Consider the following 72,089-nt stretch of genomic DNA (forward strand, 5'->3'; position numbering starts at 1 on the left):
AATCCCTTGTCACCGCTTTGACTTTCTTCTGCCAGGTAATTTCCCCCTCCCCCCCAAAAGTATCTAAAGTGATCCACCTGTTGTTGTGTGGGATGGCCACAAGAGTACTCTGTGATGGCTATTTAAACTCATTCCACTTCCTGACGCTCACTCAGTTTCCTATGTCCTGTACCTTGGGTGAAACCCACCTCTCTTCATGTCATAGCTATCACCACCTCCCCCCCACAAACTCCCGGATGATCCAGAATTCATCCATTTCCAGCTCCAACTCCTTAGAGTGAAGGGTTACAAGCTGCAGCTGGATGCACATCTTGTAGGTGAAGGCATCAGGGACACTGGAGGTCTCCCCATCTTCCCACCAATGTCCCCTCTAAATTGTAATGACAAGTGTGTGCAAAAATATCTTGTGCTGTCCAATTTTTACCCAGTGGCAACAAGATGTGCACACTGAATTTTATATAGAGAGGTATTCATTTTAACAGCTAGCAAATCACTGTTAATAAAAAGTTTGATCTCCTCTGGGTTCGATTCAGTTCATCCGCACTCTCACACAACCTATGTAGCAGGCCTGCAGCGGGTAATGAAGGATTTTCTCGCCAGAGCTTTTGTACACTGTCCATACGTGATTTGCTTGTTAAATGATGTTTTAAAAACTCAGATATCCAAATATCACTCCACTTCTTCCCACTTGCAAATTCTCCAGCAATTTTTGCATCGCCACAATACACACAGGTAACACCAGTTTCTGTATCGTACATAAATATTTCCCCTGAACCCTCCCCCAGGTGACTGACGGTGGTGAACTCATTGATGGCAATGCCAATGAATATGAAGGGAAGGGCAGTAGTCTGTCTCATTGGAGTCTGGCACGTTTGTGATGTGAAAGCTACTTGTTGCCCAGGGCAAAGGTGTTTGGTATCATTACGTACCCAGAGAGAATGGGTCAAAACATGTTCTCATGGGCAGACAACAGGAAATCTGCAGACGCTGGAAATTCAAGCAACGCACATCAAAGTTGCTGGTGAACGCAGCAGGCCAGGCAGCATCTTTAGGAAGTGGTGCAGTCGACATTTCGGGGGTCTCGGCCCGAAACGTCGACTGTACCTGTTCCTAGAGCTGCTGCCTGGCCTGCTGCGTTCACCAGCAACTTTGATGTGTGTTGCATGGCGGTGTAAAACGTGGTTTTGTTGCTGTCAAATAAAAGTTCAATTCTGCCAGAATATGTTTGTTATTAGTAACCCACGGTACGTATAGAGAACACAACACCCCTGACATCTCCTTCGTACCTGCTTCCAAGCACCTTAAAACTGTGCCCTCTCTGCAGATTTTCTCTTGTTTGTGACTGGAGGCAGAACAAAGGTGATTTTCTCAACAGTTGATGTAAAAGATTTTGTTCCCTTTCTCCGAGTTCCTAATCATTGCATTTAGATAGCTGGAGCTCAGCCCTGTCTGAGAGATCCATCGGCTCCCATTCCCTCATCAGCTGGAAGCTCCCCGGGGTCCGTGCTGGGATCGTGGGGCTGAGAGAGAGGGACGAGAGCACGACTGTCCCGGGATTGCTGGTCACAGTGTCCGTATCTCAAAGCAATTACCCCTCAGTCGGTAGTGAAAACAGTCGCACGGAGAAACACTCACCGGCAGCGACATCCGAGGCCTTTTGTGTACTGCGCATGCGTGATATTCGGGGCCCGCCGCAACCCTGACGCCTGCGCATTTGATCGGTGCTTCAGAGACGACGAAAACTGCAGCGCAGAGCTTTCTGGGTAATCATGGTGCCATTGAAAGTTTCTGCAAGCACAGGTTCCACGTCCATACCTCAGTGTTTTTTTTTGTGTAGAAAACTCAGCAGCTCTTTTAACGCAGAAAGCAGCTCCCATAAAACAATACACTTACACTTTCCGCGTGTTTAATGCCAAAGTAGAACGTTCTTACAAATGCAGATAAGAAACACAAGAGATTCTGCTGTTGCAGGAGATGTGGACACAAACACATAAAATGCTGGAGGAACTCTGCAGTTCAGGCAGCAACTAAGCAGAAATTCACCACCTTTTCTTTCAATCAAACAAACAGTTTCAAAATGTTTCTGGTCTTTCATTTGTAGCCACATCCTGCTGGTCTGATTCCTCTTCTTCCTCTTCCTTGTAAACTCTCGGCCCCATCTCTTTCTGGAGCCCCAAAGCCCTGACTCAGGCTGGTTTCGGACTGTGCACCATCGAAGATTCACTCCCTAGTCTGCTGTCAGACTTTCGAGGCGCATTGCAACAACCCAACTGTCTGAGACACAGTCCTTTGAAATGAGTGAAAATGACAGAAAACGTTGAAAAGAGCGGGGAAGAAGGAGTTTAACCAACTTCATCCAGAGCTCTGAAGGACATCAAAACCACAGTGAGCTCATCGTCTTATTCAGCCCAGAGAGAAGCATGAAGGAAATCCATGCAGGTGTATAGGATGATGAGAGACATTGGCCGTGTGGATAGACAGAGGCTTTTTTTTCCCGGGGCTGAAATGGCTAACATGAGGGAGGAATAGGTTTAAGCTGCTTGGAAGTAGGTACAGAGGAGATGTCAGAGCTAAGTTTTTTAAACAAATTGTGGTGTGTGTGTTGTATGCACTGCCGGCGACGTGGCAGAGACGGATGCAATAGGGTCTTTTAAGAGACTCTTAGATAGGTACATGGAGATTAGGAAAATAGAGGGCTATGCGGTAGGGTAATTCTAGACAGTTTCTACAGTAAGTTACATGGTCATCACAACATTGTGGACCAAAGGATCTGTAATGTGCTGTAGATTTCTATGATTCTATGAAATTCAAGGGAAATCTCCTATCCCAAGGAGTGGTGACCAGTTGCAACCTGTCATCACAGGGAGAGTGACAGCGGAGTGGCAGGGATTGGTTTTAAAATACTGATATGGAACAGAAGCATGGGCAGGGACAAGATGGGCCGAGTGGCCTCTCTAGTATACATTGTGAGTGTGGCAGAGACAGTAAGTACCTGAGACACGGGATTTGATACAGAACTGATTTATTTTTCACAGATCCACAATATTAAACACCAGTCTAGTTTAAGGCTAACATCAGCAGAACAGACTCCTCCAATGCTCAGTGACCAGGGTTCAGTCCTGGGTGCGATGAGCAGCCACAAGAACTGCAGATTCTGACAGTAAAACAGTCCCTCCTGAACCTGCAGCTGCCTTCAGTCACCGTGATGGTTAAACATTTAACACAGAGCTGATTTGAACTTCCTCCCTGATGTGAAGTTGCTAGTGTTGCAGCAGCTGGGATGATTGAGTAAAACTCTTTGCTGACTCCGGACAGAAATGTGGCCTCTATTTATTGTGAACTCACTGGAGCATCACAAGATGGGTTAACTGAATGAGTCTCTTTGCACACACGGAGCAGGTGAACGGCCGCTTCCCAGTGTGAAGCTGTTGGTGTATCTGCAGGAACACTGAAACAGAATCTGTGGCCATTCAGCCCCTCTAACCATCAACAAGATGGCGGCTGCTCTCCCATCTCAGCCACGTTTCTGTCCGATCCTCATTTCCTCGATCCCTTCGGTCTCCACACATCTGCTGGCCTCTGTTTTATGTGAGGACGATCACTGAGTCTTCACCGCCCTCTGTGGTGGGGATTTACAGACATTCACCACCCTAGGAGTGGAGACATTTCCCCTCATCTCAGTCCCGGACAGTCCACCCCGTTTTTCAGAGACTGGGATCCCTGGTTCAACCGGTAATGATGTTGTGCATTTCAATGTGTTCACCTCTCAGTCCTCGGTTCTCTAAATGAAAGGGTTATCACATTTGATCTTTCTTCATATGATGACCCCACCACTCCAGGGATCAGTCTGGTGAATCTTCATTGCACTCTCTATAACAAATACTCTCTAACCTCTTTGTTAATCCTCTATGGAGTTAATTTCCATCTTCTGCAGCCGCGTGTTGCCCCAACCACTCACCTCCCACTCCTGTCACTATTTTCACCTTCCCACCTCCCCCTCACCTGGACCCACCTCTCACTCCCCAGCTCTTGCCCCATCCCCACCCCTCACCTCTTTTCTCTGACTATTTCCCGTCCACTCTCAGTCCAGAGGGAGGGTCTCGGCCCGAAATGTTGACGGTCCATTTCCCTCCACAGATGCTGCCCGACCCACTGAGTTCCTCCGGCAGTTTGTTCTTTGGTCTGTATAACCCGTGTTAGTGTGGGGAGCGGGATTTTACACCATATTCCCGGTACAATCTCAACAAAGCACAAATAATTGTCACTTTGCCCGGACCATTGGCCCCGATTGCAGGGCAACAGTCTGCCGGTGTTTGCCCCCCAATGTGGTGAATCGCCACCACCGTGGGCTCAGACATTTCCACAGATGAGCCCCTCCTGTCCCCACCGGGACAAACATCCTGTCCGCCCCCTCTCTCACCGTCTTCATCCTTTCAATAAAATCCCCCTCTCCCTCCCCGGGGAACCGGCATCAAACCGACGGGCCGAGCGGTCTCCTCCTACCTCTCAGCGATACATCAGACTCCGGCCGCAGGAGACGCTTCACAAACGCCCCAACTTCCCTCGGAGGGAAATGGAAATAAATCAGAAAGCGGACATTTACTTTTAGATTTGTTCCGCTTTAACGGGCAGTTCGCGTTCCAGCAGGAGAAGGGGTAACGCCCACTTGGCTGGTCCGCCTCTACTATTGGGTGTAACCGGTGATTGACATCGCTTCACACCAATGGGAATAGCGCAGCTCTGCAATCAATTCAATTCCTCTCAACACACATCAAAGTTGCTGGTGAACGCAGCAGGCCAGGCAGCATCTGTAGGAAGAGGTGCAGTCGACGTTTCAGGCTGAGACTCTTCATCAGGACTAACTGAAGGAAGAGTGAGTAAGGGATTTGAAAGTTGGAGGGGGAGGGGGAGGGGGAGGGGGAGGGGGAGATCCAAAATGATGGGAGAAGACAGGACGGGGAGGGATGGAGCCAAGAGCTGGACAGGTGATTGGCAAAAGGGGATACGAGAGGATCATGGGACAGGAGGTCCGGGAAGAAAGACAAGGGGCGGAGGGGGGGACCCAGAGGATGGGCAAGAGGTATATTCAGAGGGACAGAGGGAGAAAAAGGAGAGTGAGAGAAAGAATGTGTGCATAAAAATAAGTAACAGATGGGGTACGAGGGGGAGGTGGGGCCTAGCGGAAGTTAGAGAAGTCGATGTTCATGCCATCAGGTTGGAGGCTACCCAGACGGAATATAAGGTGTTGTTCCTCCAACCTGAGTGTGGCTTCATCTTTATAGTAGAGGAGGCCGTGGATAGACATGTCAGAATGGAAATGGGATGTGGAATTAAAATGTGTGGCCACTGAGAGATCCTGCTTTCTCTGGCGGACAGAGCGTAGATGTTCAGCAAAGCGGTCTCCCAGTCTGCGTCGGGTCTCGCCAATATATAAAAGGCCACATTCCAGGATCCTGCAGCAGTTTAACTTAATCTGATTACTTACAAATGTACAATCAAGTCGCAAATATCATTCACCAAAATCTTGATTTAAAATACAGACTCATGAATGCCCTCCATCACTTCATTAAGGCACCATAAATTCAAGCCAGATCCAGTATTAGAGTCAAAATCTGACAAATTATATGATAATCAATACATTTTTTCAGATAGGACAATCCATAATAACCATCCGGATATAATATTACTGGATAAACAAGCAGGAACAACTCCCTCACTAGATAAAACCATTCCCAACACACACATGTTCCTCGACCAGTGGAGCACCTCAGCACAGATATTGTTTGCGTCATCAGTCAGACAACCGAAAGATTTTCCCCGTCACTCAGCTTCCAAATGTTGCTACTCTGTCATTCGTTGCCACACCCTGTTGCGGATTCCCTTCTCCTCATCATACGTTCTTACCCCGACCATCGTCCAGATCCCCAAACTCTGCCATGTGCCCACCTCTGGTTTCTGACCCTGCTTTGTTGAACATCCAACTGATGGTTTCCCATTCTGCTTTCAGTCTTTAGAGGACAGGGGTGATTTCTAAGGACCCTTTCAAAGCAGGGAAAATGACCCATAATGTGGAAATGAGCCGTGAATAAGGACGTTAACTACCAATGTCATTCTTCCTCAGCCCAGAGATTTGAGTGGTGAAGAACATCTCAGACAGAACTGCAGTCAACTTGACTTCTTCAGTCTGCAGAAAATTCAAGGGAAACCTCTTCACCCCCAGGTTGGTGACTGTTTGGAACCGATCACCACAGGGAGAGCGAGAGGGGAACAACAGGGGAGGATTTAAAAGGACTGTCATGCAATTGACAGGGTCCAGCCGGCCTGGGATGACTCTATTGTACGCTAGTTGTGTTATAAATTCACTAAGTACCGGAGATAAGAGTTCAGAATAGAACTGATTTATTTGTCTCAGATCCAGAACATTAAACTCCAGTCCTATTAAAGGTGAATGTGCAGCAGAAGAAATTCCTCCCATGCCCAGTGACCAGGGTGCAGAAATGGGTCTGGTGAGCAGCAGCAATAATTGCAGAATTCAGCACCGACAGTCACTCTCGAAATTGCATTCAGCAACGGTGATGGACGAATATCCAGCATGCAGCTTATTGAAACTTTCTGCCCAGTGTGAACCCGGTAGTGTGTCACAAGGTTAGATTACTAAGTGAATCACTTCCCACATTTATGGCAGGTGAACAGCCTCTCCCCAGTGTGAACTCAATGATGCATATTTGGTGGAGATGGTTGAGAGAATCTCTTCCCAAAGTCTGAGCAGGTGATCGGCCTCCATCCAATGTGAACTTGCTGGTGTTTTAGTAGATGAGATGACCAAGTGAATCCCTTCCCACAGTCTGAGCAGATGAATGGCCTCTCCCCAGTGTGAAGTCGTTGGTGACTCTGTAGGTTGGATGACTGAGTGAAAATCTTCCCACAGAATGAGCAGGAGAATGAACTCTCCCCAGTGTGAACTGACTGGTGTCTCAGTAGGTGAAATAATAAGGTGAATCCTTTCCCACAGAGTGAGCAGGTGAACGGCCTCTCGCCAGTGTGAACTCGCTGGTGTACCAACAGGTTGGATGACCGAGTGAATCCCATCCCACAGTCTGAGCAGGTGAACGGCCTCTTCCCTGTGTGTACTAGCTGATGTTCCTTCAGTTGAGATGATCGAGTGAATCCCTTCCCGCAGTCTAAGCAGGTAAATGGCTTCTCCCCTGTGTGAACTCGCTGATGTACCTTCAGTTTAGATGAGCAAGTGAATCCCTTCCCACAGACTGAGCAGGTGAACGGCCTCTCCCCAGTGTGAACTCGCTGGTGTACCAATAGGTTGGATGACCGAATGAATCCCATCCCACAGTCTGAACATTTAAATGGCCTCTCCCCAGTGTGAACTCGCTGATGTTCCTTTAGTTGAGATGACCGAGTGAATCCCTTTCCACAGTCTGAGCAGGTGAATGGCCTCTCCCCAGTGTGAACTGACTGGTGTGCTTGTAGGTTGGATAACTGAGTGAATCCTTTCCCACACTCTGAGCAGGTGAACGGCCTTTCCCCAGTGTGAACTCGCTGATGTACCTTCAGTTGAGATGACCAAATAAATCCCTTCCCGCAGTCTGAGCAGGTGAACGTTCTCTCCCCGGTGCAAACTGGCTGGTGAGCCATTGGGTCAGATGACCGAGTGAATCCTTCCCCACAAATTCAGCAGATGACCAGCCTCTGCCCAGTGTGAACTGACTTGTGTGTCCACAGGTGGGAAGACCCACTGAATCCCTTCTCAAATGCAGAACATGTGAATGGCCTTGTCCCAGTGTGAACTTGCTGATGTACCTTCATGAGATGACCTTGAATCCCCACAGTCTGAAAAGGTGAACGGCTGCTCCCCTGTGTAAACTGACGGACATGCCAGTCGGTTAGATGATCGAGTGAATCCCTCCCCACAGTCTGAGCAGGAAGGATGATTGAGTAAACCCTCCCCACAGTCTGAGCAGGAAGGATGATCGAGTGAATCCCTTGCTCCACTTCTGGATATACGTGGACAGAGACAGCAAAACTGGTGTGTTGGGTTCGCGATTCCCGTAGATAAATTCCTTGTCGTTTTTAACCTGAAAGAAATATATAAAATTCACCAGTGGGTGAAGGACAACATTTCAGATGAGATCACTTTAGTTGCCAAGGTGTGATCTGGTATCTCACTGTTACAGTGAAGTTCAACCCAAGTTGGAGGGAGAAATTCTCTTCTAAATGGGCACAGTGCTGGTATCTGGAATGACCATCAAACTCTCTGATGCTCTTCTTGTCTCTATAAGAATGGGATATTTCTGCCGTCTCCAGTCTGTGACTTGGCTTAGTTAACACTCTGCATTGGTATTATTCCCTGTTCCCACTGAGCTGCACGGGTGCCTGGCCCCACTGTAACTGAAACACACTCACACAAATAGCCTTTGTTGACGTGCAGCTGGGATTTTCTTTTATCTACTGTCAATGTAAGGTGCCACAGTTTTAAAGCCACGTAAACGTTTCCTGCCCAGATGAATGGTTGGTGCGCACAGTTGTTAAAAGGAACTACATGAATATTAGTATTATTTCATGTCCTTGTCACAGAGTCATAGAAAAGTACAACACAGAAACAGGCCCTTTAGCCCATCTAGTTTGTGTTGAACTATTTAAACTATTTACCTCCGTACCCCTACCATCCAGGTACTTATACAAGCTCTTAAATGTTGAAATTGAGCTCACATGCACCAGTTGGGCTGTCTGCTCATTCCACACCTGGATGACCATCTGTGTGAAGAAGTTTCTCCTCATGTTCCCCTTAATGTTTCACCTTTCACCCTCAACCCATGGCCTCTGGTTGTAGTCCCAACCAATCTCATTGGAAAAAGCCATCTTGCATCTACCCCATCTATAACCCTCATAATTTTGGTACACCTCCATCAAATCTCCCCTCAATCTTCTACATTCCAAAGAATAAAGCCCACACCTGTTCAATCTCTCCTCATAACCCAAGACCTCCAGACCAGGCAAAATCCTTGTGAATTTTCTCCGAACTCTTTCAATCTCTTTTACATCTTTCTTGTAGGTTGGTGACCAAAACTGCACACAATACTCCAAATTATGGCTCACCAATGTCTTGTACAAAGTCAACATAACATCCATCTCCTTTACTTAGCACTTTTGTTTATGAAGGCCAATATGCCAAAATCTTTTTTTCCATCCTGTTGAACTGTGACACAACTTTCAGTGAAATATGGACCTGTATTCCCATATCCCTTTCTTCTACAATACTTCTCAGTGCCGTACCGGTCACTGTGTACCACCTACCCTGGCAGCTCCTACCAAAGCACAACACCTCACACTGGTCTACATTAAATTCCATTTTCCATTTCTCAACCCATTTTTTCCAGCGGTCCAGATCGCATTGCAAGCCATGGTAGTCTTCCTCGCTGTCCACTGCACTACCCATCCTGGTGTCATCCACAAATTTGCTGATCTAGTTAACCACACTATCATCCAGATTACTGATATAGATGACAAACAACAACAGATCCAGCACTGATCCATGTGGCACTCCACTAGTCACAGGTTTTCAGTCAGAGAGGCAACTATCTGCTACAACACTCTGGTGGTGAATTTTTAAGGGTATTGGGGGATGTAAGAAATGATTCTTGGACTCTTGTAAATAATGGGTTAAAACTAAGTCCAAACTTATGTGTGCTTTGTTCTGGATAGTGTGCAAATTTCTGTTCTGTCTTTCACTGAGGAATCTGCTTGCAGCTTGTTTAGATTAACGACTCACAGATATCTCTTGGGAACGTTATGTAGAGTTGAGTTCTCATGAGACACGAATTGAACAAAGTGTCTAACGAAAGAGAATAACTAATAAGGATTGGACAGAACATTCATTTGTATTTAAAACCCTGATTTAGTGGACTCCCTTATCTAAGAAATTAAGTTTTGCTCCAACAGCCTTGGTGGGAATACCAGTTGAACTAAAGTGCTCTTTATTTCATTAGTTCTATAATTGTAACGTTTCTGCATGTTGGACAGAGATTCATCATGAGCAGCCAGAGGGAGAGGAGTTGTGTCCCTCTGATGCTTGGCTCTGAGCTTCTCGCCGGCTGAGTTCGAAGAAATAAACTGGTGAAAAGGATAAAGTAAAGAACTGTTTGTAGTGTGGTTATTGATCCGGCAAATTTAAGCTTACTCCATAAAAAGTATCCCATCCGGATACTTCACACCTTTGCACAGCTATTCTCTTCTTTTGACTTCAAGAAATAGAACTGTGGACACATCATGGAAACAAGCCTCTCTCTATACTCTCTCTATACTTCCTGCAGCCTCAGTAAATCAGCCAACATAATTAAAGATTCCCAGAACTCCAGACCAGACATTATCGATTATCAACCACCCATCAGGTCGAAGATAAATGAAAACAAAAGAACAGAAAACATACCACCAGACCTAGGGACATTTTCCATTCTGCTGTTATAAGCAAACTGAATATTCCTCAGCATTATAAGATGGACTCTTCACTTCATAATGTAAGTCGACGTGACCTTGCACCATATGTCCACCTGCAGTGGATTTTCTCTGTAACCATAATGCTTTCTTACACTCTGTTAATGTTTTACTATTTTCTACTGTTGTAATTTGTTGATCTGAGAGGATGGTATGCAAGACAAGATTTTCATTAAACCTCGGTACATGACAATAATAAACGATTCCCCACTTTAATTGTGTGGAAATATTAGACAGACTGAGCTTCTCCTCTGGAACTTCTGGAGGAAGATTTCACTGAAGTGTACAAATGTTTGAGAAGCCCAGAAAAACAGAAAAGGCTTCCTTCTTGCATTAATAGGGCTATATACCTCGAAACATTGGCTGCCCTTCGGCAATTTGTAACAGTGGAATAGAGTCAATGAAAAAAAATCCCCACCCACAATGAGAGAATGTGACAGATCTGGATGTGTCTCCCTTGTCTGAATGGAAAAAAAATATTAAACAGCACAAACAAGAGAAACAAACCCACAGATGTAAGGCAGTGGTCCCCAACCACTGGGGCGCAGACCACTGGAGATGAGAGAGAGTGAGGATGAAGGACACAGAGAGAATGGAAATGATATGATTTGGTGATATGAGTCAGCTGCAACTTTCCTCATTCCCTGTCACACAATGTTGAACTTGAACATCCCCCCTACACCCTCCCCCGTCGGCCGATATTAAACCGGTCCACGGTGCAAAGAAGTTTGGGGAACCCTAACATAAGGAATCATACACATGACGCCAGACCCTGGTGTAGCAAACCCATGCATGACATCAGGCTTGTGGTGGGAGAAGGGAAGGAGAGGGGTAAGACTTTTTGTTCCATGGCTCTCTTCCAGTGAAGGTGGGACCTGTACAGAAAGGACCACAGCAAAAGAGAAGGTTCTCAGGAAACTGAAGATCTGAAGGCAGATAAGTCACCTGGACCTGATGGTTTATGCCCACAGTTCTGAAAGAGGTGGCCAGAGAGATCGTGGAGGCATTAGTAATGATCCTTGAAGAATCACTTGATTCAGGAATGGCTCTGGAAGAATGGAATATTGCAAATGTCACTCCTCTCTTTAAGAAGGGAGAGAGGCAGAAAAAAGGAAACTATAGGCCACTCAATCTGACAGTGGTTGGGAAGATGTTGGAGTCGATTGTTAAGGATGTGAGTTCGAGGTACTTGGAGGCACAAGATAAAATAGGCCGGAGTCAGCATTGTTTCCTCAAGGGAAAATCTTGTCTGATAAATTTGTTGGAATGCTTTGAAGAAGTAATACGCAGGGTAGACAAAGGAGAATTGGTTGATGTTGTGTACTTGGATTTTCAGGCCTTTGACAAGGTGCCACACGTGAGAACCCTTAACAAACTCTGAGCCTATGTTATTACAGGGAAAAGGTAGTGACTGATTGGCAGGAGGAAGCGAGTGGGAATAGAGACAGCCTTTTCTGGCTTGCTACCGGTTCCTAGTGGAGTTCCACAGGGGTCTATGTTGGGAACGATTCTTTTCATGTTATATGCCAATGATTTGGATGATGGAATTGATGGCTTTGTTGCAAAGTTTGCAGGGAATTTAAAGATAGGTGGAAGGACAGGCTAGAGAAAGATCAGGAAAATGGGCAAGGAAATGGCAGATAGAATACTGTGTTGGGAGGTGCATGATGATACACTTCACTAGAAGAAATGAAAGGGTTGGCTATTTTCTAAATGGAGAGAATGTACAAAAAAAATCTGAGGTGCAAATGGACTTGGGAGTCCTTGTGCAGGATTCCCTAAAGGTTAATTTGTGGGTTGAGTCTGTGGTGAGGAAGGCAAGCATTCAGTTCAAGAAGACTAAAACATAAAAGTTAGGATGTAATGTTGAAACTTTATAAAGCTCTTGGATTATTCTCAGCAGTTTTGGGCCCCTTATCTCAGAAAGGATGTGCTAATACTGGAGAGAGTTCCAAGGAGGTTTACGAAAATGAATACAGAATTGAATGGCCTGTCATATGAACAGCATTTGATGGCTCTGGACCTGTACTCAGAGGAATGAAGGATGATTTCATTGAATCCTATCAAATGGTAAATGGCCTTGATCAAGTGGATATGGAGAGGATGTGTCCTGTATTGGGAGACCAGAGGATGTCATCTCAGTATAAAGGGGGCAGTGGGACGTCCTTTTAGAAAGGTGAATGAGGGGGAATTTCTTTAGCCAGAGAGTGCTGAATCTGTGGAATCCTTTGCCATGGGCAGCTGTGAAGGCCAAGTATTTATGGATATCAAAGGCAGAGGTTTCTAGATTCTTGATGATGACAGTTTATGGGCAAAAGGAAGGAGACTGGGACTAAGGAAAATTGGAACGGGCATGATTAAATGGCAGAGCAGGTGCGATGGGCCAAATGGCCTAATTTTGCTCCTACGGTATATCTCATGGTTTTATGTGGGGGCACCAGAATAACATCACATGTGCGTGAGAGTTTGTATTCAAAGGCTGCTTAATGGACGTTTTTAATGATTTCAGGGGGTGAACGAAAGAAATTTAACAGATTTCATCAATGAATCCAAACTTGTGTGATTTAAAGTCCCCTGCAAGATACCCTGCTCTGCCACATTGTCCGTAGAGCAGGGTATCTCTGAAGCAGGTGGGGTGGGGTGGGGTGTGGGAGGTGGTGTTACAAGACTGGACAGTAGTTGAACAAGATGGGCAGGGATAAGCAGATGGAACCAGGTGGGAGAAGGGATCGAGAACAATCACTGATGGTCCTCCAGCAATACACAGATACTGAATTAATAGCACAGACTACTGTATAAAAATTCTAAAATGACAAAGTTAGAACAAACAACAAGAACTTTCACATATGCTTTGATCCTCACCCAACCTCACTTCATCAACACATCATCCTATCCGGACACTTCACACCTTTGCATGGTAACTACTCTGCCCGTGACTGCGAGGAATTGCAGTGACCTTTGGATACAGATCAGCACATCACAGAAACCATTCTCCCTTCTAGACTTCCCAGTCCCCTGGTAAAGCAGACAGTGAAATCAAAGATCCCCACAACCTGGGAAGTTCTCCTTCCTCACCCACCCCAATCTGGGAAAAGACACAACAGCCATGAAGCTCAAGGACAAATGCGAGGAGCCTCAGGAAGTGAGGAGAGTTGGGGGGAGTTAATGGGACTCAGTGGCCAACATCAGATTTCCCCAACACAATATGGAGGAAGCATCACTACCCATCCGGGGACTGCTTTAACACACACCGTGATCTTGCGTCACAAAGCAGAGGGCGGGGCACATCTGCGCACACAGCCTCATGTGACCTGTTGGCGGGACTTCCATTTCAATTTTGCAGAAATAGAGAGACCGGGCTCCTGGTTTGGATCGTTCAATGCAGATTAAGTGAAGTCTACACATTTTTGACGAGCCCAGATAACTGGAAGTTAAATGAGGAACTGGCCCTCAGTTCGGGGCTCGCAGCCAACATCGGATCACCCCGCTCGGGATCGGTCTCAATACTCACCGATGGGAAAGTGATATCTTCGGCTCGCAGACAATGATCGCGACCCCCGGCTCCCAACCCAAGAGGCGAGGATCCCTTCCTGAGCCCGCAGACAACACTGAGCATGCGCAAAGTGAATGTTGCGTCATCTGGAGGGCGGGGCCTCGGAAACAGACGCGCAGATGTTGCCCGTCTGCAGTTAAATGGGAGGGGCAAACGGGATCACGTGACCGATAGAGTCTCCCACCGCAGGCAGAGTAAGTTTGTCCAAACTTCTGTAATAACTTATGCCCTCTAATCCAGGCAATATCCTGGTAAACCTCTTCGGCACCCTCTCCAAAGCCCCGACATCCTTCCTAGAATTGGGGCGACCAGAACTGTATGAAACACTCCAGATGTGTTCTATCTAGTTTTATAAAGCTGCAACACAACTTCCTGACTTTTGAATTCATTGCTTCAACTAATAATGACAACCATGACATTTGCCTTCTTAACCACCCGATCAATCTGTGCAGTCTCTTTCAGGGAGCGATGATCTTGGAGTCTAAGATCCCTCTGATCATCAACACTGTTCAGGGTTTTGCATTTAACAGTGTCTTTTAACATTCAACTGACCGAGCTGCCAAGATGATCATCATTAATCAAATCTCACTGAGTTTTCTCAGGTCCCGTTGAATTTATTGCCAAGTGCACAAGTACGGGAAGGTACAGGTACAGAGAAACACTGCCTTGTGGCAGCATCACAGGCAAGTACATTCAGATAACACACGGAACACAAAGTATACGATTCTCAGTCAGTAACAATCTATAAGTATGTTTTATGTCATTAACAATGTATAAAATATATTGTCCTGATCAATATTAAAATGTGCATTTTGTGTCAATAACTGACTTGGAAATGTTGAATTTGGTCCCTGTCTCCATTCCTCCTGCAGTCCACAACCAACTTCTTTGTTTTTTTTTGTCACCATGAGGGAGAGGTTGTTTTCTTGACACCACTGTGTCGGGGTAATGACTTCTCGTTATTATTTGAAATTGGGCTAATCAATGTAGTGTCGTCAGCGAATTTGATTAGCAGATTGGAGCTGTGGGTGGCGATACAGGTCATGGGTCTACAGGGAGTAAAGGAGGGGTCCAAGGAGACAACCCTGTGGGGTATGAGTGCTGAGGGTCAGAGAGACAGAGGTGAGGGAGCCCACTCTTACCACCTGCCGGCGATCTGACAGGAAGTCCAGGATCCAGCTACACAAGGCAGGGTGAAGGCCGAGTCTCTGAGCTTCTTGTCGATACTTCACGCCTTCGTATGGCTACTGCTCTGCCCATGACTGCAAGGAACTGCAGAGAACTTTGGAGAGCATAGAACATCAGAGAAACAAGCCTCCCCTCCATGGACTCTTCCTACACTTCCCCTGTGTCGGAAAAGCAGGCCATGTACTCAAAGATCCTCACAACCTGGACATTCTTGCTGCAAACCCGCTCCCCCATCGGGGAAGAGATACAAAAGCCTTAAAGTGCGTACCACCAGGCTCAAGGACGGCTTCCTGTCTGCGGTTATAAGCCAAATGAATGGTCTCCAGTACGATAAAATGGATTCGACCTCGCAATGTAACTCGACGTGACCCTGCACCATATGTCTATCTGCACTGCACTTTCTCTGCAGCCATAATGCTTTGTTACAGTTATTGTTTTGTCGTATATCAGTTCAATGTACTGTCGTAATGTAGATAGAAACAAACTTGCAGCTCACATCTCCTCTCATCTTAAATGTGTTAGACATTTCAACCCCCAGGAAAAATATATCGTCTGTCCACTCTATCTCTACCTCTTGTAATCTTATAAACGTCTATCCAGTCTCACCCGAGCCTGCGCCGCTCTGGAGAAAACAACCCAAGTTTGTCCAACCTCTCGTTACAGATCATGCCCTCTAATCCAGACAGTATCCTGGTAAAGCTCCTCTGCGCCCTCGACAAAGTCACATACGAGTTATCAGCGAAAGTGACCTGTCACAGGAATATCGTTTTACAGGTGTTACCACTCAACATACCCAGGCAAGGGTTAACACAAGCAGTCCCCCAAGATATTCCAAAATTCACTCCTATCGATTGTACGAAGTGATAGCCACACACATTCATTGTGGTTCCGTGTACCGATGATCAAGAGCATAGGAGAGTTCCAAGCCTCAGCTGTGACAAACTGAAGCTATCAGCTTTTCCAGTCTCTCTCTCTTTTGACTGGCCGACTGCCTGTCTGCAGATCGCTCTGTCTCTCTTATGGTTAAATCCACAGTTAGCGCCGTCAGCCTGTGACTGACGTCATAGTCCCGCCTCCTCACTCCGGCGCTCTTAAAGACACAGTCACAGTCCGACCGCAGGCTCGCAACAGCCGCAACACAACTTCCCGACTTTTCAACTCAGTGCTTCAACTAATAAAGACAACCGCGTCATTTGCCTTCTTAACCACCGGATCAATCTGTGCAGTCTCTTTCAGGGAGCGATGAACTTGGAGTCTAAGATCCCTCTGATCATCAACACCGTTCAGGGTTTTGCATTTAACAGTGTACTGTCTCATACATTCGACCAACCGAGCTGCCAAGATCATCATCACTAATCAAATCTCATTGAGATTTCTCAGGTCCTGTTGAACTTATTGCCAAGTTCACAAGTACGGGAAGGTACAGGTACAGAGAAACACTGACTTGTGGCAGCATCACAGGCAAGTACATTCAGATAACACACGGAACACAAATTATACGATGCTCTGTCAGTAACAATCTATAAATACGTTTTATGTCATTAACAATATATAAAATACACTGTGTCCTGATCAATATTAAAATGTGCATTTTGTGTCAATAACAGACTTGGAAATGTTGAATTTTGGTCAGTGTCTCCATTCCTCCTGTAATCCACAACCAGCTCCTTTGTTTTTGTCACAACGAGGGAGAGGTTGTTTTCTTGACACCACTGTATCAGGGTGATGACTTCTTATCTTTAGGCTGCCTCGTTATTAATTGAGATTAGGCCAATCAATGCAGTTTCATCAGCGAATTTGATTAGCAGATTGGAGCTGTGGGTGGGGACACAAGTCATGGGAATACAGAGAGTAGAGGAGGGGGCAAGGAGACAACCCTGTGGGGTATGAGTGCTGAGGGTCAGAGAGACAGAGGTGAGGGAGCCCACTCTTACCACCTGCCGGCGATCTGACAGGAAGTCCAGGATCCAGCTACACAAGGCAGGGTGAGGGCCGAGGTCTCTGAGCTTCTTGTCGATACTTCACGCCTTCGTATGGCTACTGCTCTGCCCATGACTGCCAGGAACTGCAGAGAACTTTGGAGAGCAGAGAACATCAGAGAAACAAGCCTCCCCTCCATGGACTCTTCCTGCACTTCCCCTGCGTCGGAAAAGCAGGCCGTGTACTCAAAGATCCTCACAACCTGGACATTCTTGTTGCAAACCCGCTCCCACTGCCAAACTCGTTTAAACCCTCACTAACAGCTTTCTTAAATATGCCCGCTAGGATATTGAATCCCTTTGGGTTCAGGTGTAACCCGTCCTTTTTGTACCGGTCGTACCTCCCCGGAAGAGGCTTCAGTGATCCAGGAATCTGAAGACCTGCCCCCTACACAAGTCTCTCAGCCACACATTAATACGCCTGATCACGTTATTCTTACATCACTAACACGTGGCGCAGGCAGTAATCCTGAGATTACTACCGCAGACATCCACAGGGGTCTGTGTTGGCAACGTTTCTGTTTACGTTCTATGTCAATGCATCGGATGACAGTATTGATGGCCGTGTGGCCAAATTTACGAATGAAGTCGAATATTGAAAGGCCTGGATAGAGAGGTCGTGGAGGGCTATAGTGTCTGGATATCTCAATGCCATAAATACAACTTACATATACAATGCTCCTGTCTACAACACCAGTCGGGGGTGCGGGGGGGGGCGGTCTGTGATATAATGCTCCTATCTACATCAACGCGGGGTTGTCAAATACAAACGATAGCCCTTGCTCCCCGGCTTGAGATTCTAAATTGGAGAATGGCGCATAATTCACAAAATCCTCACAGACCACAGTGACTGTGTACTGATCCCAGCAATGGATCCCGCCACTGCAGCCCCACAGTGCACTATGTATTGATTGCAAAACTACGAAATTGCATGTGAATAGCCTCCCCTCCCCCAACTCCGCTCTTGCTGCGTCACCAGCAGACTGGGGCATCTCACATCTCGCTGCCTCCGCCAGGCCATTAAACTGTGAACAACTGTGGTCAGGGACTGATCTCTGGGGTACTCCAAACGCTACCCCCTTCCAGTCTGAAAACGACCCACTCATCCAGCCACGCACAACCGGCCGTTTATCGATCTGCAACGGGAAAGCTTAATCACCTGCTCCTGAGATTCAATAACATTACTGACTCTGAATATACCACCATCAATGCCAGGAGGGTCATAATAATCTGCTGTGTACATACATCTACCGATGTTTCTGGACATATCTTCAGTGATGTTCCTGGAATCATCGGGTGTTTCGGGTCTTTCAACATCATACAACCTCCTCCAGGTGATCCAGCCGGGGCTGATCAGACCCCAGCTTGTGTCCAGATGGCTAGCTACTTATGACTCCATGGCTCCCCTCTTTTGAGCCACAGCCATAGGTCTCTAGTCGCAGCCGTGTAAATAAACTGTGATCGTAGTGGGTGTGTGGAGCATGCTCAGAATGCGAAGGAGACAGACAAACTGAGCCAAGTCACAGACTGATGAAGGGGAGGAATGATCCATTTTCATACAGTTAGAGAAACAGAGAGTTTGATATTGTGCCTGATGCCGGAACTGTAGCCAGTAGGATGATGAAATCTTGTTCCTCCAAATTGTTTTGAGTTGTGACAGTGTTTTTATCGGAAGGCACCATGGGGACTAAAATTATCTGAGTTGAAATGTTGTCCTTCACTCACTGACGTGCTTTGTAAACTTTTAACAGTGCAGAAAAGTCAAAGGATTTGTGTATAGGAATCACAAACACAACAGCACGTTAGTTCCGCTGTATCTGTCAGTTCACCAGCGCTTGAATGCCGCCGATCCTTGAATGTGGAGGTGGAGATGCTGGAGAAGACAGCGCTCCACTCGCTACAAGGAGAGCACGATCACGTGTCCATGTCCGTGATCTGATTGGATATATTGCCATGACGTAGATAGCAGTGTGATGTCATTCACTGGCTCTCATTTTGGAAGGGCATCAGTCAGCCATCGCAGATACACCAGCAGCTTCGCACTGGGAAGCGGCCGTTCACCTGCTCCGTGTGTGCGAAGCGACTCATTCAGTTAACCCACCTTGTGATGCTCTAGTGAGTTCACAATAAATAGAGGACACATTTCTGTCCGGAGTGAGCAAAGAGTTTTACTCAATCAGCCCAACTGCTGCAACACCAGCAACTTCACATCAGGGAGGAGGTTCAAATCAGCTCTGTGTCAAATGTTTAACCATCGCGGTGACTGAAGGCAGCTGCAGGTTCATGAGGGACTGTTACTGTCAGATTCTGCAGTGCTTGTGGCTGCTCATCGCACCCAAGACTGAACCCTGGTCACTGAGCATTGGGGGAGTCTGTTCTGCTGATGTTAGCCTTAAACTAGACTGGTGTTTAATATTCTGGATCTGTGAAAGATAAATCAGTTCTGTATCAAATCCTGTGTCTCAGGTACTTCCTGTCTCTACCACATTCACAATGTACACTACAGAGGCCACTCGGCCCATCTGGTCCCTGCCCATGTTTCTGTTCCATATCAGTATTTTAAAACCAATCCCTGCCCCTCTGCTCTCAATCTCCCTGTGATGACAGGTTGCAACTAGTCACCATTCCGTCGGAGAAGAGATTTCCCTTGAACTTCATAGAATCATATAATCTACAGCACATTACAGGCCCTTCGGCCCACAATGTTGTGCCAACCATGTAACCTACTCTGGACTCTGTCTAGAATTACCCTACCTCAGAGACCTCTATTTTTACCGGCTCCATTTAGCAATCTAAGAAACTCTTAAAATACCCTGTTGTGTTCGCCTCCGCCACCGTCACCGGCAGTGCATTCCACACACCACGCTTTGTTTAAAAAACTTAGCTCTGACATCTCCTCTGTACCTACTTCCAAGCACTTTAAAACCACGCCCCCCTCGTGTTAGCCATTTCTGTCCTGGGGAAAAAGCCTCTGGCTATCCACATGATCAATGACTCTCATCATCTTGTACACCTGCATGAATTCCTTTCATGATTTTCTCCAGGCTGAATAAGACAATGAGCTCACTGTGGTTTTGCCGTTCCCCAGGGCTCCGGACTAAGGTGGTTAAACTCCTTCTTCCCTGCTTTTTTTCAACGTTTTGGGCCATTTTCACTCATTTCAAATGACTGTGTCTCAGACAGCTGGGTTGTTGTAATTCGCCTCTAAAGTCTAACAGCAGACTAGTGAGTGAATCTTCGATGGTGCAGAGTCAGAAACCAAAGAGTGGTCAGCCTGAGTCAGGGCTTTGGGGCTCCAGAAAGAGATGGGACCTAGAGTTTACAAGGAGAAGAAAGAAGAGGAGTCAGACTAGCAGGATGTGGATACAAATGAAAGATCAGAAACATTTTGAAACTGTTTGATTGAAAAAAAAAGTGGCTAATTTCTGCAAAATACTGGTGGAAATCAACAGATCAGGCAGAATGTGTGGAGAGGAATAAGTAGACAACGTTTAGGACGAGCCCTTTCAGCATGCCTAGACTGTGTACTCCTCTGCTTAGTTGCTGCCTGAACTGCAGAGTTCCTCCAGCACTTTGTGTATATGTGCCTATATCTCCAACAACAGCAGAATCTCTTGTGTTTCATATCTGCATTTGTAAGAAAGTTCTACTTTGGCATTAGACACGCGGAAAGTTTGCTGATATTAATTGTATTGTTTCATGGGAGCTGCTTCCTGCGTTAAAAGAGCTGCTGAGTTTTCTACACACAAAAAAAAAACTGAGGTATGGGCATAGATCCGGTACTTGCAGAAACTTTCAATGGCACCGTGATTACTCAGAAATCTCTGCGTGAACAATTTTCGCTGTCGCTGAAGCATCGATCAAATGCGCAGGCGTCAGGGTTGAGCCGTTCCCGAATATTGCGCATGCGCGCAGTACAGAAAGGCCCTTGCTGGATCGGCTGTGGGTAAGAATATCTCCGGACGTAAGTTTTAAACACCGACTGAGGGTTAATTGCTGTGATCTGCGGACACCGTGGCCCGCAATACCGGGACAGTCCTGTTCTCTTCCCTTTCTCTCAGCCCCACGATCCGTACACGGGCCCCAAGAAGCTTCCGGCTGAAAAGGGAATGTGAGCTAATGTATCCCTCAGACAGAGCTGAGCTCCAGCTATCCAAATGCAAGGATTCGGAACTCGGAGAAAGGGATCAAAATCTTTTACATCAGCTGTTGAGAAAATCACCTTTGTTCTACCTTCAGTCACAAACAAGAGCAAATCTACAGATGCTGGAAATCCAAGCAACACACACAAAATGATGGAGGAATTCAGCATTAATACACTTTTCCATCTATGCTGCCTGGTCTGCTGAGTTCCTCCAGCATTTTGTCTGTGTTGCTTGTTCTACCTCCTCCTGTTCTGAACCTTTCTATCCGAGAGAACATGTTTTGACCCATTCTCTCTGGGTACAGAATGATATCAAACACCTTTGCGCTGAGCAAAGCTTTCACATCACAAATGTGCCAGACTCCAATGAGACAGACTACTGCCCTGCCCTTCATATTGATTGGCATTGCCATCAGTGAGTTCACCACAGTCAGTTACCTGGGGGAGGGTTCTGGGGAAATATTTATGTACAATGCAGAAACTGGTGTTAGCTGTGTGTATTGTGGTGATGCAAAAGTTGCTGGAGAATTTGCAAGTGGGAAGAAGTGGAGTGATATTTGGAAATCTGAGATTTTAAAGCATCATTTAGCAAGAAAATCAAATATAGGCAGTGTGCAAAAGCTCTGGTGGAAAAAAAAATCCTTCATTACCGGCTACATAGGTTGTGTGAGAGTGCAGATGAACTTGATCAAACCCAGAGGAGATCAAAGCTCTTAGTAACAATGATTTGCTCGCTTTTGAAATGAATACCTCGCTATATAAAATCCAGTTTACGCATGTTGTTGTCACTGGGTGAAAATTGCACAACGCAAGATTTTTGCACACACTGATCATTACAAATTAGAGGGGACATTGGTGAGAAGGTGGGGAGACCTCCAAGTGTCCCTGATACCCTGACATATCTGAGTCCCTGCAATCCTGCATGTTAGGGAGTTGGAGCTAGAAATGGATGAATTCTGGATCACTCGGGAGTCAGAGCGGATGATAGATATGGCATGAAGAGAGGTGAGTTACACCAAAAGTGCAGGACACAGGAAACTGGGTGAGAGTCAGGAAGGGGAATGAGGTTAAATAACCATCATACATATTTCAGGATTGATTTTTTTTATTGATAGCCAAATGATTCCATTAGTTCGATCCTGTGAATCTAAAGAGATTGCTGTTTCAGAGATTGCTGTGTTTTTACCTTTAAACCTCCTTGGTCTCCCGCAGATAAACAGATTTTGGCCTGCTGCATTCACCAGCAACTTTGATGTGTGTTGCTTGAATTTCCAGCATCTGCAGAATTCCTCGTGTTTGCGTTTGGCATTTCAATCTAACTTTGCTTTCTGATAAGGATTTTTAAAAGTTTTTGGAGAAACAAACTATTCTTTTTTGAAGAAAATACGCTGAACGAGACTTCCAGCCTTATTACACGGGATGCTTTATTTTTTTCCAAAAATACTTTATTCAGAAATATTACAAAATAAAAATAATTACATACAGGAAAAGAAAACCATTCGTTGACTGTGAGTCCTTATTCAATACAGTTATTAACAATAAAAATTTTGTGTTGACTCTCTGTTCATTTACAAATGCTTTTAAGGCCTACATTAGAGGACAAATTATTTCTTATACAGCAAGTGTTAAGTAAAAAGCTAATAAAGAGAGAATTGAATTAGCTAATCAGTTGAAATAATCAGACCAAGAATATGCCTCGGCTCCAGGTCCTGTTTTATACAAAAGGCGTGTTGAAATTACAACTAATTATGATATTCTTTTAACATAGCCAATTGAAATTCAACTCCTAAAAGATAAAAGTCAATTCTATATTCATGGAGACAAAACAGGTAAACTATTGGCTAACCAATTAAATACCTTCATATCTAAATGGCAAATTAAAGGAATTTGTAATGCTGATGGTGATAAGACAACTGATCATTTAGAAATAAAAGATACCTTTAGAGAATTTTATTCTAACTTTACAGTTCTGACCCTCTTAAAGATAATACTGTAATGATTTTTTTTTTAGACCATTAAACATCCCTGAACTTTCTGCTGATAACCGAAAACAGTTGGATCAACTTATTTCTTATGAGGATTTTACTGAGGCTGTATGTTCATTGCACTCAGGGGAGGATCCAAGTCCTGATGGATTTTCTGGAGAATTTTATAAGGCTTTTTCCTCACTGCTTATACCTCATTTATGTTCAGTCTTTTGGGATTCTTTTAAGCTGGGTAGACTGCCACAATCTTTTTATGAAGCCTCTCTTTTGCTTATTCTTAAAAAGAATAAGAACCCAACTGAATGCTCTTCATATTGACCAAACTCTCTACTTAATGTTGATACTAAAATTCTATCCAAAATTCTGGCTCGTAGGATTGAAAATATTTTACCAGCTATTATATCACCTGAGTTACAGAGAAAGGTTGAACAAGTTGGGTCTTTATTCTCTGGAACGTAAAAAGTTGAGGGGGGACTTGATAGAGGTACGGTATTTAAAATTATGAGGAGGATAGATAGAGTTGACGTTGATAGGCTTTTTCCATTGAGAGTGGGGGAGATTCAAACAAGAGGACATGAGTTGAGATTTAAAGTGCAAAAGTTTAGGGGTAACAAGAGGGGGAACTTCTTTACTCAGAGAGTTGTAGCTGCCTGGAACAAGCTGCCAGCAGAAGTGGTTGAGGCAGGTTTGATGTTGTCTTTTAAAGTTAAATTGGACAGCTATACGGACTGGAAAGGAATGGAAGGTTATGGGCTGAGTGCAGGTTGGTGGGACTAGGTGAGAGTAAGAGTTCGGCATGGACTAAAAGGGCCAAGATGGCCTGATTCCGTGCTGTAATGGTGATATGGTTATATCTGATGATCAGACTGGATTGATTAAAAATCGGTACTCCCATTTTAATATTCGTCATTTACCTAATGTTATCTATTCTCCTTATAAGGAGATATTGGAATGCGTGATATCTTTAGACACTGAGAAGGTTTTTGATCGGGTTCAATGGAATTATTTATTTGAAACCTTAGAAAATTTTAACTTGGGGCCCAATTTCACTCAATGGATTAAATTACTTTACTTATCTCCCTCTGCTCGGGTTCTTACTAATTTTCAGAATTCTAAACCATTTAAACTCCAATGTGGAACCAGACAGGCTTTAGAACCCTTAGCTATTGCTTTTTGAGAATCTGGTGATATCACTGGTATTTTAAGAAGTACTACCCATAAAGTTTTGCCCTATGTGGATGACCTATTGATTTTTATTTCTAATGTTGAGACTTTGTTACCTTCTGTGCTTTCTTTGCTCTCCTGTTTCAGCCAGTTTTCAGGATATAAATTGCATTTACATAAGAGTGAACTTTTCCCTTTGAATAATTTGGTATCTATTAACACTAACCTTCCTTTTAAAATTGTAAGAAATCAATTTGCCTATCTGGGTGTAACAATTACTAAGAATTATAAACACATATTCAAAGGAAATTTTCTTACCCTGCTGAATTATGTAAAAAGGGCACTATCAAATTGGTCGCCCCTCTTGTTATCATTGATTGGCCAAATTAATTCTATTAAAATGAATATCTTGCCTATATTCATTTATCTTTTTCAGGCCTTACCCATTTTTATTCCTGAGACCTTTTTTGACTCTCTTGATTCTACTCTGTCTCCTTATATATGGAAAAACAAACATTCTCAACTAAATAAAGTTCACCTTCAAAAAGCTAAAAAGAATGGAGGTTTAGCTTCACCGAATTTTAGGTTTTATTATACGTCAACATTTAGTGCCGAGATCCTCTCTTTGGAATGAGAGGAGATGGGATATAGTCAGAGAAAAGAGGTGAGGGGTGGGGATGGGGCAAGAGCTGGGGAGTGAGAGGTGGATCCAGGTGCGGGGGAGGTGGGAAGGTGGAAACAGTGACAGGGGTGGGAGGTGAGTGTTTGGGGCAACACAGGGCTGCAGAAGATGGAAATTAATTCCATAGAGGATTAACAAAGAGGTTAGAGAGTATTTGCTGTAGAGAGTGCAATGAAGATTCACCAGACTGATCCCTGGAATGGTGGGGTCATCATATGAAGAACGATCAAATATGATAACCCTTTCATTTAGAGCAGGGGTCCCCAACCTTTTTAGCAACGCAGACCGGCAGACCGGTTTATTATTGGCAATATTCTTGTGGACCGGCCAACCCGGGGTGGGGGGGTGTAGGGTTGCCAACGGACAAGATTAGCAGTCAAATACATGGTGTTTACCCTGTGAAGGACTACAATGACCATGAAGCCTTGAGCGGGCACCAGTGTGCATGCGTGACCTGCACATTTTTTTCTACAAATCGTTTTTGGCAATTCTGCTCGGGGGAGGGGTGTTAATCACGACTGGAATATAGGTGATAAGTGGCTAATACACTCAATTTCATTTCTAAAAGGGTTTATCTAACGAATTTAATATTAAACACACAGTGCATATTTTCCTCGCATGAATATAGTGATAAGTCAATTATCAGGGGAGGACAGGGGAGCTTGAAGTAAGTGTTGAACAAACTTCCAGTAGAAGTGGTAGAGGCAGGTTTGATAATTATCATTTAAAGAAAAATTGGATAGGTATATGGACAGGAAAGGAATGGAGGGATATGGGCTGAGTGCAGGTCAGTGGGACTAGGTGAGAGTAGCATTCGGCACGGACTAGAAGGGCAGAGATGGCCTCTTTCTGTGCTGTAATTGTTATATGGTTATATGGTTATATAAATCACTTAGAACTCAATAGCATCATAACATTTTAAGTAACATTTCGATATTAAGCACACAGCGCATATTAGTCATAGTCATACTTTAATCCTGGGGGAAATTGGTTTTCGTTACAGTTGCTCCATAAATAATAAATAGTAATAGAACCATAAATAGTTAAACAGTAATATGTAAATTATGCCAGTAAATTATGAAATAAGTCCAGGACCAGCCTATCGGCTCAGAGTGTCTGACCCTCCAAGGGAGGAGTTGTAAAGTTTGATGGCCACAGGCAGGAATGACTTCCTATGACGCTCTGTGCTGCATCTCGGTGGAATGAGTCTCTGGCTGAATGTACTCCTGTGCCCACCCAGTACATTATGTAGTGGATGGGAGACATGGACCAAGATGGCATGCAACTTAGACAGCATCCTCTTTTCAGACACCACCATCAGAGAGTCCAGTTCCATTCCCACAACACCACTGGCCTTACGAATGAGTTTGTTGATTCTGTTGGTGTCTGCTACCCTCAGCCTGCTGCCCCAGCACACAACAGCAAACATGATAGCACTGGCCACCACAGACTTGTAGAACATACTCAGTATCGTCCAGCAGATGTTAAAGGACCTCAGTCTCCTCAGGAAATAGAGACGGCTCTGACCCTTCTTGTAGACAGCCTCCGTGTTCTTTGACCAGTCCAGTTTATTGTTAGTTCGTATCCCCAGGTATTTGTAATCCTCCACCATGTCCACACTGACCCCCTGGATGGAAACAGGGGTCACTGGTACCTTAGCTCTCCTCAGGTTTACCACCAGCTCCTTAATCTTTTTCACATTAAGCTGCAGATAATTCTGCTCACACCATGTGACAAAGTTTCCTACCGTAGCCCTGTACTCAGCCTCTTCTCCCTTGCTGATGCATCCAACTATGGCAGAGTCATCCGAAAACTTCTGAAGATGACAAGACTCTGTGCAGTAGTTGAAGTCTGAGATGTAAGTTTTGAAGAGAAAAGGAGACAAGACAGTCCCCCGTGGAGCCCCAGTGCTGCTGATCACTCTGTCGGACACACAGTGTTGCAAGCACACGTACTGTGTTCTGCCAGTCAGGTAATCAAGAATCCATGACACCAGGGAAGCATCCACCTGCATCGCTGTCAGCTTCTCCCCCAGCAGAGCAGGGCAGATGCTGTTGTATGCACTGGAGAAGTCAAAAAACATGACCCTCACAGTGCTCGCTGGCTTGTCCAGGTGGGCGCAGACATGGTTCAGCAGGAAGACGATGGTATCCTCAACTCCTGATCGGGGCTGGTAGGCGAACTGGAGGGGGTCTAAGTGTGGCCTGACCATAGGCCGGAGCAGCTCCAGAACAAGTCTCTCCAGGGTCTTCATGATGTGGGAGGTCAATGCCACCGGTCTGTAGTCATTGAGGCCGCTGGGGCGGGGCGTCTTTGGCACAGGGACGAGGCAGGACGTCCTCCACAGTACAGGAACCCCCCGGAGCCTCAGGCTCATGTTGAATACATGGCAAAGTACTCCACATAGCTGAGGGGCACAGGCTTTGAGCACCCTGGTACTGACACCATCCGGTTCTGCAGCCTTGCTTGGGTTGAGATGTTTCAGCTGTCTTCTCACCTGTTCAGCTGTGAAGCCCACCATGGTGGTTTTGTGTGGGGAAGGGGTATAGTCATGAGATCAGGGTGAGGGACTGTGAGGAGGGGTAGGAGGGGAGAGTGGAATATGTGTTGGTTGGGGGCCGACAACAGATGGCTCATGTTGGGGATGGGCAGGGATCACAATGTCAAATCTGTTAAAGAAGAGTTTAAGTTCGTTGGCCCTGTCCACACTGCCTTCCACTCCTCTGTTGCTAGTTTGCCGGAACCCAGTGATGGTCCTCATCCCCCTCCAGACCTCTCTCATGTTGTTCCTCTTATGAACATATAAAATCATTGCAACACACCAATATCACTGAATCAGTGGGAGCCCTGGGCTTGTTTCCCTGCAACAAGACGGTGCCATTGAGGGGTGATGGGAGACAGTGATACTCGAAGGGAGTTCCTTATGTCCAGTCTATTCTGCAATTTAGTTTTCATTACATTCATTGCAGAGATATGTTGCAAATGGAATCAATGTTTTCAGTGCTTTCTTGGCTATCAGGATATTCAGCCTTGACTTTGATCCAGAATGCTGGCAGAGGTGTTATGTCAAACATACTTTTCAGCTCGCCGTCCTTTGCAAGCTCAAAGAGTTGATCTCCTTCCCGCGCTGACATGGTTGACGTGAGGGTAATAACCTCGCGTGCGTTCAAGTTCAACAGTGGGCGTGACAGGGAATGCAGCTGACTCATATTGCCAAATCATGTTGTTTCCTCGCGGCCCGGTAGCGCATGCTTTGCAGCCCAGTACTGGTCCCCGGCCCGGTGGTTGGGGACTGCTGATTTAGAGAATGGATGACTGAGAGGTGAACACATTGAAATGCACAGCATCATTACAGACGTCCCACCTCTGCCGGAAGTTCCGGGAGTCTCCCACATATTGATAGTGGCTCTCTGATGCCCAGAAATTATATACAATATCCTGGAAATTGATTTTATTGAGAGGGAGAGCGAGCATCCTGATTGGTCTCTCTTCATGCTAAGAGTGGTGGAAACAATATGATATGGCGATATGAGCCCGCTGCACCTTTCCTCATTCCCTGTCACGCCCACTGTTGAACTCGAACGCATGCGAGGTCATTACCCGCGCGTCATCCATGTCAGCGCGGGAAGATCAACTCCTCGAGCTTGCAAATGACGGCGGGCTGAAAAGTATGTTTGACGTAACATCTTTGCTGGCATTCTGGATCAAAGTCAAGGCTGAATATCCTGAGATAGCCACGAAAGCACTGAAAACATTGCTTCCATTTCCAACATATCTCTGTGAAGCAGGGTTTTCTGCAATGAAAACAAAATTGCAGAATAGACTGGACATAAGGAACTCCCTTCGAGTATCACACTCTCCCATCACCCCTCGATGGGACCGTCTTGTTGCAGGGAAACAAGCCCAGGGCTCCCACTGATTCAGTGATATTGGTGTGTTGCAATGATTTTATATGTTCACACGAGGAAAATATGCGCTGTTTAATATCCAAACGTTACTTAAAATGTTATGATGCTATTGACTTATAATTGATTTATCACTCTATTAATGTGAGGAAAATATGCGCTGTGTATTTAATATTAAATTCGTTAGATAACCCCTTTTAGAAACGAAATTGAGTGTATTAGCCACTTATAAGTGACTTATGGTTGACTTATCACCAATATTCCGGTCGTGATTAACACCACATCCCCTCCCCAGTCGGCCGGTCCACAAGAATATTGTCAATATTAAACCAGTCTGCGGTACAGAAAAGGTTGGGGACCCCTGTTAAGTAGACCTATCAGTTTTCTCTGTGGATGGGCTTTACAGTCGACCTCAAAAATAATGACAATGTTGCTCACTGCACTGTTTGCAACAGTGACTTTTCTATTGCCCATGGTGGGCCAAAATGTGAAAGACATGTTGAGGTGAGTTTAACAGGTGTCATTTGTTCATTAGCATAGCCAACGTTATTTAAACTACACAAACACGAGGAAATCTGCAGATGCTGGAATTTCAAGCAACACACACAGGCTGGCTGCTGAGGAGCTACGCTATTGATGTCCTACGTGATGAGGCCGAACTCCTTGTAGACTTGCTTAAAGTTGTAATAGAATAAACATAATAATATAATATAAGTACATATTTTAATGTCACATTTTCTGCATATACCCAACTTGGTTTACAGATTAGACAAGATGATTAAACACAGTAGTACATAAACCCTTGGAGATCGACGGGGGGCGGGGGGGGGGGACGGAGTAGATATGGGGTTGCAGGGGGCGGGGATGCTACCTCCCTGAAATGAGTTTTGCAGGGTGGGATGTCTGCCATTATCGGTTGAACCAGGGATCCCAGTCTCTGAGAAAGGGGGTGGACTGTCTGGGACTGAGATGAGGGGAAATGTCTCCACTCCGAGGGTGGTGAATGTCTGTAAATCCCCACCACAGAGGGCGGTGAAGACTCAGTGATCGTCCTCACATAAAACAGAGGCTGGCAGATGTGTGGAGACCGGAGGGATCGAGGAAATGAAGATCGGGCAGAAACATGTGGCTGAGAGGGGAGAGCAGTCGCCATCTTGTTGATAGTTAGAGGGGCTGAATGAGCTGTTTCTCACTTGGTGTTTCAGTGTTCCAGTCCAGTGAGGCCGGAGGAATGTAAATAGAAATGAGTGTTTATAAACACAGACTGATTTGAATGAAACCTGCACATTTCCTGTTTGGGTCTGAATTGAGTGATTTGATCAGACTAGACGCAACTTTATTGTCATTGTGGCGACTACAGATACAAAGCCAATGAAACGCAGCTGGCGTCTGTACTGGGGTCAGGACTATCACGTGACGGCTCTGCCCATTTACCTGGTCGGAAGGCGCGTCACCTGCCAATCAAGGTTTGACCCCACACCGCCCATCAATGCGCACCTCACCATTGGCCCCTTTAATTAGCCTTGTACTTGGCCTCGGGCAATTGGCCTTTGTAATCAGCTTAACCCTGCTGGCACCGAGCCATTGGCTTCCCTGTGAATCACCTGGGCTGGACCTTCCAGTCCTATAAAGGAGCCCACGTGTGCGTGACCCTCTCTCTTTTTTGCTGCCTCCGAGGGACCACCCTGCTGTTTGTGAGTTGTGCTTTGAATAGGGTTGGGAGTGTGGATATTGTCCCTAAGCAGAAGAGATGTGCCTGCACAGAGTCAAGGGTGGTTGTGTGTGTGTGTACTTTGTCCCCACGCGATTTAATGTGATTTATTGCTGATCCGACTACTGTAAATTGTGCGCGTGTTGCTTCTGTTGCCATTTTCCCCCGTTTGCCTTCTGTAAATAAAATCCTTCACTACCCAGACTGTGAGCCCAGAACCCTTGACTTTGAGACCTGCAGAATCTGTTTCCTGACTTACAACAATTGGCGCTGCGTGGAGAAAGTGTTCTGGAACGGGCAAAAAAGCCAGTACAGACACCGAGCATAGGATTCCCGGGTGGACCGACGAGAGAGGGATTTGAGTGCTGGCGGACCACTGTAAACCGGTTGACTGGTCCGAGCAGTGGGACCCACGTCGCGAGCACCTGCCCGCTGGGCTGCTCCGGCTGTGGGATGAGGGGGTGGGGGGGGGAGGCAACATGAACCTCTCTCTTCGAGACGCGAGCTCCCTGGGGAGCCTCTCTGACCAAGAACGCATCAACAACGCCCTATGGGTGCCGAAGCCGGAGATCAGGGAAGGCTGTACCCTGTGGGATCGGTTGGTGACCGCTGTGAGGGTCCGGTACCCCACCCTCCTGGAGTGGGATCAACACCGGCGCCCGCAATGGGGTATGGTCAGTGAGGGTACCCGGGCTGTTAAAGAGTGTGCGCTGGTCAACGGCATCTACCAGGGAGCCTGCGACTGTAATTTTTTAGCAAACACCCGGGTGACCGGTGCCCTAACAGGATACTGGTCACCACCGCGCACCCCGATTTAAATCAGTGATACTGCCCCTCATGGCACCAGCTAACGGGAGGACCGTGCGGGATGCCATCACCGTCCTGGAAGGGCTTGAATAGATGCAGCGGGGGGCACCCACCCTGGTCCGTAGGGCAGAGGCAAGGGCTGGAGATACAACCCCTCCCCGTTTTACGCGCAGGCAGCTGTACATGGACATGGATCCCCAACCCTGACCTCTACACCCTGTGGAAGAAGCTTTGTGGCGGTAGGGTGGTGGGCAACTGGTCGATTGCACCCATTCTCGTTATCATCGCTGTGTGTATATTATGTTGTGTCTGCCCAATTATTAAGAGCACGTCTGCCTATCTTTAGTCACAAAAAGCGTTAACTTTAGAAATAGTTAGTGTAAGACTTCCATTAAGATATATTCCTTTCCTTTTCACTGTGGTAACGCTTGGTGAGTGGCGTGGCTACCGAGGGGTGGACTGTACTGGAGGGGTCGTGACTGTCACGTGACAGCACTGCCCACTCCTGGTCAGAAGACACGCCCCCTGCCAATCAAGGTTTGACCCCTCCTCGCCCATCACTGCACACCTAACCACTGGCCTCTTTAGTTAGCCTTGGATATGGCCTCGGGTAATTGGCCTTTGTAATCAGCTTTAGGGTACGTCCACATTACGCCGGATAATTTTGAAAACGAAGCTTTTTCTCTTCGTTTTGCCCTCCCGTCCACACTGAGCCGGCGTTTTCAGCCCCCCAAAACGGAAATTTTCGAAAACACTCTACAGAGTGAATAAATGTGAAAACGCTTAATATCCGGCGTAGTATGTACGGGGTAAACGGAGAGATTTAAAAACGTTGTCGTGACAACACCACAATAACAATGCTTTTTTCTGCTTCTGCTTGGTACTGCGCAAGCTGTTATAACGCGCAGTCGGTGTGAACGGCGTGACAGCTAAATTGTAAAGTGAGGTTTTTTGACTATTTAAAAACGCTGTCATGACGTGCTGGAACAGATGTTCGTTGTTTTCTTGAACGCCGCCACCTAACAACTTCAGAACAGACGGACGAGACTGAAGCCATAAGGGTTAGAAATGTACTCACCAAATACTTTGACCCATAACTTACTGAATAAATACGTATTCTCACTTCGCCCTGTTTTCTGTCCTTGCTTGTATGAAGGTAGTTTACCTATTTATGCAAGTACTTCTCTGACAATAAATGTGTAACAGCCTAATGTAACATTGTATGGAAATAACGCTGATGCAGACGTTTTATACATTTAACAAGGTGCTTTATTAATGCAACAGCGTTAGTCAGTTTTTCAATGTTCGTCGTCAGCTGGGTCATACTGTCCGTGAACTCCCTGTTGATTGCCTCCATTCGCTCCAGTATTTGTTTTTTTTAATATAAGTTTTAAGTCCTGCGCGAGAGCCAAGAGCAATTCCTTTCAAGTTTCTCTAGTCTGTAACTGGACAAACGCGCACTAAGTACACCGTTTCCTCTTCGCTTGTTTTCTGTGTGTCCTGTGCATGCCCAGTAGGAGGAGATTCGCCCAAATATCCGTCTAATGTGGAAGGAGATATTTTCAAAAACGCTTAGTGTGGACGCCTGTCGTTTTTACTCGAAACCGGCGTTTCCAAAATTATCCGGCGTAGTGTGGACGTAGCCTAACTCTGCCGGCACCGAGCCGTTAGCGTTCCTGTGAATTACCTGGGCCGGGCACTTCAGCCTTCCTGCATTAAAAGGGCGCCCCGTGTGCTGGACGCTCTCTTTGCCATTTCTGAGGGACCACTCTGCTTCATTTTAGGCTGAGAACCTTGGAACAGCGCTGGAGAAAATTGTTGGTAGGCTGTGCATTGAATAGGGTTGGTGATTGTCCCTGATAGCATTGAGCCGTGCCTGTACAGTGAAGGGGCATCGTATTGACTTTTCCCTTGGATATGTATGTACTTTATTCCCAGGTTCGTTTTTTTAATTCTCTGCGTGTGTTTTACTGCCGATCCGACTTTATCCACGACTGCTGTAAATTGTGTGCGTGTTGTTTCTGTTGCCTTTGAGACCTGAGGAATCCGTTTCCTCGCTTGTAGTTCTTTCTTCCATGTGGTGGTCCAAGAGGCTCCTAAATATTCTGTAAATAAACTGCTTTACCCACTCAAGCCTACGTGTGTCCTCATTTAAAAACAAACATAGCCTGCAAGAAGTACGAGGCAGAAAGAAGAAATATAACCCCATAGCCTGCCTGCGAATAACAGAATTCTATTTTTTTTAATTTGTTGTTAGTCTCCCCGAAAGGGAGGTGCACCGTTCCCAGAGGCACTGCAATACCGGGTCGATGCGCGGAGTGGACGGAGCAAGCCCCTAGTCCATCTCCCTGTCCCAAAAATCAATTTAATATATGGTCCCCAGATAAGGGACGTATCAGATATTAAACTGATAAGAACAGATTTTTTTTTTATATTTCAAAATATACTTTATTCAAAAATAAATATATACAGTAAGCCATTCAATAACTTTTCATCCTTTACATACGTTTCCATTATACTCAGTAAAATACCCGTGTTTATAGCCACCCACGTGGCACTCCAGTAGTTCAGCTTTGCATCTCATTGTTGAGGGGTATACTCCCTGCCCACCGACCCCTCCCACTCCCACGGGTGGAGAAACCTATACTGTGGTCCTCCCCCACCGGGCCCTTGCGGTGGCTGCACCGAGTTTCAGTGCGTCCCTCAGCACGTACTCCTGCAGCCGAGAGTGTGCCAGTCGGCAGCATTCTCCCACAGACATCTCCATGTGCTGGTAGATCATCAAGTTTCGGGCTGACCAAAGAGCGTCTTTCACCGAGTTGATGATCTGCCAGCAGCACCGGATGTTGGTCTCCGTGTGCGTCCCCGGGAACAGCCCGTAGATCAGAGAGTCCTCTGTCACGCAGCTGCTGGGGATGAAACGTGACACTAGCCCGTCCATCCTCCTCCACACCCTCTTTGCGAACTGGCAGTGTGCAAAGAGGTGGGTCACAGACTCCTCCTCACTGCAGTCCTCCCGTGGGCAGTGGGGTGCGGAGACGACGTTCCGGGCGTACAGGAGGGCTCTGACTGGGAGGGCCCCTCTCACCGCCAGCCAGGCGAGGTCTTGGTGCCTGTTGGTGAGATCTGGCGATGAGGCATTTTGCCAGATGAACTGGACAGTCTGCTCAGGGAACCACCCCACTGTGTCCATCACGTCCTTCTCCTGCAGTGCCTGCAGGACACTTCGTGCCGACCACTGCCTGATGGCCTTGTGGTCAAAGGCGTTCTCCTGGAAGAACTTTGCTACGTGGGATAGGTATGCCGGCAACGACCAGCTGACTGGGGTGTTGCGCGGGAGTGGGGCCAGACCCATCCTTCGCAGCCAGGGCGACAAGTAGAACCTGGGCACATAGTGGTACTTGGTGCCCACATACCTGGGCTCTACACACAACCTGATGCAGCCACATACGAAGCTGGCCATCAGGGTGAGGGCGACATTGGGGACGTTCTTGCCCCCGTTGTCCAGGGACTTGTGCATGGCGGTCCGTCTCACCCGCTCCATCTTGGATCCCCAGACGAATCTGAAGACAGCCCGGGTGATTTCCGAGCTGTAGGAGCGGGGGACGGGCCAGACCTGCGCCAAGTACAGCAGCCCTGAGAGCACCTCACACCTGATGACCAGGTTCTTGCCCGTTATCGACAGGGAGCGCCCTCCCCACAGTCCCAGTTTCTGTTTCACCTTGGCAGTCCGCTCCTGCCAGTTCTTGTTGCACGCCTCCGCCCCTCCGAACCAGATCCCCAACACCTTCACGTGGTCAGACCTGATGGTGAAGGGGATGCTGGATCGGTCGGGCCAGTTGCCAAAGAGCATGGCTTCGCTCTTCGTGCGGTTGACCCTGGCCCCCGACGCTAGCTCGAACTGTTCGCAGGTGCCAATCAACCTGCGAACTGACCTCGGATCAGAGCAGAAGACGGTGACGTCGTCCATGTACAGGGAGGTTTTCACTTGGGTCCCTCCACTGCCTGGCAGCGTCACCCCTCTTATGCCCTCATCCCTCCTGATGGCTTCCACAAAGGGTTCTATGCAGCAGACAAACAAGACAGGGGAGAGGGGGCAGCCCTGCCTGACTCCAGACCTGATGGGGAAGCTGTCTGTTTCCCACCCGTTGACCTGGACTGCACTACGGATGTCTGTGTAGAGCAGTCTGATCCAATTCCGGATTCCCTCCCCAAATCCCATTTTGGAGAGCACGTCCGCCATGTACGTGTGCGATATCCTGTCGAAGGCTTTCTCCTGGTCCAAGCTGACCAGGCAGGCTTCCACCCCCCTGTCCTGCACGTAGGCGATGGTGTCCCTCAGCAGCGCGAGGCTGTCTGAGATCTTCCTGCCCGGTACAGCACAGGTTTGGTCCGGGTGGATCACCTGTCCCAGAGCAGACTTGACCCTGTTGGCGATAGCCTTGGACAGGATCTTGTAGTCCACATTCAGGAGAGAGATGGGTCTCCAATTCCTAATGTCCTCCCTTTCCCCCTTCTGCTTGTAGATGAGGGTGATGATGCCCTTCCTCATGGACTCAGACATACTGCCGGCCAGAAGCATAGCGTTGTACACTTCCAGCAGGTCTGGGCCCATCCAGTTCCACAGAGCCGAGTACAACTCGGCCGGTAAGCCGTCGCTTCCGGGAGTCTTACCCGACCCGAAGGAACGGATGGAGCCTGTCAGCTCGTCCAAGGTCAGTGGCCGATCCAGACTCTCCCGCTTGCCGTCGTCTAAGACCTGCGTGATAGACGACAGGAAGTTGCGGGAGGCTGTGGATTCTGTGGCCTTTTCCTCGTACAGACCGGCATAGAAGGACTTGCAGATCCTCAGTATGTCGGTCTGCGAGGACGCGACTGAGCCGTCCTCTTCCTTAAGGTTGTGGATCACAGAGCTCCCCCTGTGCACCTTTTGGAAGAAGAAGCGTGAGCACGTCTCGTCCTGCTCCACGGTTTGGACCCTTGATCGGAAGATGATCTTGGAGGATTCCGCGGCGAGGTGCTGGGCTTGCCGGCCCTTCACCTCTCGCAGTTCCTCCCTGACATCCACCCCCTTCGACTGCAGAAGGAGAAGTTGCTGCAACTCTGTCTGGAGTTTACGCAGTTCCCTCTGCTCCTGCCTTGCCTTCTGAATACCCTTGCGGATGAAGAACCTCTTAATGTTCTCCTTGGTGGCTTCCCACCAGTGAACCGGGGAATCAAAGAAGGCTTTCAAGGTTCTCCAACCTGTGTACTCCCTCTCTAGTTCCTCGATGTTCTCTGGGGTCAGCAGCTTTACGTTCAGCTTCCACGTCCCCCTGCCTGCCTTCTGGTCCTCCCGTAAGTGACAGGTGGCTCTCAGAAGGCAGTGGTCAGAGAAGAACACCGGCGTGACGTCGGTGGACCTGACCGTGAGGGACTCAGACAGGAAGAGGAAGTCGATCCGGGAGCGGGCTGAGCCGTCCGATCGTGTCCAGGTGGCTTGCGGCTGTGCTCCACCTGTGGGGGTGCCAAAGGCGTCGCCAAGGCCTGCAACCTCTGCGGACAGGCCGGCCACCTGTACAGAGCCTGCCCGAAGCGTGGGGGCACCTCCGCACAGGCGACCAGGGGAGGTGCTGGCCCTGAAAGGGCCCAGGCTGATGCGGACGTACCCGCCAGCGCTGCAGATGAGGCACCCGACAGGACGGATGACGAGACCAGGGAGGAAGGTGCAAGCACCCCAAGACCTGCCACCCCACTGCAGACCCTCCAGGACCAGGCAAACGACGAGCAGGAGTCCATGGAGGAGGGGAGAGCGGAGGGGGAAACCGAATGGAAGGTCGTGAAACGAAAAAAGACCCAAAAGGCGGCGGCCAAGCGACAGAAGGCGGAGCAACGCCAGAAAAGGGCAGGGAACCACGCAGCCCCTGGTACCCTGTCCTCTTCAGAGGAGGAAGGAGTTGGGGGAGGCCAGCAGCCCCGGCGGAAGAAGCGGCTGGCAGAACAGGTGGAGAGGAGGAGAGAGAGGGGAGAAAGTCTGCTGGCCACCCCCCAAGTACAGGAGGCGGAGAGCAGCAGACGCACAGAGCTCCGGGAATCCGGGAGCAGAGCCACGGCTGGCACCCAGCAGCCGGAAGGGGAAGCAGCCCAGGAAGTCAGCAACCCCCCGGGCCCAGACCCAGAACCAGAACGGCCACACACGGAGGAGTACTACCAGCAGTACCTGAGCCCACAGGAGGTGGAAAACTTCACAAAGGCGGTGGGGATGAAGGCTCAGGATGGCAAGAGTGAGGACGGAGAGCAGCCAAAATAAAAGACTTAACGATGGCAGACCTTAAATTGGCGTGCTTGAATGTGCGAAGTTTGAAGAGTACTGGGCGATGCGTCAGCACGCTCCAGTACCTGGACACTGTAAAGGCCGATGTGACCTTCCTCCAGGAGTGTGGACTACCACATCTCCGTAACTACCGGAGGTGGTCACGGTGGTGGAAAAAAGGTTTGTCGGTGTGGTCGGGGGGCAACGATTGTCGCGCTTCCGGCCTGGGGATTCTGCTGCGGGGAGGCAACTTCTCAATCACCCAAGTTAAAGAGGTGGTTGCGGGGCGCCTCCTGGTAGCAGACGTCAAATACCGGGGCACTCCGCTCCGGCTGATCAACATGTACGCCTCCCCCGTGCAGAGCGAGCGGCTGGCCGTCTTCGAGCAGCTCCCACGGCTGCTGGTGACGACCCAGCCGGTCGTTCTGGCCGGAGACTTCAATTGCACCATTGATGCGGCTGGAGGACCCGGCAGTGCCGACGGCAGGCTAGACAGTACCTCTAGACTCCTGAGGGAAATAGTGAAGACAGCCAAACTGATAAGAACAGATACTAAACTTGATCTTAGCCAAAAGCCCGAGAAGCGATATCCACAACTGTCCGGACCCTTTTGGATCCTGCTAGTCTTCCCTCTATTAAGTTGGACCGATTGTCCACAGGACACCGATTTATCCGACTTCTCTCCAACGTTTGAAGTAGATTTGGTGTAATTTCTCTCAATCTTTGACATAAGTTGTATTTTTCTCTCTTGTCGCGAAATCTCTCTCGCAATACAGTTGATCACGTAAAATAGCTGATATTGCACCAACCAAATGAGAGAGGCGGCCCTGGTTTGTATGAATACTCCTCTTCTCAGCTGATAGTCCTGTCGAACTGTTCCACCCGCCCTCTCTAGCGTCTGATGTTAGTGCAAGCGTGATGACGTTTACGGAAGGCGTTGCAGCGAGAGAAGCAAAGTTTGGGCCGAGTCGTTCGGCGGGCCCAGCGGGGCAGGTGACTGGGGAAGGGGGCCCTCCGGAAACGGGAGGAGTGTGGATAGGAACATCGGATGGAAGCGATGGCTGGGGTTGTAAATGGGGGAAGTGAGGCTGTTTGATGAGGGACGATGGGTAGTTGGGGGGAGAGGGACGGGATAGAGTCGGACGAAAGGGAGGGGGGAGGGTTGCAACTTTGACAATATTTAAATATGAGCTCGCATGTGGCAAATAACGGCATAGCAGTCAATGGATTATTTCCACAGGGAAAAAAAATCTAACCGTCCCGCTGGACTTCAGCTTTTTGACCAGAGCTGGTTCCGTTAAGAAATTGGTGATAATCGGGAGAATGTGGGTACACTGCTTTCCTGATATCCCAAGGTCTTTCTGCCATATGCCACAAGCCAAATACTGGAGATATTTATGAATATTCCGCATTTGCCTAAATTTGTGCAGCTCCATCCAGCATTTAACAACATTCTCCAACCTATGGCTTACTACATCTCCAAGGAGAGAAAAAGGTGGAAATCTGAGGAAAAGAGGCATAAAATACCGAAAAGGATTCGGTGGTAATGCAGCATTCTGTAGAGAATGATTCAGATGTGATGTGATTCTTAATCATGGCAGAGATCTTTCATCAGTTCTAAGGAAGAGCCATTAACCTGACACATTTGCTCTTTCTCTGCAGAATGCTGAATGAAGTGACAAGTATCCCCAGCACTTATTTTCATTGAAAAGATATTGCCGTTCCGTCATTGTGGTGGCTGGATCGAAATCCTGGAACGCCAACGCTTTCCCCATCAGGAGTACAGAGATCCTTAACCAGAAGAAGTGCGGTAGTTCCAGATGCATTCACTGTCACTTCCTTTGGGCAATGATGGATGTGCAGTGAAATCTCACATTGGCAATGAAGTGTGGATTCTGAAAAACCAATAACTAAAAATAGCCTTATAGAACACTACAGCACAGTGCAGATCGTTCGGGCTAACCACTCCCTCCTAAATCACCCTCTACTTTTCTAAAATCCCTTTCATGTACAGAATATATCAGCCTCTACCAACACTCTGGTAGTCAGTGTGTTCCACACACCACTCTCTGTGCTTTATATATATAAAAAAAATCTTACACCTGATATCCCCCTGTACTTTTCTCCGGTCACCTTAAAATGATGCCCTCTGGTATCAGCCACTTCTGCACTGGGAGGAAAGGTCTCTGGCTGTCCTTCAAGTGTACCTGAAGATGACTTCAGCTTGTGATCATGCGTTCCCCTTTTCAGCATCATTCGTGACTGTGCAGGACGATGGCAGTTCCGTTTGTGCAAGATTGGGATCTGCTGCAGACTTTGGGTGAAGGAGCATATGGTGAGTAAGTCATGCAGTTCAAAAAATAATTCTTAAAAACTGGTTTGGTAGATTAGCAATAGCACTCATTTAAGGAGGTATTTCTTAACTTGCAGCAAAAGTCTGGAGAAAGAAATGCCCCACGAGAAGGGTGCACCATCTGTGGAGAATTCCCAAGGAAGTTAGGGTGATAATAACGTGTTATAATGAGGATTAATTAATTGACGGTAGGCAAGAGGACTGGGAAAGTTTAAAACTACAAGGTATGCCACAAAAATTGTAAAGAATGTGGAACATATAAGAAAATTATTAAAAATATTGATGGGGTTTTTACAGAAATACAAGCAAAAAGCCAAAAGTAATGTTGGTTTTTGAGGCTCATTGTAAAATTGGGAATGAGAAGGTACAGATTCTAAATAATGAAAATAATAACAGATTGCAAAGGTCTGTAGGGAGAGAGAAATTTTTATTTTTATCAGTGAAAAAGTACAGGACAAATTTGTGTCTTTACAAATAAGTGGCATCAGAGATAGTGGATGCATTGCTTGTAATCTGAGGAGACCGGATGTGTGTTCTCTATATTTTCAACAAATTTGAGATAAGTGGCTTATCCGGTGATGCAGAGTACACAAGCCTGTGATGTGATGAGCACAGGTTAAGTGAACGAGCAGAAAGGTGGCCTTTGAAATATAATGTAGAACAAAATCTGAAGTTGCCTGCCTGCCCTGGAAGGAAGAATGAAAAACTTGATGGTTAAATAGAGAGGTGATTAGAGAATGTTGCAGTGCAAACTCAATCTCTAGCACACAAGAGTGGTGTGTAGGTTATTGTAAGGATTATGGAAAACAAAGGTAAGGATGTTTTGTAGCAAATTTATTGGGAGCTCGTGAGACAACACCTGGCGATCTGTGTACAGTTTAGATCTCGTCTTTAAGGAAGGATATATTTGAATCGGGATTCACGTATGGGGGCGAGGGGTGAGCGAGTAGGGAAGAAAGAGAGGTGATCTTACTGAAGCAAGATTCTGAGGGTGTTGTCAGACAAGATGCTGAGACGATGTTTCTCCAAGTGAGGATATCGAGAAAATGGGATATAGTTTGAGTAACTGGTTTCCCATTGATCAGGAGATGAAGAAGAATTTCTTTTGCAGGTTGTGATCCTTTGGAATTCTCCACTTTAAGAGTTGTGGTAGAGCCATAGAATATACAATATATTGCAGGCATATGAACTACATGGAAATCTACAGGTGCAGAGGGAGAGTTGGAAAGTGGTGTTGAGGCCAAAACCAGATCAATAATGATCTTATTGCATGGGGTAGCGGGGATGAAGAGCCACTTGGCTCATGCTCTGTTTCTGATGCATTTAACTCAATGGAGTATTGAGAAGTTTTGCAATGTAGACAACGGTTTTGTATTTGATCATAGGGTACAACTGGCAATTAGTCGATGAACAGAGGAAGCAGTGACAGTGAAGAAAGTGGTCACCACACATGCTTGTGACTACCCTGATAACATCAAGAGAGAAATCTGCATCAATAAGATGTTGAACCATGAAAAGACTGTCGGCTTTTATGGGCATCGTCGAGGCCCATATCCAATACTTGTTTTTGGAGTATTGCAGTGGAGGAGAGCTCTTTGATAGAGTAGGTAGGATCTGTGCTTAAACTTAGGGTTTAAAATAGAGAAGTTTGGGTTGAGGGGGGAAAGGGTTAAAGATGTTTTGTATACGGATTGGCTAATTTTAATAATTTTGGTTGTACTGTTGCTGTCACTTTTACAGATATACTTGTGTGGGTTCTTTAGTAACTGCACCTTTGTGTCCTGAGCTGGAAAAAGCTGGCATCCACTCCCAGACATTCTCCCTATAGAACACCCAGAAAACTAAATTATGGGAGAAATGGAACATCTGAAGTTGTACATAATACATTTCCAGATGTTACGGGGACAAAGTAGGACAGGCTTTAAAGTTCAGTATGTAAGCTGCTTCAGCTGTCCTAGGTTTTTTTGTCTGTGGTCTAAATAGGGCATGTTGGAGAATCCATCTACTTGGGCACCTCAGTGAAATGAGGCCTGGGATTTGGGATTAAATTTAAGCGTGATGTAAAATGACATAATTTCAGACAATATTAATGATTTGCGAACTGATCCCAAGTTCAGCCTTTGATTAATGTGATCTGCCTTCCCACAGAGCCTGACGTGGGGATGCCCGAGGCAGATGCTGATGGGTTTTTCCAGCAGCTGATAGCAGGAGTGGTAAGTGCTCCTCATCATTTATCCCTTTGTTTTAAGTGAGTGTTTATGACGTGCAGCAGCAGTTTTCTCTATTTCGACGTGCATTACTGAGCATGATCATAGATGGATTTACCTGCCCATGTTTGCTCTCGAAGAGCTTTGTCTGCCAGAATTGAACTAGCACTATAACCAGCAGTAAGGAGGTTAACAGTGCTTTGTCCCAATTTTCAAATGAGATCAATTTTGGAGCTCACCAAAGTTCCCTTTGACAGTAAAATGCTGTTCATGGATGGGTGACCTCCCAAAGCATCTTCAGAAGTTTCATCATTCTTCCAGGCCAGCCTTAATACTCAACTTTCATATCGGCACTGGAAGTCTAGTGTGCACCCAGATTAAGTCACAAAATATTCTCTGAACCGATTGTCCAGCAATTGTATCTGACTAATTCTGCCAGAAACCTGTTCCATTTGTACAATTGATATTTTGTGGGCTTGGAGAATTAGAAAAAGATGTAAATTCAGAATACCTGATTTATATTTGTCTTTGCCTACTTTCAGGAATATCTTCACAACAATGGAATTACACACAGGGGCATCAAGCCAGAGTCTCTGTTACTTGATGACCAAGGTATAAGGATGCAAATCTCTTCACTTTTATTGTGTAATAGAACAAAAATTGAAAATTGTTATGCCTTATTCACAGCAGTTCAGACATTTAGACAACAGGTGCAGGAGTAGGCCATTCGGCCCTTCGAGCCAGCACCGCCATTCACTGTGATCATGGCTGATCATCCACGATCAGTACCCAGTTCCTGCCTTATCCCCATAAACTTTGATTCCACCATCTTTAAGAGCTCTATCCATCTCTTTTTTGAAAGCATCCAGAGACTTGGCCTCCACAGCCTTCTGAGGCAGTGCATTCCATATATCCACCACTCTCTGGGTGAAAAAGTTTTTCCTCAACTCTGTTCTAAATGGCCTGCCCCTAATTCTTAAACTGTGGCCTCTGGTTCTGGACTCACCCATCAGCGTGAACATGCTTCCTGCCTGCAGCGTGTCCAATCCCTAAATAATCTTACATGTTTCAATAAGATCCCCCCTCAGCCTTCTAAATTCCAGAGTATACCAGCCCAGTCGCTCCAAGCTTTCGACATATGACAGTCCCGCCATTCCGGGAATTAACCTTGTGAACCTACGCTGCACTCCCTCAATAGCAAGAATGTCCTTCCTCAAACTTGGAGACCAAAACTGCACACAGTACTCCAGGTGTGGTCTCACCAGGGCCCTGTACAGCTGCAGAAGGACCTCTTTGCTCTTATACTCAATTCCCCTTGTTATGAAGGCCAGCATGCTATTAGCTTTTTTCACTGCCTGCTGTACTTGCATGCTTGCTTTCAGTGACTGATGTACAAGAACACCTAGATCTCATTGTGTTTCCCCTTTTCCTAACTTGACTCCATTTAGATAATAATCTGCCTTCCTGTTCTTACCACCAAAGTGGATAACCTCACATTTATCCACATTAAACTGCATCTGCCCACTCACCCAGCCTGTCTAAGTCACCCTGCATTCTCATAGCATCCTCCTCACATTTCACACTGCCTCCCAGCTTTGTGTCAACGACAAATTTGCTAATGTTACTTTTAATTCCCTCATCTAAATCATTAATATATATTGTAAACAGCTGCGGTCCCAGCACTGAACCCTGCGGTACCCCACTGGTCACCGCCTGCCATTAAGAAAGGGAGCCGTTAATCACTACTCTTTTCAGTCAGCCAGACAATTTTCAATCCATGTCAGTACTCTGCCCCCAATACCATGTGCCCTAATTTTGCCCACTAATCTCCTATGTGGGACTTTATCAAAGGCTTTCTGAACGTCCAGGTACACTACATCCACTGGCTCTCCCTTGTCTATTTTCATAGTTACATCCTCAAAAAATTCCAGAAGATTAGTCAAGCACGATTTCCCCTTCGTAAATACATGCTGACTCAGACCGATCCTGTTACTACTATCCAGATGTGTCGTAATTTCATCTTTTATAATTGACTCCAGTGTCTTTCCCACCACCGACGTCAGGCTAACCGGTCTATAATTTCCTGTTTTCTCTCTTCCTCCCTTCTTGAAGAAAGGGACAACATTAGCCACCCTCCAATCCACAGGAACTGATCCTGAATCTATAGAACATTGGAAAATGATTACCACTGCGTCCACAATTTCTAAAGCCACCTCCTTAAGTACCCTGGGATGCAGACCATCAGGTCCCGGGGACTTATCAGCCTTCAGACCCAACAGCCTATCCAGCACCATTTCCTGCCTAATATAAATTTCCTTCAAATCATCCATTACGCTAGGTCTTTTGGCCACTATTACATCTGGGAGATTGTGTCTTCCCTAGTGAAGACAGATCCAAAGTACCTGTTCAACTCCTGTCCTGACGAAGGGTCTCGGCCTGAAACGTCGACTGTACCTCTTCCTAGAGATGCTGCCTGGCCTGCTGCATTCACCAGCAACTTTGATGTGTGTTACCTGTTCAACTCATCTGCCATTTCCTTGTTTCCCATAATAAATTCACCTGCTTCTGTCTTCAAGGGCCCAATTTTGGTCTTAACTATCTTTCTCCTTTTCACATACGTAAAGAAGCTTTTACTATCCTCCTTTATATTCTTGGCTAGTTTACCTTTGTACCTCATTTTTTCTCCACGTATTGCCTTTTTAGTTACCTTCTGTTGCCCTTTAAATGTTTCCCAATCCTCCGTCTTCCCACTCGTCTTTGCTATGTTATACTTCTCTCTTATTTTTAGAACTATACTCAAGCCCTCAGCAACAATATTCGTACCAGTTGATAGTGATGAAAAGCTGAATGGGTCTTGAGTCAGTGATCCTTTCTGTATCTTCGTTCTCTTTGTTCAGTGTGCAAAGGATTTCTAGCAACGTAACAGGCTGAGATGTGCACATTCTTCAATAACTGCAGTCATCTCCATGCTAGCAGGTAGGAAGACCGACTGAATCCCTTCTCACCCACAGAACAGGTGAATGCCATTGCCCAAACTGATGTAACTTCAGGTGAGATAACCGAATGAATCCATTCCAAAAGTCTGAGCAAGTGAACGGCCTCTCCCCATGTGTCAAATGACAGGCATGCCAGTCAGTCAGATGACTGAGTGAATCCCCCCACCACCACCCCCGCCACAGTCTGAGCAGGAAGGATGATCGATTGAATCCTTTGCTCCACTTAAATATCTGGACAGAGACAACAAAACTGGCATGTTGTGTTTGAGATTCCTGTAGATAAATTCCTTGTCATTTTTAACCTGTAAGAAGATTTACAAAATCCATTAATGGGTGAAGGACAACATTTCAGACGAGATCACTTGAGTTGTCAAGGTGTTATCTGACATCACACTGTTACAGTGAGGGTCAACGCAAGTTGGAGAGAGAAATCATCTAACTGGGCAGAGTGCTGGTATCTGGAATTAAATGGTATCTGGAATGAAACTCTCTGATGCTATTCTGTCACTATAAGAATGGGGCATTTCTGCCATCCCCAATCTGTGACCTGGCTCAGTTTGACTCTCCTCATTGGTATTATTCCCTGTTCCCACTGAGCTACATGGGTGTCTCGTTCCACAGTAACTGAAACACTCTCACACAAATAGCCTTTGTTGACCTGCAGCCGGGATTTTCTTTTACGCACTGTTAATTTAAAGTGCCACAGTTTAAACGCCATATAAAAATTTGCTGCTGAGATGAGTGGTTGGTCTGTTAAAAGGAATTAGTGAATATTAGTATTATTTAAGCTTCTTGTCACAGTCATAGAAAAGTACAACACAGAAAGAGACCCTTCGGCCTATCTAATTTGTGCTGAACTATTTAAACTTTCGACTCCCATATCTCTGCCATCCAGGTACCTACACACACCTCTTAAATGTTGAAATTGAGCTCACATTCGCCACTTGTGCTGGCTGCTCATTCCACACCCAGATGACGATCTGTGTGAAGAAGTTTCCCCTCATGTTCCCCTTAACGTTTCACCTTTCACTCATGGCTTCTGGTTGTGGTCCCACCTCATCTCAGTGGTAAAAGCCAGCTTGCATTGACCCTATGTATACCCCTCATAATTGTGGTACACCTCCATCAAATCTCCCCTCAATCTTCTATGTTCCAAGGAATAAAGTCCTTACCTGTTCACTCTTTCCTTATAACCCAAGTCCTCCAGACGTGGCAACATCCTTGTGAATTTTCTCTGAACTCTTTCAACCTCTTTCACATCTTCCCTGTAGGTAGGTGACCAAAACTGCACACAATACTTCAAATTAGGCCTCACCAATGTCCTCTACAAAGTCAACATAACATCCATCTTCTGTAGTCAGTACTTGCGTTTATAAAGGCCAATGTCCCAAAATCTTTCCTTCTGTCCCTTATCTAACTCTGACGCTACTTTCAGTGAATTACAGACCTGTGTTCCCAGACCCCTTTCTTCTACATCACTCCTCAGTGCCCGACCAGTCACTGTGTAAGACCTTGTTCCTACCAACATGCAACACTTCACACTTGTCTGCATTAAATTCCATTTTCTGTTTCTCAGCCCATTTTTCCAGTGAGTCCAGATTGCACTGCAAGCCATGATAGTCTTCCTCGCTGTCCACTACACCACCAATCTTGCTGTCATCCACAAATTTGCTGATCCAGTTAACCACACTGTCATCCAGATATCTGACATAGATGACAAACAGCAACAGATCCAGCACTGATCCCTGTGGCACACCACTAGTCACAGGCCTCCAGTCAGAGAGGCAACAATCTGCTACCACAGTCTGGCTTCTCCCAAAGACAGTGTCTCATCCAATTTACTATCTCATCTTGAATGCTGAGTGACTGCACCTTCTAGACCAAACTCCCATATGAGACTTTGTCAAGTGCCTTGCTAAAGGCCATGTCGACAACATCCAATGCCTTGTCTTCATCCACTTTTCTGATAACATCCTCGTGAGACTTGATAAGACTCATTCCACCGAGATGCAACACAGAGCACCATAGGAAGTCATTCCTGCCTGTGGCCATCAAACTTTACAACTCCTCCCTTGGAGGGTCAGTCACCCTGAGCCAATAGGCTGGTCCTGGACTTATTTCCTGGCATAATTTACATATCACTATTGAACTATGTATGGTGTTATTACTATTTAATTATTTATCGGGATCAATAAAGTATGACTATGACATGACTATGACAGCAGCACTGAAACACCAAGTGAGAAACAGCAGGAGGTGGCCATTCAGCCCCTCTAACCATCAACAAGATGATGGCTGCTCTCCCATCTCAGCCACATGTTTCTGTCCGATCCTCATTTCCTCGATGCCTTCGGTCTCCACTCATCTGCCGGTCTCTGTTTTATGTGAGGACGATCACTGAGTCTTCACCGCCCTCTGTGGTGAGGATTTACAGACATTCATCACCCTCAGAGTGGAGACACTTCCCCTCATCTCAGTCCCGGACAGTCCACCCCCTTTTTCAGAGACTGGGCTCCCTGGTTCAACCGGTAATGACAGACATCGCACCCTGCAAAACTCATTTCAGGGAGGTAGCGCCAGTGCCCCCCGCAACCCCATATCCACCCCCACCCCTGGTCGACCTCCAAGGGTGTATGTAATACTTTGTTTAGTCATTTTGTCTAATCTGTGAACCAAGTTGGGTATATGCAGAAAATGTGACTTTAAAATATGTACTTATATTATATTATCATGTTTATTCTATTACAACTTTAAGCAAGTCTACAAGGAGTTCGGCCTCATCACGTAGGACATCAATAGCGTAGCTCCTCAGCAGCCAGCCTGTGTGTGTTGCTTGAAATTCCAGCATCTGCAGATTTCCTCGTGTTTGTGTAGTTTAAATAACGTTGGCTATGCTAATGAACAAATGACACCTGTTAAACTCACCTCAACATGTCTTTTTAAAAACATAAACACGAGAAATTCTGCAGATGCTGGAAATTCAAGCAACACACATCAAAGTTGCTGGTGAACACAGCAGGCCAGGCAGCATCTCTAGCAAGAGGTACAGTCGACATTTCAGGCTCGTGCTCAGCAGCTCAGCCATTAAACCGAAGAAGCTCGAGCACAGCAGCGCGTGTGTGACGTAAGGCACCATGCTCGTGACAGCAGATACAGTTACGGGGAGACCATGGGTGACGTCAGGCGCGTGGGGGGGGGGGGTGCTGATGTGTGACGTCACGTGAAGGGGAGCGCTTCAATTTTAAAACACCTTTTGTTGGGTCCGATCTGGAACAACAAAATTAAATTCGGGTTTCATCGGGACCGGATCCGGTGTTGTGAGATGTGTCCGGCTGTGCCGTGTTGTTGGTGGAGTGGGCAGCGGGGTGTTTGTCTCCGGGCTCTCCTCAGCCCCGGTTTTCACTTTGTGACCGAGCCCGGGCCGTGGATCAATTCCTTGTGGTTCTGCAGGGGGTTTGGGGCGAAGGGACAGTGGGTGTGGGTGTGGGTCCCGGGACAAATTAACTTGTAAACACTGGAACATCTGGTGAATTGGATCAGACAGCTTCGCTCGCCTGTCCCTTCAGGAAACAACAATTCTCTCTTCATATTAATGACTGTCTAAACTTGCTATGAACAAGATTGTGTTACAAGATTGTGAGTTACAGAGTCTAGGACAGCTGTCACCGTCATGGGCTGCGAGTGCAGACAGGGATTGGGGTCACTGAGCTGTGCATCAGAGAAGGACACGGGTTTGTACAGCCTCCTGTGGGGTAGAAATGTCCACACGGTGAATTCGGATCTGCTGGCACATCGGGAGTCTGAAAGGGAATAGGGAAGGGGCTGAGCAGAGAATTTTAACAGGGGTGGAGGGGTACAGAAGCTGTCTAATGTGCAACGTGCAATCATAGTAATTTATAACAGTTTATAATAAATAAAACAGACAATGTAATATAGAGGACACTCAAGTCAGCGTGAGTTCATCAGTCTGACGGCCTGGTGGAAGAAGCTGTCCCGGAGCCTGTTGGTCCTGGCTTTTATGTTGCTGTACCGCTTCCCGGATGGTATCAGGAGAGTGACAGTGATGTGATTTCCTGTGTCACGGGTACAGACAGTCGTCTCAAGTGAGGAGTTTGTGTTGAGATGCAGCTTCCCTGGAGGTGGAGGAAAGAGGACACACCAACAGGTGGAACCAGCTGTGGGAAGACATGGTTTGTCAGGTCTGACGATGAGCTGAATGTACCATAACCTTCAGATTGAATCAGAAAACCATTCTGAGGGTATTTGAAATGTCAGAATCAGGGGAGATGTGATCACATGTGCAGAAGGCAGAGGTTGTGTCTCCATCAGACCCTTGGTGAGATGGTTCAAGTTACAATGTGCAGGAATGAAAACACAGTGTTTGGTGTCGGATTTAATCACTGATTCTGACACAGTGAGAGGGTTAGTTTTGCTGTAAGGAAGCAACGTTAATGGAAGATGACACGGGACTTCATCAATTGCCAGTTGTTTAGCAGAAGTGACCAATTTGTATGTTACCTTGACAGAAACAGATATTCACAGTGGTGACAAAGGGGTTCAGTCTGGTTTATTTCAGGTTGGAGAGGGGTGAGGGGTTGTGAAATCAATGCCTTGCGGTGCCACCATCGTTAATTTGTCATGTCCGGAGTGGTGGATCAGACAGAATGGAAACAGGCCTTTGGCCGGCCATACCTGTTCTGACCATCCACTCACTGTCTACACTGGTCCCATTTATCAGCACTCGGTTCATAGCCGACTGTATCTCGGCAGTTTCAATGCTCATCCACTTCGTAATGTTGTGAAGGGACCTGTCTCCACCACCACCTCGGGCAGTGTGTTCCAGATTTCAGCTACTCTCTGAGTGAAAAATCTCCTCTTCAGATCCTTCTAAACCTCTTCGTCCTCTTTAAATCTATGCCCTCTGATCAGTGACACCTCTGTCCCAGGATCGTGGCCGACATGGGCATCAGTGAGGCCTTTGACAAGGTTCAGCATGGTAAGATGCTGTGGAAAGTTAGATCACATGGGATCCAGGGAGAGCTGGCTAACTGGATGCACAGTTGTCTTGATGGTAGGAAGCAGAGAGTGATGGTGGGAGGCTGTTTATTGGACTCAAGGCCCGGCCCAGTGGGGTTCCCCAGGGTTACAACCATTGCTCTTGTTATTTATTGATATTTAATTATATTTGCAGTTACACAGTTTGTTGAATTATATGCTCTACTTGATCTTTCATTGATCCCGTTGCTATTCTATAGATTTGCTAAGTGTTCCTGTAGAAAAAAAGAATCTCACGGTTATATGTGGTGACATATATGTACTTTAATGAAGGCTATGGTGCAGGTAGTTGGAAATAGGCAGTAAAAACAAAAGCAGGTCAGCATTGACTAGAAGGGCTGAAGGGCCTGCTTCAGTGCTGCTGGATTCTGTGACTCCAATAATATTCTGATTTGTAATTTCCACAGTCAGTGCTTTGCTACTAAACACTGAACCCAGAAATTTACCCAAACGAGAATTGAAAGTCTCTTAGCTGGTGACAAAAAGCATTTACAAGCTGTGATACTTGCCAAAGGGGGTGTTACTAAGTACGACTATGCAGGGTGCCCAAACTTTTACTTTGGGCCCTTTTCCTTTTTTGCTATTTTGAAACTGTAAAAGATGGAAATAAAAATGTAATCTTGTTTAAAATATTCAAGAAATGTGCCATCTTTATCTATATGCCTTTTGGAAATCAGGTCATCTTTTACTCGCTTAACTATTCACAGTAACAGAAATTTAACCAGGGGTGCCCAAACATTTGCATGCCACTGTATATATCCTGTGCCTTCCGAATTGCTTCCAGAAATTCCAGCCATTGCTGCTCTGTTTTCATCCTTGCCTGTGTTCTTTTCAAATCAATTTTGACCAATTTTTCTCTCATGCCTCTCTAATTCTCTTTATTCCACATCTGACTTTAGCTTCTCCTTCTCCAATGTCAGGGTGAATTTGATCGTATTAAGATCACTTGCCCTTGAGGGTTCTTTGAACTTAAGTGACCTAATTAATTCTGGATTATTACAACACCCAGTCCAGAATAGCTGATCCCCAAGTGGGCTCAATCACGAGCTGCTCTAAAAAAACATCTTGTAGGCATTCTAGGAATTCCTCCTCTTGAGGCCAACACCATACTAATTTTCCTAATCACTTGCATGACAATCCCCCATGACTATTGTAACATTGCCCTTTTGGCACGCACTTTCTATCTCCCATTGTAATTTGTGGCCCACATACTTACTACTGTTTGGGGGTCTCTATACAAGTCCCATCAGGGATTTTTTTTTGACATTTGCTGTTCCTTAATTCTACCCACAGATTCTACACCCTCCAACCCTATGCCATCTCTTTCTAAAGATTTTATTTAATATTTTACCAACAGATCCACACAACCTCACTACCAGCTTGTTCTTGGCTTGTTCTTTCAAGAAACATACAAGTATCTGGGAAACAAGAGGACCTGCAGATGGTAGAAATCTAGGGAACTACGTACACAGTGCTGGAGGAGCTCAGCATGTCAGGTAGCATCTATGAGTGGGAATCTAAGACCCTTCATCAGGACTCCTGATATCCATGTATCTGGAATATCAACAAGCAAAGAAAATAGAAAGTCGTGCAAAGTAGGGAGAACCTTTGACAAAATTTAGTTCAAGGCTTAAAAAAAAACCTGCCAAACAGCTCAATAGTTAACAAGTACAACAAAGACAATAAACACTTTCATCAATACCAACACTGATTTTTTAAAATAAAAATATCTTGGTCCCATTTCAATCAGTAAAATTTAAAGATAAATAAGAACTGAAATGATAACCTTAGAAACGACTATTTACGCTCAAACCCACTTAGATTAACACTACCTTGGACAGAAGGAGGAAGAGAATTAACACACATGAAAAAAAACACAACAGTCAGATAAAACTTGTAAGTATACACTTTCATCAAAAATCAACAGGATTCAGCACTCCAGGTGTGTGTATGCCATCGTGATAAGAAATACAGACCAGAAAACGTCAATGAGAGGACAACTCAGAAAAATGAATCATCACTATGGAAGAAAACATTAACCAGTGGAATGAGTATGACCCTCCATGGGAGACATCCCAATGATCTGAGCAGACCAGATGGTGACAGGGAAGCATCGAGCACCTGACTGAGAGTTGGAGGATTCTTCCCAGAAACAGAGGGGTTCCTTGCAGAAATACAGGACAAGGTGGTTAACAAAAGGGAAAAAAATTGAAAGTACATGAAATACACACAAACACGGCGGGAGGAGAAGATGGTGGCGCGCCGGCGTGTGCGCAGCCCTCTAGTGAAAAATGATGTTGTATCTGTTAAATAGGGGCCGTGGACAACTCTGATTTGATGGAGAATGAACGTGAAAGCACAGAGGAACATCTGGAGAAATTTATGAAATACCCGTTTGCTGCTGTCATTACTGTGTGGTCAGGGATCTTTCGGAGGGTAGGCCTCAAAATCCCTGGCCTTGCCTGCTTTTGGCGACCGAGAAGGAGGTCAAATCGTTCGGACAGAGATGGCGCTCAGTACTCGGTGTCAGAGAGCTGATCAGAGCTCAAAGTTTTCGCATGACTCAGAGTCAGATTGTGGTTGGCATGGTAGGGAGAGTTTTTCTTCCTTTTCCCGTCTGCGTGAGATGTGGGACATTTGAGAAACTTTGAACTTTACTATGCTCACGGACTTCTTCATCAAGTTATGGTATTCTTACACTGTTTGTAACTATATGTTATAATTATGTGGTTTTGTCAGTTTTTTCAGTCTTGGTTTGTCCTGCGTTTTGTGATATCACACCGGAGGAAATAATGTATCATTTCTTAATGCATGCATTACTAAATGACAATAAAAGAGGACTACGTGTCTTCATAATCATATAACAACAAGGCAGTAAGTGCGGAAAATGATAAGAAAAAACAGACACAATCCAACACATTCCAGGATCCTGCTGCAGTTTAAGTCAATCTGATTACCAACAAAGGTACAATCAAGTGGCAAGTATCATTCACCAAAATCTTGATTTAAAATACAGACTCACAAAGGCCCTCCATCACTTCATAAAGCCATCAGATTTCAAGCCTGATCCAGTTCAGAGCCAAAATATTACAAATTATATGATAATCAATACATTATTTCAGATAGGACAATCCATAATAACCATCCGGATATAATATTACAGGATAAACAAGCAGAAACAGCTCTCTCAATAGATAAAACCATTCCCAACACACACATGTCCCTCGACCAGTGGAGCACCTCACCACAGGCATTGTTTGTGTCATCAGTCAGACAACCGAAAGATTTTCTCTCTCAATCAGCTTCCAAATGTTGTTACTCTGTCATTCGTTGCCACTCCCCGCTGCTGATTCCCTTCTCCTCATCATACATTCTTAACCTGTCCATCGTCCAGATCCCCAAACTCTGCCCTGTGCAGACCTGCCTCTGGTTTCTGACCCTGCTTCGTTGAACTAATGGTTTCCCATTCTGCTTTCAGTCTTTAGAGGACAGTGGTGTTTTCTAACAACCCTATACAAGCAGGGAAAATGACCCATAATGTGAAAATGAGTCGTCATTACGGAGGTTAATGACCAATGTCATTCTTCCTCAGCCCAGAGATTTCAGGGGGCAGAACATCTCAGACAGAATTGCAGTCAGCTTGACTTCTTCAGTCTGCAGAAAATTCAAGGGAAACCTCTTCACCCACAGAGTGGTGACTGTTTGGAACCCATAAGCACAGGGAGAGCGAGAGATGAACAACAGGGCAGGATTTCAAAGGACTGTCGTGGAACTGAATCACTGGCAGGGTCCAGCCGGCCTGAGTCGATTCTCTACTGTACACATGGTGTTATAAATTCACTAGGTACCGGAGACAGAGTTTAACATAAACTGATTTATTTATCTCAGATCCAGAATATTAAACTCCAGCCCCATTAAAGGTGAATATGCAGCAGAAGAAACTCCTCCCATGCCCAGTGACCAGGGTGCAGAACTGGGTGTGGTGAGCAGCAGCAATAATTGCAGAGTTCAGCACCGACAGTCACTCTCGAAATTGCATTCAGCAATGGTGATGGACAAATATCCAGCAAGCAGCTTATTGAAACTTTCTCCCCAGTGTGAACCCGGTAGTGTGTCACAAGTGTAATACGCTGTAAGGTTTCACTGCTCATGTAACGGCCTCTGTGCAGTGTTTCACTGCTGAGGTAATGGTTTCTCTGTAGCAGCAATGTTTAGTTCACAACTAGAGATAACAGGGTTTTGTTGTGCGGGGCTATCCAATAAGAGAAATGTTCTTCCTTGTGAGTCTGGAAGAAAGATTTCATGGTCTTTTGCTGGGGAGAGATGAGAAGACGTGAATGGAGAGAGTGGGCCCATTTTCTTTTTTTTTTTTGTTTTCTTTACTAACCCTACAGTCAAAGTAAGAATTTTAAATCTCATTCCTTTAATCACATATTGTGTACTGTTTGTTATTTTGGGGTACTGATTTGTAACAGGGGACACATCACGCAGCATTCATCCAAATGAGATTTCTTAACTTGTCTGGGCTGGGAGGCTATCACCCCCTATATTAAGCTGCTAGCCGAAGCCAGAGTTACATAAAGTTAGATTACTGAGTGAATCGCTTCCCACATTCACAGCAGGTGAACAGCCTCTCCCCAGTGTGAACTCAATGATGTACATTTGATTGATTTGGCTGACAGAATCCCTCCCCAAAGATTGAGCAGGTGATCAGCCTCTACCCAGTGTGAACTCGCTGGTGTCTCTGTAGTTGGGATGACCAAGTGAATGCCTTCCCACACACGGAGCAGGTGAATGGCCTCTCCCTTGTGTGAACTCGCTGGTGGCTCAGTAGTTGACAAAATCGAGGGAATCCCTTCCCACATACTGAGCAGATGAATGACCGGCCCCCAGTGTGAAGTAACCAGTGTTCTTGAAGGTGGGATGACTGATAGAATCCTTTCCCACACTCTGAGCAGGTGAACGGCCTCTCCCCAGTGTGAACTCGCTGATGTACCTTCAGATGAGACGAGAAAGTGAATCCCTTCCCACAGACTGAGCAGGTGAACGGCCATTTCCCAGTGTGGTCTGACTGGTGTCTCAGTAGCTGAGATGACTCAGTGAATCCCTTCCCGCACTCTGAACAGGTGAATGGCCTCTCCCCAGTGTGAACTCTCTGATGTACCTTCAGTTTAGATGACTGAGTGAATGCCTTCCCACAGTCTGAGCAGGTGAATGGCCTCTCCCCAGTGTGAACTCGCTGATGTAACTTCAGTTTAGATGACTGAGTGAATCCTTTCCCACAGTCTGAGCAGGTGAATGGCCTCTCCCCAGGGTGAACTGACTTGTGTGCCATTAGGGTGGATGACTGAGTGAATCCCTTCCCGCAGTCTGAGCAGGTGAATGGCGTCTCTCCAGTGTGAACTCGCTGACGTACCTTCAGTTGAAATGACCAACTGAATCCATTCCCTCTGTCTGAGCAATGTGTAAAATGACGAGCATGCCAGTCAGTCAGATGATCGAGTGAATCCTTTGCTCCACTTCTTAAATATCTGGACAGAGACAGCAAAACTGGCGTGTTGTGCTCGAGATTGCTGTAGACAAATTCCTTGTTGTGTTTAACCTGTAAAAAAGATTTACAAAATACATGAGTGGGTGAAGGGCAACATTTCAGATGAGATCACTTGAGTTGTCAAGGTGTGATCTGACATCAAACTGTTACAGTGAGGGTCAACCCAAGTTGGAGAGAGAAATCATCTTCTAACTGGGCACAGTGCTGGTATCTGGAATGACAATCAAACTCTCTGATGCTCTTCCTGTCTCCATAAGAATGGGGCATTTCTGCCATCTTCAATCTGTGACCTGGCTCAGTTTGGCTCTCTCCATTGGTATTATTCCCTGTTCCCAATGAGCTGCATGGGTTTCTGGCCCCACAGTAACTGAAACACTCAAATGCAAAATAGCCAGCAGTGCATTCCACGCACCCACCACTCTCTGTGTAAAAAAACTTACCCCTGACATCTATTTCCAAGCACCTTAAAGTTATGCCCCCTCATGTTAGCCATTTCAGCCCTGGGATAGAAACCTCTGGCTATCCAAACGATCGATGTCCCTCATCATCTTATACATTGAAAAAAGGCTCTGAACATAAACAAGGAAATTATACATTGCTTTGAGGATTTGTTAGAAGTATACAAAATTATGAGGGTATAGATAGGGTAAATGCAAACAGCTTTTTCCACTGGGGTTGGGTGGGATGACAACCAGATGTCATGGGTAAGTGGGGAAGGTGAAAATTAAACAGAAACATTTGGAAAAGCTCTTTACTGAAATAGTCGTGAGAGTGTGGAATGAGATGTCAGCACAAGTGGTGAACATGAGCCAGATTTCACAATTAAGAGAAGTTTGGATGGAAGACTGGTTGGTAGGGGGACGGAGGGTGATGGTCCCAGTGCAGGTAATTGCATTAGACAACTTAAATGTTTTTTTGGCATTGACTAGATGGGCCAAATAGCCTGTTTCCATACTGAACTTCTCCATGTTTCTATGACAGAGAAGCTGGCCAAACTTGTTTGGAAGGGAAAATGTAGGAGTGACAATGGAGCAGCAATGGCTGGAGTTTCTGGGAGCAATTCGGGAACTGAGTGATCGATACATCCCAAAGAAGTGAAAGCATTAGAAAGGCAAGAGGACACAACTGTGGCTGAAATGAGAAGCCAAAGCCAACATAAAAACTAAAGAGAGGGCAAAAAATAGAGCAAAAACCCTTGAGAAGCTTTCAGAAACCAATAGCAGACGACTAAAAAAAACGTCAGATGAGCTCAGGGGGTGAAATTATGATATTGTAGTCATTAATGAGTCTTGGTAGCACCCAACAGTCTGAGGCATTTAGAGGAACAAAATACCTTGGGTCTCAAGATCGCTTGAAAACCAAGGTTCCCTGCACCAGTTACCTTTCAACTTTTATTTTCGCAGGCACATACAAACTCCACACACTCAAAATTTCACTTCTGAAGGCCTCCCACTTACTAAGTACTCCTTTGCCAGAAAACAGCCTGTCCCAAACCACACTTGTCAGATCCTTTCTGATACCATCAAAATTGACCTTTCTCCAATTTAGAATCTCAACCCGTGGTCCAGAGCTCTCTTTTCCATTTTTACGTCGAATTTCATGGCATTATGATCACTAATATCTGTCACCAGCCCTGGATCATTTCCTAACAGCTTATTGCACACTTCTACATCGGGAATTCTACGTACTGATTAAGGGCACATTTGACAAACTCTACCCCATCTACTCCTTTTACAATATGGGAGTCCCAGTCAATATATGGAATGTTAAAATTAGTTGCTGAATCAACCTTTGATTCTTGGCATGGTCTGCAATCTCCCTACAAATTTGTTCCTCTAAATCCCTCAGACTGTTGGGTGCAACCAAGTCCCAATAATGGCTATAAGTTGCTGTGGAAAGTTAGATCACATGGGATCCAGGGAGAGCTGGCTAACTGGATGCACAGTTGTCTTGATGGTAGGAAGCAGAGAGTGATGGTGGGAGGCTGTTTATTGGACTCAAGGCCCGTGCCTAGTGATGTTCCCCAGGGTTACACCCATTGCTATCATTATTCATTGATATTTAATTTTATTTGCATTTACACAGTTTGTTGAATTCTATGCTCTACTTGATCTTTCACTGATCCTGTTACTATTCTATAGATTTGCTAAGTGTTCCTGTTGGATAAATGACCTCAGGGTTGTATGTGGTGACATATGTACTCTGATAATAAAATTCGTTTTGAACTTTGAACATTGCTACTTGTCATCTAAATCAATAATTTGGTTGAGAACTACAGGGTATGGATAGTAGGTTTGCAGCAAGTAAATTCAAACAAGTACCTTTTCTGAAAGATATTAAGTATAAACTCTCTGCTCTGTTTTCCTCTCCGCACTCGACCACCCCCTCCCCTTATTGCCTCCATCTCTGCCCCGTCCGCCCTCTCAGCCCCACATTAGAGATAAGTTCAGTGTCGGCATTGACTAGAAGGGCCAAAGGGCCTGTTTCAGTGCAGCTGGGCTCTGTGACTCTAATAATATTCTGATTTGTAATTTCCACAGTCACTGCTTTGCTGCCAATGGCTGAACCCAGAAATTTACACAAACAAGAATTGAAAGACTCTTAGCTGGCTACAGAAAGCGTTTACAAGCTGTGATATTTGCTAAAGGGTGTGTTACTAAGTACTGACCATGCAGGGTGCCCAAACATTTGCTTCGGGCCCTTTTCCTTTTTTGTTATTTTCAAACTGTAAAAGATGGAAATAAAAAAGTAATCTTGCATAAGATATTAAAGAAATGTGTCATATTTAACGTCATGCCTTTTGGAAATCAGGTCATCTTTTACTCGCTTAACTATTCACAGTAACAGAAATTTTGACCAGGGGTGCCCAAACTTTTGCACGCCACTGTATATATCCTGTGCCTTCCGAATTGCTGCCAGAAATTACTGCCATTGCTGTTCTGTTTTCATCCTTGCCCATGTTCTTTTCAAATCAATTTTGACCAATTTTTCTTTCATGCCTCTCTAATTCTCTTTATTTCACATCTGACTTTAGCTTCTCCTTCTCTAATGTCAGGGTGAATTTGATCGTATTAAGATCACTTGCCCCTAAGGTTTCTTTGAACTTAAGTGACCTAATTAATTCCGGTTCATTACAACACGCAGTCCTGAATAGCTGATCCCCAAGTGGTCTCAACCATGAACTGCTCTAAAAAAGCATCTTGTAGGCATTCGAGGAATTCCTCCTCTTGAGACCAACACCATCCTAATTTTCCTAATCACCTGCATGACAATCCCCCATGACTATTGTAACATTGCCCTTTTGGCACACATTTTCTAACTTCCATTGTAACTTGTGGACCACATACTTACTACTGTTTGGAGGTCTCTGTACAATTCCCATCAGGGATTTTTTTTTTTTTTTTTTTTACATGTGCTGTTCCTTAATTCTATCCACAGATTCCACACATTCCAACCTTATGCCAACTCTTTCTACTGATTCTATTTACTATTTTACCAACACAGCCACACATCCCACCACCAGCTTGTTCTTTCAAGAAGCATGTAAGTATCTGGGAAACAAGTGGACCTGCAGATGCTAGAAATCTAGAGAACTACACACAAAGTGCTGAAGGATCTCAGCACGTCAGGCAGCATCTATGGATGGGAATCAACATTTCCAGCCAAGACCCTTCATCGGGACTCTTGACACCCACGTATCTGGAATATCAACAAGCAAAGAAAATAGAAAGTAGTGCGAAATAGGGAGAACCTTTGTCAAAATTCAGTTCAAGGCTTAAAAAAACCTGCCAAACAGAGCTCAATAGTTAACAAATACAACAAAGGCAATAAACACTTTCATCAATACCGACATTGACTTTTTTATATATAAAAATATCTTTGTCCCATTTCAATCAGTAAAATTAACAAAGATCCAGAACTGAAATGACAGCTTTAGAAAAGACTATTTACACTCAGACTCAGTTAGATTAACACTACCTCGGACAGGAGGAGGAAGGGGAATAACACACATGAAAAAAAAAATCACACAAGTCCAGATAAAACTTCAAAGTATATATTTTCATCAAAAATGAACAGTATTCATTGCTCCATGTGTGTATATGCCATCGTGGTAAGAAATACAGACCAGAAAACTTAAATGAGAGGCTAACTCAGAAATGAATCATCACTATGGAAGAAAACATTAACCAGTGGAATGAGTACGACCCTCCATGGGAGACATCCCAATGACCTGAGCAGACAAGATGTTGACAAGGAAGCATCGAGCACCTGACTGAGAGTTGGAGACCTCTTCCCAGAAACAGAGGGGTTCCTTGCAGAAATATAGGACAAGGTGGTCAACAATATGAAAAAAAATCGAAAATACATGAAATACAAACAAACAAGGCAATAAATACAGAAAATGCCGAGAGAAACCAGACACTATCCAACGCATTCCAGGATCCTGCAGCAGTTTAACTCAATCTGATTACTTATGCAGGTACAATCAAGTGGCAAATATATTTCACCAAAATCTTGCTTTAACACACAAACTTATGAATGACAACCGTAACTTCATTAAGGCACAATAAATTCAGGCCTGATCCAGATAGGGACAGTATCTCACAATTTACATGATAATCAATACATTATTACAGATAGGATAATCTAAAATAACCGTCCAGATATATTATTACTGGAACAACTCCCTCAATAGATAAAATCATCCCAACACATACATGTTCCTCGACCACTGCAGCACCTCACAACAGGCATTGTTTGTGTCATCATACAAATTATTTTCTTTGCCAATTAGCTTCTAAATGTTGCTACTCTGTCATTCGTTGCCACGCCTGGCTGCTGATTCCCTTCTCCTCATCATACATTCTTACCCTGACATTGATCCAAAGCCCCAAACTCTGCCCTGTGCAGACCCGCCTCTGGTTTCGGCCCCTGCTTCATTAAACATCCAACTGATGGTTTCCCATTCTGATTTCAGTCTTTGGAGGTCAGGAGTTGTGTTTGCAAGCAATCCTTTAGAAGCAGGGAAAATGACCCATAATGTGGAAATGAGCCCTGAATAAGGAGGTTAACTCCCAATGTCATTCTTCCTCAGCCCAGAGATTTCAGAGGCGAAGAACATCTCAGACAGAACTGCAGTCAGCTCGACTTCGTCAATTTGCAGAGAATTCAAAGGAAACCTCTTCACCCACAGAGTGGTGACTGTTTGGAACCCATCAGCACAGGGGGAGCAAGAGATGAACAACAGGGGAGGATTTCAAAGGACTGTCATGGAACAGAATTACTGGTAGGGTCCAGCTGGCCTGAGTTGACTCTCTACTGTACACTAGGTGTGTTATAAATTCACTAAATACTGGAGACAGAGTTCAAAATAGAACTGATTTATTTGTCTCAGATCCAGAATATTAAACTCCAGTCCTATTAAAGGTGAATATGCAGCAGAAGAAACTCCTCCCATGCCCAGTGACCAGGGTGCAGAACTGGGTGTGGTGAGCAGCAGCAATAATTGCAGAGTTCAGCACCGACAGTCACTCTCAAAATTGTTTTCAGCAACTGTGATGGACAAATATCCAGCATGCAGCTTATTGAAACTTTCTCCCCGGTGTGAACCCAGTAGTGTGTCATAAGTGTAATACGCTGCAAGGTTTCACTGCTAATGTAATGGCCTCTCTGTAATGTTTCACTTCTGAGGTAATGTTTTTTCTGTAGCAGCAATGTTTAGGTTACGACTCGAGATAACAGGGTTTTGGAATGCGGCACTATCCAATGACAGAAATGTTGTTCTTTCTTGTGAGTCTGGAAGAGAGATTTTCATGGTATTTTGCCAGGGAGAGATGAGAAGACACGAATGGAGAGAGTGGGCCCTTGATTTTTTTGTTTACTTCACTAACCCTGTAGTCAAAGAAAGAATTATAAAGCTGAATCGTTTAATCACATATTGTGTACCATTTGTTATTTCAGAGTACTGATTTGTAACAGGGGACACATCATGCAGCATCCACCCAAACAAGATTTCTTAAGCTTGGCCGGGCTGGGCGGCTATTTCCCCCTATATTAAGCTGCCAGCTGAAGGTTAGATAACTGAATGAATCCTTTCCCACATTCACAGCAGGTGTACAGCCTCCCCTCAGTGTGAACAATGATGCACATTTGGTTGGTTTGGCTGAGAGCATCTCTTCCCAGAGTCTAAACAGGAGATTGGCCTCTACCTAGTGTGAACTCTCTGGTGTCTCTGTAGTTGAGATGACTGAGTGAATCCCTTCCCACAGACTGAGCAGGTGAAAGGCTTTTCTGCAGTGTGAACTCGCTGATGTACCTTCAGTTTAGATGACGGAGTGAATCCCTTCCCACAGTCTGAGCAGGTGAACGGCCTCTCCCCAGTGTGAACTGACTGGTGTGCTTGTAAGATAGCGAACCGTGTGAATCCCTTCCCACAGTCTGAGCAAGTGAATGGCCTCTCCCCTGTGTGAACTCACTGATGTGCCTTCAGTTCTGATGACAAAGTGAATTCCTTTCCACAGTCTGAGCAGGTGAATGGCCTCTCTCCAGTGTGAACTCGCTGATGTACCTTCAGAATAGATGACCTAATGAATTCCTTCCCACAGACTGAGCAGGTAAATGGCCTCTCCCCTGTGTGAGCTCTCTGATGTACCTTATGTTGAGATGATTCAGTGAATTCCTTCCCACAGACTGAGCAGGTGAATGGCCACTCTCCGGTGTGAACTGACTGGTGTCTCAGTAATCGAGATGACAAAGTGAATCCCTTCCCACAGTCTGAGCAGGTGAACGGCCTCTCCCCAGTGTGAACTGACTGATGCACCTTCAGTTGGGATGAGCAAGAGAATCCCTTCCCACAGTCCGAGCAGGTGAATGGCTTCTCTCCAGTGTGAACTCTCTGATGTACCTGCAGATTAAATGACTGAGTGAATCCCTTCCCACAGTATGAGCAGGTGAACGGCCTCTCTGCAGTGTGATCTCGCTGGTGAGCCATGAGGCCAGATGACCGAGTGAATCTTTCACCACAAATTCAGCAGATAACCAACCTCTGCCCAGTATGAACTGACTGGTGTGTCCACAGGTGGGAAGACCGACTGAATCCCTTCTCACCCACAGAACAGATTAATGGCCTTGCCCTGTGTGAACTGCTGATGTACCTTCAGTTGAGATGACCGAGTGAATCCATTCCCAATGTCTGAACAGATGAATAGCCTCTCCCCTGTGTAAAATTATGGGCAAGTCAGTAGGTCAGATGATCGAGTGAATCCCTTGGTCCACTTCTTAAATGTCTGGACAGAGACAGCAAAACTTGTGTGTTGTGTTCTGGATTACCGTAGACAAATTCCTTGTCACTTTTAACCTGTAAAAAGATTTACAAAATCCATCAATGGGTGTTGGACAACATTTCAGATGAGATCACTTGAGTTGTCAAGGTGTGATCTGACATCACACTGTTACAGTGAAGTTCAACCTAAGTTGGAGAGAGAAATCATCTTCTGAGTGGGCACAGAACTGGTATCTGGAACGACCATCAAATTCTCTGATGCTCTTCCTGTCTGTATAAGAATGGGGCATTTCTGCCATCTCCAACCTGTGTCCTGGCTCAGCTTGACTCTCTCCATTGGTATTATTCCATGTTCCTGCTGGCTGCATGGGTGCCTGGCCCCACAGTAACTGAAACAATCAAATGCAAATTAGCCGGCAGTGCAGTCCACGCACCCACCACTCTCTGTGTAAAAAAAAACTTACCCTGACATCCCCTCAGTATCTATTTCCAAGCACCTTAAAACAATGCCCCTCGTATTAGCAATTTCAGCCCTGGGAATAAAACCTCTGGCTATCCACACGAACAATGCCCCTCATCATCTTATACACCTAAAAAAGGCTCTAAACATAAACAAGGAAATTATACATTGAAAATTTGTTAGCAGTATACAAAATTATGAGGGTATAGATAGGGTTAATGCAAGCAGCTCTTTCCACTGAGGTTGGGTGAGATGACAACCAAGTTCATTGGTAAGTGGGGAAGGTGAAAATTTAAGGGGAACGTTTGGAAAAGCTCTTTACTGAAATGGTCAAGAGAGTGTGGAATGAGATGCCAGCACAAGTGGTGAATATAAGCTCAGTTTCACCATTTAAGATACGTTTGGATGGGAGCCTAGATGGTAGGGGTATGGAGGGCGATGGTCCCGGTGCAGGTAGTTGCATTAGACAGCTTAAATGTTTTTCAGCATTGACTAACAGTCTGAGGCATTTAGAGGAACAAAATATCCAGGGCATCAATATCTCTTGAAAACCAAGGTTCCCTGCGCCAGTTACCTTTCAATTTTTAATTTGGCAGGCCCATACAAACTCTACACCCTCAAACTTTCACTTCTGAAGTCCTCCCAAATACCAAGTATTCTTTTGCCAAAAAACAGCCTGTCCCAAACCACACTTGTCAGATCCTTTGATACCATCAAAATTGACCTTTCTCCAATTTAGAATCTCAACACATTCATCGCACCATGCTCAACCGTTTGATTGCTGACTCTATCTGAGGTCTGAACAACATCTGACTGGTGTCAAGAAAACAAACTCTCCTTCATTGTCACAAGAACAAAGGAGCTGATTGTGGACAACAGGAGAAATGGAGACAGGCTAACCCCTATTGACATCAAGGGATCTGGGGTTGAGAGGGTGAACAGCTTTAAGTTCCTTGGCATAAACATCACCGAGGATCTCACATTGTCTGTACGTACCGGCTGTGTTGTGAAAAAAGCACCTCTTTCCCCTCAGACGGTTGAAGAAGTTTGGGATGGGGCCCCAAATCCTGAACTTCCTGCAGGGACACAATTGAGAACATCCTGACCGGCTGCATCACTGCCTGGTATGGGAACTGTATTTCCCTTAATCGGAGGAACCTGCAGAGAGTGGTGCAGACAGCCCAGCACATCTGTAGATGTGAACTTTCCACTATTCAGGACATTTACAGAGCCAAGTATGTAAAAAGGCCCCAAAGGGTATTGGGGACACAATTCACCACAACCAAAAACTGTTCCTGCTGCTACCATCCAGGAAACGGTACCACAGCAAAAGGACCAACAGGCTCCGGGACATCATCTTCTACCAGGCCATCAGACTGATTAATTCATGCTGATACAATTGACTGTCCTATGTACAAACTATTTATTATAAGTTATTATAAATTACACATTGCACATTTAGAGGGAGACGTAACGTTAAGATTTCTGCACCTCATGTATATGAAGGATGTATGGAATAAAGTCAATTCAATTCAATTCACCCTCTCCACTATCTGTTCTGTCATTCTGGCTCCCATTCCTCCTACAACTTATTTTAACCACATCACCCCCTCCCCCCACGCGAGCACTAGCAAGCCTTACCACTGGGATATTAGTCCCCTCTTGTTCTGTTCCCCTAACTAACGAATCCCCTATCATGCCTCTGACTTTCCTCTGCCAGGTAATCCCCCCAACAGTTTCTAAAGTGGTCCACCTGCTGTTGTGCGGGATAGCAACAAGAGTACTCTGCGATGGCTATTTAAACTCATTCCCCTTCCTGACTCTCACCCAGTTTCCTGTGTCCTGCACCTTGGGTGTAACTCACCTCTTTTCATGTCATATCTATAACCCCCTCTGACTGCCAGATGATCTGGAATTCATCCATTTCAAGTTCCAACTCCTTAAAGTGCAGGGTTACAAGCTGCAGCTGGATGCACATCTTGTTGGTGAGGGCATCAGGGACACTGAAGGTCGCCCCACCTTCCCACCAATGTCCTCTCCAATTTGTAATGACCAGTGTGCACATAAATCTCGAACTGTGCATTTTTTTTACCCAGTGACAACACGTGCACAGTGAATTTTATATAGAGAGTTATTCATTTTAACAGCTCGCAATTCTCTGTCGATAAGAACTTTGATATCCTCTGGGTTCGATCAAGTTCACCTGCACTCTCACACAACCTATGTTAGCAGGCCTGTTACTGGTGATGAAGGAATTTCTTACCAGAGATTTTGAACATTGTCCATGTGGTTTGCTTGCTAAATGTTGCTTTAAAAAGCCAGATTTCCAAGTATCACTCCACTTCATCCCACTTGTAAATTCTGCAGAAACGTTTGCATCACCACAACACACACAGGTAACACCAGTTTCTATATTGTACATAAATATTTCCCCTGAATCCTTCTGAGGAATTGAGGATATATATAAAAAAATCATTTTGAACCTATGTAACCTCTGGTTGAAAGAATAATTGGGACTGAATAGGAATTTTTTTAACTGAAGTAAACTCTATATTCAGCGGTTAGCTAAGACAGGCTCATTACTAGTTCTCTGCAGCTTGCAGAGAGACAGACTGAGAGCTGATAACATTATACATTGTACTCTCATTAGTTGATAACATTATACATTGTACCCTCGTTTGAGTAAAGGGAGGAGGACTCACTGATAAGGACAGGAATGAACATCTGTCTGTAATTAAGTCATGGCTTTGCAAAGAGAATAACTGGTAAATACTGGACAGTACATCCGTCTGTAGTTAGATTAGATTAGATTAGATTTTTTTAGATTAGATTATGAGGACACTCAGTTCTCGTTTAAAAACTTTATTTAGCAAACTCTCTTATCTAAGTAATTAAGTTTTGCACCAACAGACTTGGTTGGCGTACCAGTTCAAATAACGTCTTGCGAGAGTAATGTATGCGGCTTACTATATATAAGTATATGGCTGTAACCCGACTAAGTCAGTCCACTTTTCAGATGGTGGCAGTGCTTACATGCCTTCCCTTTGACAACTGGGTCTCAAACATCCTGCAGGAGAATATGCAATAAACTGTGGAGACAATAAGAAGCTGGTGTCCCAAGTTTTATTCAGATTCAACTTTATCATTTGGTGTCACGAACAGGATCCCAATATAGGGAGTGCCAAGCAGACAGGCTGAGTAAGTGGCTGGACCACTCTGGGGACTGCAGAGACCAACCGGGCGTCCAATAGGTATTTTACCTTTTGTCGCTCTCCGTTAGTTCCTTTGGAGGTACTGTCCCTCGCCCAAGGCTGATCTCATACCTTGACGGGATTGGGAAAAAATCTGTCCGGAGACTCGTATAAGGAAGGCAACATTTTACTGAGTGGACAGGAGGCAGTACCGGGTAAATTTAATAAGTGGGCAGGAGGCAGACATGCTGGGTAAATTACTTAGAGAACATGGGTCAATTGCAGTCGATTGACATGAGTGGGCCAGGAGAAGCCCTACACAATATGCGTGAGAGTTTCCAGACAAGGAAAAAGATTTATGAATAGTGAGTGCAGCGCTGAATAAGAAATTGGGGAACAAAATGTGGCCACTGGGGGGGGGAGGGGCAACCTGGGATATTACCTCATGAGAACAAGCAGTAAATTCGATATGGAAAAAGAACTGTGGAAAGAAGTGGAAATTGTTGAAATGGGAAAGGAAGGAAAAGGCAGATGTAAAGAGGAACAGTATATTATTAGCAAGTTGGAGGAAAACTGCATGTGAGATTGGGATGGGGTATGTACTGCAGAAGGAACGCCAAAGGTTGGGAGACGCTAAAAATGGAGCGTGAATGGGTGGATGGGCACCGGAAACGAGAGCAGGAAAAACAATGCAAGCAAACCAAGGCCGGCCTAGATAGGAGAGAAGGGCAGGAACATCACACTAAACTTCGAACTACATCGAACAGACTGCAAACGTGTTACTGAAGGAACTGAGTAGCAGGACTCTCTCGGACTAAAGGAGAATGTATTGGTTGATGGTGGTATTTGTGTTTATGACCTTGAGAAGGCTCACCCCAGCATCTGGGGTCCCCCATGTTAACACCTTTCTGTCTCTCTGTCACACCTATGCCGAACAGGTAGAACTAGGGCCTAACAACAGGGATTCTGCAGATGCTGGAAATTCAAGCAACACACATCAAAGTTGCCGGTGAACGCAGCAGGCCAGGCAGCATCTGTAGGAAGAGGTACAGTCGACGTTTCAGGCCAAGACCCTTCGTCAGGACTAACTGAAAGAAGAGTGAGTAAGGGATTTGAAAGTGGGACGGGGAAGGGGAGATCCAAAATGATAGGAGAAGACAGGAGTGGGAGGGATGGAGCCAAGAGATGGACAGGTGATTGGCAAAGGGGATATGAGAGAATCATGGGACCGGAGGTCCGGGGAGAAAGACAAGCGGGGCGGGGGGGGGCACCCAGAGGATGGGCAAGAGGTATATTCAGAGGGACAGAGGGAGAAAAAGGAGAGTGAGAGAAAGAATGTGTGCATAAAAATAAGTAACAGATGGGGTACGAGGGGGAGGTGGGGCCTTAGCGGAAGTTAGAGAAGTCGATGTTCATGCCATCAGGTTGGAGGCTACCCAGACGGAATATAAGGTGTTGTTCCTCCAACCTGAGTGTGGCTTCATCTTTACAGTAGAGGAGGCCGTGGATAGACATGTCAGAATGGGAATGGGATGTGGAATTAAAATGTGTGTCCACTGGGAGATCCTGCTTTCTCTGGCGGACACAGCGTAGATGTTCAGCAAAGCGATCTCCCAGTCTGCGTCGGGTCTCGCCAATATATAAAAGGCCACATCGGGAGCACGAGACGCAGTATATCACCCCAGTCGACTCACAGGTGAAGTGTTGCCTCACCTGGAAGGACTGTTTGGAGCCCTGAATGGTGGTAAGGGAGGAAGTGTAAGGGCATGTGTAGCACTTGTTCCGCTTACACGGATAAGTGCCAGGAGGGAGATCAGTGGTGAGGGATGGGGGGGAACGAATGGACAAGGGAGTTGCGTAGGGATCCCTGCGGAGTTGCGATCCCTGCGGAATGCAGAGAGAGGCGGGGAGGGAAAGATGTGCTCAGTGGTGGGATCCAGTTGGAGGTGGCGGAAGTTACGGAGAATAATACGTTGGACCCGGAGGCTGGTGGGGTGGTAGGTGAGGACCAGGGGAACCCTATTCCTAGTGGGGTGGCGGGAGGATGGAGTAAAAGCAGATGTACGTGAAATGGGGGAGATGCGTTTGAGAGCAGAGTTGATAGTGGAGGAAGGGAAGCCCCTTCCTTTAAAACAGGAGGACATCTCCCTCGTCCTGGAATGAAAAGCCTCATCCCGAGAGCAGATGCGGCGGAGACGGAGGAATTGCGCGAAGGGGATGGCATTTTTGCAAGAGACAGGGTGAGAAGAGGAATAGTCCAGATAGCTGTGAGAGTCAGTAGGCTTATAGTAGACATCCGTGGATAAGCTATCTCCAGAGACAGAGACAGAAAGATCCAGAGGGGGGGGGGGGGGGGAGGTGTCGGAAATGGACCATGTAAACTTGAGGGCAGGATGAAAGTTGGAGGCAAAGTTAATAAAGTCAACGAGCTCAGCATGCGTGCAGGAAGCAGCGCCAATGCAGTCGTCGATGTAGCGAAGGAAAAGTGGAGGACAGATACCAGAATAGTCACGGAACATAGATTGTTCCACAAAGCCAACAAAAAGGCAGGCATAGCTAGGACCCATACGAGTGCCGATAGCTACACCTTTAGTTTGGAGGAAGTGGGGGGAGCCAAAGAAGAAATTATTAAGAGTAAGGACTAAATCCGCGAGACGGAGCAGAGTGGTGGTAGAGGGGAACTTTTTTTTTTGGGGTGTTTCCTTTGCTATTGTTTGAATATTTGTGGAGAATACGGGAAACCTCGTGGGTTAACAGCCAAGCATTTGCTCTACAGCTATAGCACGGCCGCTTTAGACAATGGGGACTCTGGTAAGTAGTTGCTAGGTGTGATTCGCCTGCCATTTTTGCCACTTCAGCTCAAACATCCTCTTTATTTCTTTCTATAGATCGGCCTGCTTTGGCCATAAACTTCTGGCATCCTATACCCACTATTTTATTCCAGCGTGAGTCACATGACAGATTTTGAAAAAAAGCTAGTACTGGAGAAAGCCACAGTCAGAGACATAAAAAGTCAGTGTTAAACAATTAAAATGTGATAAAATCAAGGGGCTGAGGGCCAACTAGGTGACCATGAGGAATGGGCACTCAAGCTCAACTCGGTTGTTTGGTTTTCCTCTCTAACGTAGTGGAGACATAATTGTGAACACCGGAAGTGCAGTAGCCTAGATCGGCAGGTTTGCAATTTAATTTCTGTCTCATTTCCTTACACCGACACCTTATGCTAATGACGCTCAAACTTACACTTCCACCTAGCCGATGCTTTTCGTATTAGATTCAGCTGACATCGGGAAATGCTTTCACCACTGAATACTTGAAATAAAGTTTAAACGTCTGTGAGAAGCACGTCTTCCTCCCCCACTTCAAGGAGAGAATTACATATTCTCCGCTACTATCTGAATTGTTCCATTTCCCGATGCAACGTAATCACGTTCTTAACAAGATCTATAACCGAGGCAATTCACAAAGTGAAACGGAGCACCCGACTGACCGTATTTCATTGGTCTGCGATGACAAAGTCCATGCAGCATAGGAATGGACAAGATTAACAATAGCAATCATGAAACCGAGAGGTGAGCCTGAGTGTGTTTCGCAACAACTTCTCCAATCGTCATTTCTTTGTCTTTGAGATTTTGTGATTTATTGTCAAGCTCTCCAGACCTCATCACAATTGGGATTTTACTTGAATGACATCATGTTTATTTTTACTCCAGCTGTTGGAAGACACGTCAGCCTTGTGTAGTATTGAATATTCGGTGTGCTGGAGAGAGTATAAATTAACGACCGCGGAGATTCATCAGCTCAGAGATTCTTCAGCGAGGTCGCGGGCAGCTGGAAGACGGATTGAATATCACACAGCATTTTACCGTGTGAGAAAGATATACTTCATGATCATTGCAGTCATTGGTGTCCCTGGTAAGAACACAGGTGAACTAACATTTGCTGTTCTTTGTGCGCGGTTTCGAGACTTGTTCAGTTATCGAAAGCCTTGTGACACGGTTGTATTAGTGAATGTGGTGCAGACATTGCGACTATCCCTGTGTTCATTCAGACGTTCCCTTGCAGTTTAACGCGTGGCTTTTGCTGAAATACACCGACAGTTCAAACAGATGTAGAGTAGAAACTTCAGGTTAGGGGTTTATTTTGTGGATTCACAGCAGGCAGTTTTGATTTATCGATGCAAAACCGCTTTCAAAGTAAATTCTGATAATGCAGAGCGCTCGCCACCTTTACGGGTTATTGTTGTTATTTCGGATCCATAATGGAAGACGTTTTAAGTTTCAATTTAAAGGTATTGCATTGTGTTTTAAGAACTTGCTGCAAGTTGGAAGGGAATTTAGGAAAAGAATCACCGGTGAGATCCCCAGCATCTGCAGATTATTTTGTGTTTCTCCATGAACGTTCAAAATAACTGTAAGTTTCAAAGAGCCAGGCAAAATCTTCGAAAGCGAATATTGAAACCTCCTGATTGGTTAACCTTGACACGGCGTGAAGGAACCTGGGCCAAATTTACAGAAATTAAAAAGAAGCGAGGCCAAGCTTCCGTGGGCGGTGGCAAAAGGGAGTCGAGAAGGAGACGAAGACATGCAGAAAGGGGAAATCAATTCGCTTTCGAGTTTGAAACCTGTAAATGGACAGAGGTGGAGGTAGCAGGATTCGTTGTGTAAGGGGAGCGCCAGAATAAAGGTGGCGGGAATCACTATCACTGAGAAATTCGCCGAGGTATCGAGGCTTTACCCATCAATCAAATCCCTGATGGTGGCCGTTTTATATTAATCGCTCTAAAGCTCCCTCGGCGTTCAGTTGACAATGCCTGTTTCCCAGATCCTGCTCTTCTCCCAGTACCGAGTACAGTACCCTTTCAACAAGCACGCACTCCTTTGACGCATCTGCGAGTTGTACTTTACTATTTTTAAATCTCCAGAAATGAGCTATCTGAAAAGTTTGGTTATTCCCAGTTTCCAGCTTATCTCTACCCTGAGGACCGTGGAGCAGAGAGACAGTAATTCATTTATTATCTTTGTTTGTTTCCCAGTGAATTTAGTGGCGATGGTGATCCTGTCCCGGAGAAAGTGCGG

General features: G+C 45.7%; 2 protein-coding genes, 1 non-coding gene and 1 pseudogene across 3 annotated transcripts; 1 reads left to right on the forward strand and 3 right to left on the reverse strand.

The window, feature by feature from the left end:
• Nucleotides 1–6,412: 6,412 nt before the first annotated feature.
• LOC140207024 (uncharacterized) lies at nucleotides 6,413–14,115 on the reverse strand. Its single transcript, XM_072275342.1, has 2 exons — nucleotides 14,018–14,115; nucleotides 6,413–8,090 (listed from the first exon to the last, which is right to left on the reverse strand). Exon 2 carries the CDS (start codon nucleotides 7,648–7,650, stop codon nucleotides 6,712–6,714), a length of 939 nt encoding a protein of 312 aa, XP_072131443.1. The 5' UTR covers nucleotides 7,651–8,090; nucleotides 14,018–14,115; the 3' UTR covers nucleotides 6,413–6,711.
• Nucleotides 14,116–33,892: 19,777 nt separating this feature from the next.
• On the reverse strand, nucleotides 33,893–34,076 carry LOC140208728 (U2 spliceosomal RNA). The gene has a single exon (XR_011888893.1). It is a non-coding gene; the product is annotated as a U2 spliceosomal RNA (small nuclear RNA).
• Nucleotides 34,077–38,399: 4,323 nt separating this feature from the next.
• LOC140208822 (U2 spliceosomal RNA) lies at nucleotides 38,400–38,504 on the reverse strand (annotated as a pseudogene).
• A 1,518-nt stretch (nucleotides 38,505–40,022) lies between these two features.
• Nucleotides 40,023–52,027, forward strand: LOC140208014 (serine/threonine-protein kinase Chk1-like). Its single transcript, XM_072276546.1, has 4 exons — nucleotides 40,023–40,251; nucleotides 42,418–42,482; nucleotides 43,019–43,088; nucleotides 51,885–52,027. The coding sequence occupies exons 1-4, from the start codon at nucleotides 40,191–40,193 to the stop codon at nucleotides 52,025–52,027; spliced, it is 339 nt and encodes a 112-aa protein (XP_072132647.1). The 5' UTR covers nucleotides 40,023–40,190.
• Nucleotides 52,028–72,089: the final 20,062 nt, after the last annotated feature.

Source organism: Mobula birostris, chromosome 13 (genome assembly GCF_030028105.1).
Source record: "Mobula birostris isolate sMobBir1 chromosome 13, sMobBir1.hap1, whole genome shotgun sequence".
NCBI lineage: Eukaryota > Metazoa > Chordata > Chondrichthyes > Myliobatiformes > Myliobatidae > Mobula > Mobula birostris.

Excerpts from the sequence above, each read along its gene's own strand:
- LOC140207024 (XM_072275342.1), bottom strand. The coding sequence starts at position 7,650 with ATGGCTCACCAGCCAGTTTGCACCGGGGAGAGAACGTTCACCTGCTCA.
- LOC140208014 (XM_072276546.1), top strand. The coding sequence starts at position 40,191 with ATGGCAGTTCCGTTTGTGCAAGATTGGGATCTGCTGCAGACTTTGGGT. Across the intron at positions 40,252-42,417 it reads TTTGGGTGAAGGAGCATATG|AGCCTGACGTGGGGATGCCC; the intron begins GTGAGTAAGTCA and ends GCCTTCCCACAG. Across the intron at positions 43,089-51,884 it reads TCTGTTACTTGATGACCAAG|ATCCACACAACCTCACTACC; the intron begins GTATAAGGATGC and ends TTTTACCAACAG.